General features: G+C 29.9%; 1 protein-coding gene across 1 annotated transcript; it reads right to left on the bottom strand.

Moving 5' to 3' along the window:
* Positions 1 to 55875: 55875 nt before the first annotated feature.
* On the bottom strand, positions 55876 to 61218 carry LOC135961178 (uncharacterized). The gene has a single exon (XM_065512674.1). It carries the CDS (start codon positions 61216 to 61218, stop codon positions 55876 to 55878), a length of 5343 nt encoding a protein of 1780 aa, XP_065368746.1.
* Positions 61219 to 72089: the final 10871 nt, after the last annotated feature.

The following is a 72089-nucleotide window of genomic DNA, read 5'->3' as shown; positions in this document are numbered from 1 at the left end:
TTACAATTTTTTTAAAAAAAAGTAGTGCGCGTTTATAGGAATATGCACTAGTGTATATAGTGGTTAGTGAAGCCTTTTTTGTTATTGACCTGTGTTATGAGACCATTCGGTACAGATTTGTTTGAAATGAGCATTAACCGAAAAACGCCCAGAAAATACGGCGTTAAAATCTATGTAGAATGAAGTGGTTGGGGTGTTTTGCCTCAATTGCTTTATAGTCCAGACCGTGCCTCGTCCAACTACTATATGTTTTGATCGATTCAGAATGCTGGGATGCGCTTCAACAGAGTATCCGTTATTGGCTTGATTCGTTCTTGGTCTCAAAAGATGAGCAGTTCCTTTGACTCGGAATCCATATGTTGCCATAACGATGTGAAAAGTCATAGCTAACAATGGCCAATACTTTGAATAAATTTATAGTGAACAAATTATTCAAAACAAAAGCTTAAGTTTGAAAAGGTCCCGCATTTTTAAGTCATACATCCAATACCATTTGAGAAATGTTTGAATTTAGAAATTTAAATATAAAATTTTTATTTACATTTTTAGGTTGCTTTTTTACAACAATTTGAGAACTGTTGTGAAAGTTTTACTAATGCATTCATATAGTTTGGTTTTTTTTGACAGTTTTTCACTAGTTATTCTTTGATTTATTTATAAATGGCATCTCTGAGTTAAAAAATATGCAAATGATTTATGAACTTTTCAAGTTTTGTGAAATTTTTAAATTAAAGCCATTATATAAGAACATCTTAAAATATCTGTATAAAATCGTTGTGATACATAAAATTTTCATTATAAAAAAATTAAACGTTTTATGTACACACGCTGATTGTTTCTGGAGAGTTCTATGAATTTTTATCATTTCAATCTCATTTAAGCTTCTGCTTAATTTTTGTTAAACTTTTTAAAATGTTCAACGTTAAACCTACAACTTTTGCAGACAATAAGAAAACAACTGAAATTGGCGTTCGTGTCATAACAAAAACAAATTTTAATACATTTTTAGTCAAATTCTTCAAAACGTTTGATTTTCCTCATATAACCATACAACAGAGCGTATGAGTGCTATTTAATATTATGAATTAAATAATACTCATACGTATTATCAAATAAATAAATTAATTAATTGATTGTGGTAATGTGTGAAAAATTTAAAATTTAAATACACAAATTTAATTTGCAAATATTTTAAGAAACATTTAATTTAAAAAATAAAATAATTTTCATAATAAATCTATTTTAAATGATCCATTAGTACTAAGTTGCTTCAATGTTATAATGTTTACTAAATATACACAAAATCATATGTTTTTACAAAAAATACTTTTATAATATAAACGACTTTTTCCATCTACAATGACTTCACAAACCATTTGAGAATTACACCATATTTGTTCATTCTTGTATCGATATGGTGAGCTAATACGTACGTATTATTGTTATTTTATTTATAATGGTATGTAGACATTTATATGTGTTAACACATGACAACATGATAAAGCGATTGGAATAGAATCTTGATAAAAAAAATTTCAATTGGCTCCAACAAACGTAACATGACCTCATGAGAAATATAGAAATACAAACTAAACGTGACAATTTACACAATTAAAATAATCAATAAATGCAATTAAATTTATTTCATGTATTTCTTATTCTATATACATTCGTATGTCAAAGAATATATCTTAAATAAACAGGGGTGACCCTCATAACTAAAATTCCAAATTTTACATTTTCAAAATTGGTTTAATAAAAATTTTAAAAAAATTATAAGATATGTTATTTATTCTAATAAATGCTTAATTAGGATTCAAAATGCGAACTTAAAGGATTGATCGTATTGTGGGTTAGAGTGAGTACCGATTTGAAATTGGCGGATTCTGTGGAAATTAAGTTATTTTCCAGTTTATAATTTCAGATTTATTTCCACTTTTTCAGTTTCCCCACTGTGTAAAGTTAGCCTTCATCTACACTAAAAATTACACTGTCCAACAGCATTTTTGGAATAGAATAGCGACCCTATAATTCTGAAAGGGCATGTTGAGTAGAGCATTTTTGTAGAATAAACTTATAGTCCAGCTGATCTGAATTTTTTTTACAGTGGATCAAAGTTTTAATTTTTTGATCGAAGGTAGCATTATACTAACTGAAAAATATTTGTAAGTTATTATCTGACAGAATTCTTATGGTCAGAGTTATATTATGGAATTTTATGGGGATCATTTTTGTGGAAGATCTTAACCCTTTAGGTCCTCTCTTGAAAGGACTTTTTTGAGAAAATCAAATAAAGTTCTTTCAAAAATTACAGTTAAGGATTCAAATATTCTACGAAAACTTTTGCCGGAAAATTTCAGTGGGGGTCACCAAAGATACCAAAGTTGTTAATAAATCTCTTAACGCTTTTTTAAAAAAATCTATTTATGATCCGAATGAGCTGATATTTAAAATATAAATAGTCCTAGAGAAGATCTAAAAACAATATATATACATATGTATCACTCTTATCACTTTTAGGTCAAGAGTTATTTAGTTTTATTTATTTATTTTTTTAAACTTGTTCCATCTTTTTTTAGTTTTTTAGATATGTCGGGCCTACGGTGGTTCGAAATTGTTTTTAAAAATATCACCAATATTTGCGATAAAATTTCCAATACTATAAAAATAACTTGTTAACAGTTATGTCGTCCCTATAAAAAGTTACACGCATTCAAAGTTGCAACATGTAAAAATGGCGTTTTTTTATATTGAGCTCCTGATGAACAAATATAAGCTTTTTGTATAAGTAGTTGGTATTGGTGAAAACCTTAGGACTTGAAGATTAACAGTTTAGTGAAATGAAATAATTTTATGAATTTTTCGGACTTCATTTCCTTAGAAACTAAAAAATTTGAATATTGGGATTTTCCATGAATAAAAATATAAAATTTTAATTAATGTAAAATTTTAACGGTTGAAGATATTATAACAAAATTTGGAAATAGTGTAGATCCTTAAAGCAATGGAATTATAATCTTTAAAACTTTTTATTTCCAAATACCAAAATTCCTAGTACGGGGAAAATGTGTTCCAAAAACTGAGTTTTTTAGAAAACACCCTACGCCGACGTTATTTACTGTGTGATAGTAAAATAACTTTGTACGTGTTTAAATAAGATATAGGGCTATACATGCATGGCCTTTTTAGAATTTTTTGCTCAAACGAAACATTTTTTTTTTTTTAATTGGCAAAGTTTGGATAAGTCTGGAGGCGACTAGGTCCACTTAAGTTTTACTTCCTACTCTTTTGCATTAGGTTCTCTTTCCGAATCATGTACAAATTTTATATAGTCCCGAAGAAAATTTTTTTCTACAAAAGAAAATACATATGGACTTTTTTGGGAAAAAAAGTAAAAAATACGGCCATTTTTACTTGTACCAACTTTGGATGCGTGTAACTTTTTATAGCGACGACATGACTGTTAGGAAGTTGTTTTTATAGTATTCGAAATTTTATCGCGAATATAGGTGATATTTTAAAAAATTAATTTCGAAACACCTAAAAAACTATGAAAAGATCGAACAAAATTAAAAAAATGTAAGTAAATAAACCTAACTCGTGACCTAAAAGTCACAATCTACATATGTATATATATTTTTGTAGATCTTCTCCAGGGCTATTTCTATTTTAAATATCAGCTCACTCGGATTATAAATAGATTTTTGGCAATTTTTTTAAAAAATGTGAGACCCAAGGTGGCGTGCAATTTTGCTAATTAAGCGTAAAGTGCTTTATCTACATCTTTGGTATCTTTGGTGACCCCCACTGAAATTTTCCGTCAAAAATGTTCGTCGAATATTTTAATCCTTAAATGTCCTTTTGAAAGGACTTTTTTTTCATTTTCTCGAAAAAGGGGAAAAATTTACCCCTAAGAAGATGAGCTAGAGGGTTAAGATCTTCCACAAAAATGATCCCCATAAAATTCCACAATATAACTCTGACAATAAGAATTCTCTTAGACATTAACTTACAACATTTTTTTCAGTTAGTATACTGCTCCCTTCGATCAAAAAATGAAAACTTTGACCCACTGTAAACAAAAATTCCGACCAGGTGGACTATAAGTTTATTCTACAAAAATGATCTACTCAACATGCCCTTTCAGAATTATAGGGTCGCTATTCTGTTCCAAACAAAAAGTCTCAATTTGTTGGACAGTGTTTTTAAAATCATAAAAAGTCGAAACTTGTTTTTAAACCAATATTAATTTTTGTACTCTAAGAAATAATATACTTTTTTTAATTTGATATCTGTAACCAATAATCAGATTTAAAATATTTCGAATACATATAAACTTGACTATAAACATTGTAAAATATAAAAGAGTTTATACACAGATAGGGTCATATTGATTTTGTCATTCCGTTTGTAACATATCATAATATTTGACGAAGATCACATTCTGGATCCTCATAACATTCTAATACGATCTAGCTATGTCCGGCGGTATACCTGTCTGTTGAGAACACGATAGAAGCTAGCTGGCTTAAATTGTCCACAAATTCTCTCTGTTGACAAGGTTTGTTTGGTATTGAAAATGGGGAATATCGGTCCATGATTTCCCCTATCCGCATACAAATATCTCCCAGGAATAATGTGTGAGCAGAAGGGTGGCCCTTAACATATAAAAGTTTGATTTTTCTCAGACTCATCCCTCAGTTTGTTGAACTTTGGTAAAAAAAACATCATCCTGAAAAATATTTAGGTGAATCGGTTGGGGTTAAGACGTAAAGTTGCATTTTAAATTTTTGTAAAAATTTTGCCATTAAAAAATTACTTTTGCAATTTAATTAAAAATAATAGACATATTTTTGATTTTAAGAGCATCGAAAATCGAGAAAGTGTAAAAGAATTCAAGGGCCACCTTAGTACCCTGTATTCGTATCAGAGCTGTAAAAGAATGATTCACTGACAGTGATTTTTTAATTTCAAAAATTTTTAATTCAATTGGATTCATTCAAATTTTAATTCAATTCATATTTTGGGCAAAATTAATACATTGTATTTTTAATAGATCATGATAAATTCTAAATCAAACATGAATCATTGATTTACTGCTCTGCAGAGCTCTGGTACGTATGAACCAGAGTATTAGCAAAGTTCTTTATTTATTCAGGGTAATTAATAATATTATTCTAAAAATATAAAACTGTTCAATTACTTAAGTTTTTTTTTATCACACACGCGCATCACTTATCCAACAACTTAATGGAAATTAAATATGGATTAATGAATTTTGAATTTTATAACAGTCGATGCACATAGTTGATTAAATTGTTTCCACGAGTGCTTTAATTATGCATTATTAAATGTCAATAATACAACTTACTATAGTAAAAATCAGATAAACCTTAGTGAGACCATCAAGTCTTCGATTGCTCATACTAAGGTCAATAAGTTGTACATCCAGATATCTTTCTATTCACCATCTTTCATTAAATAAAACTCAAATTTGTGACCCTTTTTTGAGTGAATATTTGTCATGTGTGATCATATCTTCAGTAATCTCGAACAGTATTAAATACTAAAAAATTTTATTCCAATAAAATAAATTACGATAGTTTTATAACACGTGTACATTAGCACACATTCTCATAAAACACTCTACAATCCAGCCGACTAATCAATAGAGAATTTAAAAACTAAAGAAAACACAATACATACAAGAGTAATAAAATACACGTCTATGTATTTATATTAGGGTGGTCCTTATATTGAAATTTTAAAATTTTCGGTGCTCTCAAGGTCTGAAATTGTTATCTGTTCTCTAAAAAGCAACTGCTGAAAATATTTAACAAAATCGGCTAAAGTTTAGAGACTGCACATTTTATTTAAAGTTCCGAATTTTGGATCAAAGTAGCAATTATTTTACAAAAAGTTAAAAATTACATGATGAACAAAAAACATTATTAATAACAGTTTCCGCATCTCATTTAAGCATGAATAATTAAACATGAAATATAACTATATTCTAACATTATTAACACATTATTATTTTATAGCTAAAGTATTTTAAAATTCTATAACATTTTTTTTAAATAAAAATTCAAAATAATTAAAAAAGTTTTCTTACTAAATCCTAAATGAGAATTAAAAATTAAAGTTCTAACGATTGTACCTGATAAGGGTTAGCAAGAGGGCCGATTTGACGTTGGGGGATTTCGAGGAAATTTAGTTTTAGGTAACAATTTTGTTAAATATATATTTTTTAAAATACATTTTGTTGCCTATTTTCTAATATAAAATTGTTTCTTTGAGTTGCTTATTTACGCTTCTGTAACTTTACATTTTTAGGACATTGTTAACCCTTTTATGGCTGGTGAAAAATCTGTCCTAGGCAGAAATTATGAAAATATGAAATAGACAAATGGTCATATCTACCCACTGTAATAATCTGCTATCATTTTCTCTGCTCTTTCGCCAAAAAATACAGTATCCGTACAGTTGTTTCATTGTAATGTATTAAAAAAAATTGTTTTTTCTTCTACTGAATATTTTTAAATTTTGAGTTGACTCTCTTTAGAGGAACCAGTGCGATATATTTATTAAAATATTCGAAATTACAATACAAAATCGTAAATAAGTAACCCAAGAAAGTAATTTGAATTAAATATTAGAAATTACGCTACGAAATGTTGGAATTATTTTGAATTTTTTTTTAGAATCATTAAAATGTGCTTCAAATAAAATAATATGATTACCCTAATGCAGGGACTGTAACGGTTATAACAGATATCAAAAAAGTTATTTTATAACATTTCCAATTTTTCCCGACAGAAATAAAACTCATTTGAGGAGTTTTATTTTTTTCCGTTATAAAATAAAAGTCATGTGAGTAGTTTTATTTTTCTCGTCGGAACATAAAATTCATTTTATGTAAATTGAAACCTAAAGCCTGCCGCTGATCAGATCATTACAATTTGTAAAATACCATGCGTAGCATTGAATAAATTGTCATTAAAATAAAATCAAGTTGGATTTTACTTTGTTACTGTTTGATTCCTATTATCAAATTGTTGTTGTTTTTCTTTTCGTAAACAAATAAATTATTACAAACATTATTGTCCAATTCACAACGTAGTTGTATGTTGTACGTTGTATGATACAACTATTGCGGTTGTGAACGCAAATTTCTCAAATTCGTAAGTTTACCTTGTCAAGCCTTGTAAATGCCAAAAGAAACAGATAAAAACAAAACATCCTAAAGTCTATTAATATGTAAAATTAATAGTGCAGCGAAAAATAGCAACTAACGTCTGAATAGTGTAAAAATGCAAACAATTGACAAATATTTAAAACAAATTATAGTTTTTCATAAATTAAATAAATTAACTGATTTCAGTGTTACCGTTTGGTTATTATTTTATACTAAAATGAAAAAAATTGTTTGTTTATGTATAAATATTAACTTTTGGTAACACTTAAATTTTAATACAACATTCGAAAAACATATGTAAAAATGTTGTAGGTGTTGTACAAAATATTTATATAGAAATTATCAACAACATTTGTACAACTATTGTAGAATCAGACGACTTATAACTCATACGACTGTACAACGTCAGTTGTGAATTGAACATATATGTATCAGATAGACTCAATAAAGAAAGATACTGAAAAAAGTAGAAAATAAACGAAAAGAGTTTTATTTTCTGACTGGAAAAATAAAACTCCTCAAATGGGTTTTTTTATGACGGCTATTTAAAACTCTTTTTTTAAGAGTTTCATGCGAACTTTTATTTTTACATTGATAAATAACTATTAACTGTCGAGTTGAGATCATTTCTTTAATATCACCATAGATACTGAAAAAGAGTTTCCGTTGAATCTAACATAGAGTATTTATGATTTTAAATTTTCTCTTTAACTTTTTTTCGGTCCCTGCCCTAATGTACATGTTTATGGAGGAGTTAGTTGTTATTATAAGGATATTATACATTTTGGCAGACATATATATTTATAAACCTTTGTATGTTTTTATACACGACACCTTCAACAATTTATATACATGTACACCACATGTACTATGTTTATGTAAATTGGAATACAAAAAATTATTACAAATAAAATATACATATGTATTAATACACTGTTAAACAAATACAAGTAAAATGTTTATACAACCTTCAACAAATCCACATTGGAAAAATATAGCTGATCAAGAGCGATTTTATGATACACTACTCCAAAATCCTACTACTAAATCCAGATAAGATTTCACAAAATAGTAACCACGTCTATAACATTTACATGGACATAATCTGAGTTAAGTAGTCTCTTCTAATTGTCCACATTCGATCGATTTAAATATAGCAATTAGGCAATAGATAAGAACGATATTTATAGAAAATTGAATTCGTCCCTGGCCAAAAATAAACTTTAATAACATGTTACGTTAACTGTAAAGGATATATTTGCTTGTGACATAAAATATATAAATAAATCCATATTACCATTTTTAAACTAGTAGGTTGTACAAATACCCACATAAGCTGAAATTGACATTTGTCGATAACTTTAACAATGAATAGAACACAAATAGATTTACTTATTAACACACTTACCTGCATATTTATGTAAATGTAAATTGTAAACAGTCCTGCAGTTCTGGGTACTAATGGGAGACTAGTCACTTGACTAGCTAAATGGCTAATTACTTCCCTAGTTTTAGACACTTAAACATTTAAATGCTTCAGAACGCAGTTAGCGACAGTCTAACAAAAATTGACATTGAGAATAAAAATAACTTCAACAATCTATATACATATAAAAAAGAGTAACGTTACTGACTCACTGACTGATTCATCATCGCACAGCCCAAACGACTGAAGCTAGAATCATGAAATTTTAACTGTGGGTTCCTCCCTCTCCAAAACGATCCGTTAAGAAGGGATTTTTGGAAATTCGAACGTTTAGGGGGTAAAAAAGGGTAAAAACGGGTAAATTCGGTAACCTTATATCTTAAAAACTCCATACAAAAAATAAGCTGACAAGTGTTTCGTACTTTTTCGAAATTCGAAACTTTTAGGGGAGAAAACGGGTAAAAACTGTATTTTGGTACTTTTTTGTCACCCTATGTATCTTTTAAACCAATAAACATAGAATCAAATTTTAAATCGCATTCTTTACTTATCAAAAAATATAAGTTTGGTACTTTTTGGAAATTCGAACCCTTAAGTGATAAAAATTGTGTTTATTTTTGGTACTTTTTCATAAAATATGTTTTTCTATAATTTGACATAGACATACGAATATTTTATTATGAGCTCCCACCACGTTACAGAAATTTATTTGAATAAAATTGTACCACCTCAATGGGGATAAAAAGATACCAAAAAGGGGATAAAATCGGGAAAATACATTATATTTGAAATTATTAAGACAATTTTGATAATTTTTTTAACGTTGGTTCCTGGATTCATACAAAAATTAACCAACAGGGTGTTATTTGGAACTCGAGAACCAAGGTGTGAAGTTAGTGTACTTTTTCTTTATTCGAATGGTACTTTTTGTAATTTCTTCACCAATGAATCTAAAGCCATGAAATTAAGCTTATATGCACCCGAGTGAGTGGAAAACCACAAGTGGAGGATTTTTGGTACTTTTTATATATTCTAATGGTACTTTTTTGAATTTCCTATAATAATGGACCTAGAGTTTCCAAAAAATCTAAGAATTTCAAAACAGCGGTTTCGGTTTTAAAAAATTAAAAACCGATCGGTTTCGGTTTTGTGATAATTTATTAAATATTAAGTATTATAGAAACAAAATTAGTTGATAATATAGGAAATGATATACAAATCTAAAATTCAAACTTGACGGGTTATGGTTTAGTGAATGCGAATTTAAAAGTGATAATCAATGGTATTATTTCCTTATTGCAATGGTACTTTTTGAATATTTTATAATAATAAACCTAAAAATTTAAAATTAGGAACACATTTTGCATTTTCTATAATAATGGACCCAGAAATATGAAATTAGACATTTACAATTAGATTCACAAAGTGAGACTTGATAGTACTATTTCTATCTTCTAATTGGGGTGGCGAAGCGCACCGTGGTCAGCTAGTGTAAAATAAACATATTTTAGACCTTTTAACATAATACTGCTATAGATGTAAATATTTATTCAGCGCAATTTGGATATTGTCAAATTTCAAAACTATTTTTCAGCAATATTGATTTTTGTGTATTATGCGTTTTGCTGATGTTTGTAACGCCTAAAAATATTAGTCTAATAAAGTATACCGATCGACTCAGAATCACTTTCTAAAATGCATGAAAAAAGCTTAAAAAAAATGCAATTTCCCCTACAATTTCCAACTTCAAATCGATATATATATCTCGATTACAACAGGCAACAGAAAACAAACAAAAGCAACTCAAGTTATACAAAAGAAGTCAAATAAAACCAAAATCGTGTCGGATAAAGGTTAAAAAAAAAGTTACATTCATTAGGAATTTCTTGTTACGATATTTAGCACTTAACGGCTCGTAAAAAACCGTCAAATCCATATATCGCGATCTCTACGCCAGACCCACCGAAACTCCGGCACTATATTTTTTGCGTTCTTTAAAAGAAATATATTAATAATTTAATAACTACAAATATTAGTTTAGATGTCGTAATTTACTGTCTTTGACAATTTTGATCCCCGATAAAAAGAGACAACGTGTTTAATATTTACACGTGTACTTGCCTCGATGGCCTAACATCACAGTGCACAGTGTGGCAAATTTAAAAATAGCGGCAAAATTTTTGACACAGGCGGTATTTTTTAATGTGATTTCTTTTGTTTGATAGGTGACTTTTTACCCTTATTTTGTTATTAGTTTGTATATTAGTGTGGCGGAATGTAGTTTTAATGTCTAGAAAGTTTATAGTTATTTTCTAAAGAATTAGCCATAATTTAAGTAAGAAATTTGTTTTTACAATTTGTATATGAAATTTATAACTAAAAATTGAGTATTTATTGTAAAGCCTTTCTGGGTTCATCTTTTTGTCGAATAATTAAACAAATTTTACATAAAATGTTGAATTTTTTGAATGGCGCAACAACGCGTAACGTTTTTTTCAATCTAAAAGAAATGAATTCAAATTTTATCGTGATGTATAACATTTTTAGGATCGTGACTACCTTAACTTTCAAAAACCTTTTAATTTTTTTTAAAAAAAGTGAAGAAAAACAGGTTTTTATAATTTCCTTTTTTTATCATAAAAATTTAATTTAAAATAGTATTTCACAGAAAATATAGTATTTCACAGACAAAAATCAATGTAAAATCTTTATTCGTTTACCCCCAAAAAATATATTGTAAACCTCTCAAAACCATAAAAAGTCCATAAAAACGCATTTTGTCAACTTTCCTGACTTTAACAGTGTCCAAAACGACAAATCTCAAGTAAACGACTTGAAAATTCTCTATACGATGTTTATTTGTTATCTGTCGAGCTGCGTTTTTAAATTTTTACATTCCTTAAATTAATAATCCAGCTAGATTTTCAAAACATCCCTAAGTGCGCTGTATCTGTATGGCTGTGCCTTTCGAGAGTGGGAGTTATATGAGGAGTATGGTCCAATGTGGACTGATTATAATAAAATTTGGTGTAATATTTTATGTTCATACAAGAGTTCTTCTGGCTTAATTTGATTGTTAGATCAGTTTTTGCTGCACATTTATTAGCGTTTAATTTGGACCAATTTGCGTCCATGTCAACAAGGTTCGTTCTTGCTAAAAAAAATTACAATATTCCGTTTAAAATTGCGACCTGTACCTTGATTACAAGAATGCATTTATACTACACAACATTTATGGTGGTATAGAGTATAAACATCAGACATGAGTCAGAAAATTTGATCAAGCTGAAAACGAGCAAACAAAAGCAAAACGAAATGGATATGTAAATTAAGAAGAGAGTACGTACTTTAAAATGGTATGCACCAGTTTTTTTTGTATGTAAAATTTAACACATTTTTAAAAATAATATAAAAACGATTTCAAGAGTGGTGGAAACATATATCTACATTGAAATTAAAGCTATGAAACCATTTTAACGAAACCTGTTTATTTTATAAAAATCGCTTTTCAAAATTTATTACAGGGAAAGTGTTTACATAGGGACTTGAATTTTTGGCTTCTGAGGTTCTCAGATGTTAACTTTAATGTGAGTATTTAAAATTAAAAATTGGCGGCAAAAAAAAATAAGACTGTTGGCAACTATTTCAATCAATCACCGCCATTTGTGACTTGTAAGAAAAATGCAATTGACAACTTTTCGCTTATTGACTGGACAGATTAATATGCAAGCACCTTACCTGCTTTGGGTAAACGTTATCAGATTTTGCTAAAATTTAAGAACAATTTAAGAAAAAATACCAAATAAGGGACACCTTAATCTACATTGTACAGTATTTTACATTCCACCTACATCATCACCTCTGACCGAAGAGATGAAATTTATGTTCTACTTTAAATATCATAACAAGATGACAGATAACATCTACAACATTGAGTTCATGCCTCAATTACAAGGAAAATAATAATCTAAGCAAATAATAATAACATAATCTGTAGAAAAGCAAAACAAAAATCAATTCATTTCCAACATTTGTTTTGCATCATTTGCTCGAAAAGTCGAAAAACTATTTAATTAATGCTTACAATGATATTTTCTTAAACATTTCCCCACCCTTGTTTAACTTATTTTTGGCTTTCTGGCCAACTAAACAAGTAAAATTTTGTATATTCTTTCTTGATTTCCTTTGTTAAGTGGCCATAAATTTCTGTTTCATTGTTTTTATGCGTCCGTTGTAAACGTTACAATGTTTCATTTGTTTTCAAACTCGGTCGGTCTCCTTAGTCTCATAAATTTTAAATGTTCCACTATAAATTTTCAATGCAATTTAGTAAATGGAAGAAAAACAAGCAGCGCGAAAAAATATTTATAACACAAAAGCTTAAATATATTTCCATTACACCAGGAGAAATTGTTGAGGTAGGTTTTCAGAAATTAACACACCAAAGCATTAAGACTTTTAACAAAAGAAAATCTCTGAGTGTGTCACCACAAAGTTCATTCAGCTACTTATTGTTGTTCTTGTCCATCGAAACACTAACAATAAGCAGAAGATACAAGAATCAAACTATAACAGCGATTTTAACAACAAATTTGTCATGTTCCCTGCGTTTTTGTTTAACCATAAATAATTTCTCTGGTTCATTGGTAACAGGGTTTCTTAATGGAAATTGTCTTCACGGTATTGGTTTACTCGGAATTTACTTTAAACATGAAACAAATTGATCATGTTTCCTGCTTGGTTTAACCTTAAATATTTTCTATGGTTCATTGATATCAGGATTTGTAAATGGAAAGAGTTTAATCGGTCTCGGTTTAGACAAACTCTTAACAATTATGAATATACAATGTATATTAGGTTGGCCCTTATTTTGCACTATTTGGATTTAGCTGATCATTGTGGAAATAGAACATTCTAGTTTTTCCGTTAGATTATTCATGAGACTTCTAGAAGATGATATCAAACAAAAAACTAAAATTTTGTGAAAATGAGCGAATTCACTTAATTGTGACTATATTCGAAAAGAAAAGCGCAATATATATATATATAAAAATTAATACATAGCATGGAGAAAATATTTTCAAAATTCAATCAATCGAAAGAAGAACACTAACTACTCAATTTAATGTACATCAAACAAAAAACTAAAATTTTGTAAAAATGAGCGAATTCACTTTTTTTTATACTTTTATTATAATATTATTCCTGCCTTTAATTTCTAGGCCTTATAATATGCAATTAAATCTTAAAACTAAACAATTATTGTTGTCTCAATTGAGAATCATATTTGGAAAATTAGATGAGTGGTAAATCAGCTCTATGCAGCCTTGAGCTGTCTTGAGTTGCTGTAAGTAGCCTTGCGAGCGCGTTCGGATGTTGATGTAATTTTGATAAATAAGCTTCACGAGTTTTTCTGAATTCATCCTTGACCAAGGGTACATCTATCTATGTGAATGCCCAGCCTTACAAGAGCATAGACTACTACATCTTGGTAGAGCTCTTTTCCATGATCTGGACTGTCTCAGAGATGTGTCACTAGTAAATATGATCAGATTTATTAGAAGTACCGGTTGGTTCCCACGGGGATCACAGGAATCACATAGTCAACGAAATTAGGGAGGGAAACTATTCTCACTTTATGTACGAATTTTCAGCATAAGGGAATAGTATTTCTAAGGGTATCACAATGGGCCACAAGGCCTCCGAGTGAACTCGCTAAATTGCGAGCAACCCACGTAACCTAACCTAACCTAAGGGTACATCTAAGTCTCTGTGGATGTTCTCGTTTCTTATGTACCATGGACGGGAGCTCATGGTTCTAAGAATTTTGGATTGTGCCCTCTGTATAAGATCTATACTGGTATTGCTTGCTGTTCCCCATAATTGGATTCCGTATGTCCAAATTGGTTTTAAGACTGTCTTATACAGGATGACTTTGCAGTTAAGGCTTAATTTCGATTGGTGGTGGATTAGCCAGTGTAAATTAGAAGCTTTTAGTTGCATGTGGAGCCGCTTGGCTTCTATGTGCCGACGCCAAGTAAGACGTCTATCTAAATGAATGCTAAGGTATGTAACGTGGTCAGACTGTGGGATGTTCACACTGTTTAGTGTCACTGGTGGACAACTTCCTCTCCTAAGTGAAATCGTTACGTGCTTGCTTTTAATTTCGTTCACTTGTATTCTCCAATTTTTTAACCACGTCTCCACGTGCCTGAGATAATTGTCAAGGTTTCTAGATGCTACATTTAAGTCCACATGAGAACTAAGAATTACAGTGTCATCTGCAAAGGTGGAAATGGTTAATTCTTCGGACTCGGGCAAGTCTGAGGTGTATAATAAGTACAGGGTTGGTCGCATAGTCGCTTGTCACATAATCGCCGCATTTTATCCTAAACAAGCGATCCGATAGGTAAGACTCTAGTACTTTGTGAGTACTAGAAGGCAGTAGGCATTTAATCTTGTGTATTAGACCCTTATGCCAAACCTTGTCAAAAGCCTGGGCAACATCTAAAAATATTGCCGAACAGTACTTTTTTAGTTCGAAAGATTTTCGTATCTCTCCAGTTAGGCGATTAACTTGCTCAATTGTTCCGTGATGTTTACGGAATCCGAATTGATGATCTGGGATAATGTTTTGACTATTTAAGAATGTTAAAATTTTCCCTTGGATTATTCTCTCAAATAGTTTAGACAAGCAAGGCAATAAGCTAATAGGTCTGTAGGCTGATGCCAATGTCAAATCCTTTCCTGGCTTGGGTATCATTATAATTTGGGAGATTTTCCAATCATTCGGAAATACTCCTAGAGACAAGATCGCATTGAATAATACTGTGAGCACAATAATTGCCACATCAGGTAGGTTTCCAATCATGGAAGGTGTAATTAAATCATAACCTGGAGACTTTCTTAGTTTAAGATTGTCCTTTATGATCCTCTGAACATCTTCTATACTAACAATGATTAGTTCGGAGTCTGTTCCTATCCGAACAGGTAAATCCCCCAATACAAAATTATTTGATGGGGGGTTTGGTTGGAACACATTACTTAAGTGTTCAGCGAAAACTACGGCTTTATCCTTTGCACTACGTGCCCAGGAATCATCAGATTTTCTTATTGGACTTTGACCCTCTACCGGTGGCTTAGTATTCTTAGCTGCCTTCCAAAGGGAAAAGTTTGTGTGCTTAGTACTGGTTAAATTTTCAATATAGTTTCGATTTCTGCGATCCTCTTCAGACTGAAGGGCTCTTTTTAATTTCTTGCTTGCAATGGACAGCCTCTGCTTATCATCAGGGGATCTGTTGTGTTGCCAATCTCTTCTACATCTCCTCTTTTCGAGGAGGAGTCTATTAATTTCTGCATTTTAGGATTAGGAGGAATTTGGCACTTAGAGTGATCCAAGGCCGAAAAGATTAGAGACTTGAAGTCTCTGATACAATCATTGATATCTTTCTCACACTGTATGTTACATTCAGTGTGGATGTGGCTGCTGATGTATTTTATATATTTCAACCAATCAGTCTTGAATAATGAAGCTTCCGTATGAGACGATTGATATTGGCCGTAATAATGTAGTATAACGGGAGAATGATCAGAAGACAGTTCATATGATATTTCTGCAGTAATAGAGTTCCTGTTTATATTCCTTGATATGGCAAAATCTATTAGATCAGGTATTTTTCTAGGATCAGAAGGCCAATAAGTGGGCTGACCCGGTGATATAAAATCTAAGCAATTTTTTCGATCAACTAGAGTCCTGTACAGCTGTCTGCCTTTGGGATTCATTAATCTGGAACCCCAATATGTATGTTTAGCGTTGTAGTCACCACAAGCCAGGAAACGATCTCCTAGTGTATTAAACAATTCTTCAAAATGTTCCTTAATCACAGAATCGTGAGCTTAGAGTCAAATCTCCAACTCCACATTCTAAGCAAATGGATGTTGCTTGCAAATAGTTTTTGGAAAATTTGTCTAGGGTATAATGTTTTATCCTATTTCTAATTAAAATACTAGTACCACCTTACCTTGCCTTGCCATCAGTATGATTCGTGGGATGAAATATAAAACCTGGAGTATGAAAATTATATTTATTTGTTAAATGAGTCTCCGAGATTACCAATACATCTATATTGTTTTCGTTGATAAAGTGTGACACCTCAGCTTTGTGCTGGTTCAAGCGTTCCAGAAACAAATTTTTAAAAAACTCATTTTCTTGTTAAGAGTATTTGTATCATTTGGTTCTGGGCTCTCAAAAGCTCTTGTATGGTATTTTGCATGGATGTCATGAAATTAGACATGTTTTGGTTAAGTGAGGTTACTTGCAAGAGTATTTAATAAATTTTCTAACCCTCCCGAATTTTGGGGGAAACTAGGTTGTTTAATATCAGATTTTAAAATACTTGCATATGAGACGGTTCCAGACTGAACTGGAACCTCTTTGTTATTTTTATTTGGAGTGGGAACTCCAGAAACTGGCGGATAGGAACTGCAGTTCAGATTTACTGGTTCAACTATTTCGCCTCTTAACCCCTTTTTTCTATCTCTTAATCTTTTCAACAATACTTTGTAAACTGGGCACCCGCGATAGTTAGCAGAATGATCGCCGCCACAGTTTCCGCATTTTCTAATGAGACCTTTCTTTGTAATATCACATTCTGTTGAAGAATACAGGTCTCCGCATGCAACACATACAGAATATATATACTTTATAGGGTCGGAAATGAAAAATGTAGAAATTACAAACGGAATGACAAACTTTACTATATATACCCTTCTCACGAAGGTGAAGGGAATAAAAACAGTTGTTACAATTTTTAAACTACTGATCGCTTTTATTTAAAATAATACGGCTTCTAAAATGTTAAAAATGTTTATGTAAAAACCATTGTTAGGCATTGTTTCAGTTAAAAAGTAAGATGACGAAGAAAAACCTGGGGAGCAACGAAAATCAAAATATTGGAATTAAGGACCACTCTAATGAATATAAGCCAAATACTTCCAAACAATCTAAAAAACTTTTCGGTTTTTAGAAACCCTATACGTCATGCTGCCTGCTATTTCAATAGTCCATAATTCATTCTTTTGTTCTTGTAGTTTTAAATGTTTTAACGCTGGACTAAATATCTTATCGACTTTAATGCAAATTGATGTATTTAAGCGTAAAAGGGATGCTACTTGAACAAAATGAAAATCCTCGTGCAAACTACAGTTTTAATAAAAAAAAGAAGCAAAAACGAACTAAAACAATAAAAACACGCACAGCAGAATGGAATTGCAAGTCATTATTCATGCTACATTGTTTTTTGCTCCTTTTGTGAAAATCTGTTGATGCATTTGAATGATTTTAAAACATAAAGAAAATAAATATGAAATATTTATTAAACGTACTAGAAAATAAATAGTTTGTTCATGGGATGGATGGATACAGATTTTCTAATGTGGTGAATAAATTTAAAATTCCTAAATGCATTCGTTTAATTCTAATATGGGTAAAGAGTCATTCTTTTTGCATTCTGGCAATCGTATTCAATTGCTCATATATAAAACATTTTTAAACAAACTTTTTTTATTTGGTTAAATCCCTAAAAATGTTCACATCAATGAAACTGATTTATACTAGCCAATAGTTTATATATTTGCTTTTTTTTTAAATTATGTTTACATTATTGCATTAGCGACACTCATTCTTCTCATTTATTGGCATTTGGATCTTAAGCCGTACGTAAACTAGATTTCCATGAGATCGAAATCTTCAAAGCTTCTTCTCCAGTTTCGCACAACGACTTCGGATAGATGTTCCTCTATTTGATCTTTCCATCGGGGATTCCCTCCGGAACTTATTCCAGGAATTTGTTGCTGGATCATTGTCATCCACTCCCTTCCCGATTCTTTTTTTCAGTTTAGGTCACTCTGCATAATCGTATTGTCTTTGTATACCAAACTCCGACATGGCTTGGAAAACCTTTTGCTCGTATCGCAATGTCGATTTGCTTTTCCTTGGTCTTTTCCAGGTTTTGAAGTAGCGTGAATATTTGGTCGGTAGTCAATTTTCCAGTCCTAAATCCACACTGATATGGTCCGATTATTTATTTCTTTGACATTTGATTTCAATCTTTCACAAATAACGCTTGACATAATCTTGTATGCGATTGGAAGGAGACTTATACATCTGTAGATGTATAGATAGATTTGATAAATTATCCTTTCATATCGTTCCTACGGGAGGAAATATTTGAACTAAAACCTTCTGTCTGATGTAGCATTTTTTGGTAGAATTTTTGTACCTCATTCCTACTCCTGCTCATTTCAATTTCCTCACACTCACACTCACATCTTTCCATCTCCCTCCTCTTGCGCAGGAATAGTCATTTTCCGCTATCCTTTTCTTCTGGTATCTCACTCTAGTAGCTCGCTTTAACACTTATCTCTGCAATGCCATATTGATCATTAAGATTCGATATTCGTTCAATTAAAACTACTTAATTGCGATAATAAGTTAACTACATACGAGTTATGTAGTGAATTCAATTTTTTAACAAATTTTAATTTTTGCACATTTTTTTCTAGGAAATTCAGGTGCCATCTTATAAATGTAGCCGCAACATGTTGCTAGAAATATTTGTTAAAATATACAAAATACTGATTTTTTTATTTCAAAATTTTGGGATATACGTTTAATATTTATTTGGCACTATATATTTAGCACGATTATACAGTTAATATGTTAAAGTATAAGTTTGTTTATCACCATTATTTTGAAATAATATTGATTGTCTTTCTTTTTCTCTTTCTAGGTAATTTATTTGTATACTTTTCATTTTCAATCCAGAAAATATTGTGTGGTATGTAAACATCTCTAACAATGTTTAAACTATTATCTATATAAAAAGTTTTTATTCGAAAGACCAATACATGGCATTAACACTTGAACAATGTTGACCTCCGATGTTTCAATTGTTGCTGGTTTTTCAGCATATGCCAGTGACAGTGGCTCCTCAGGAAGTAATCGAGAAGTGTCAAATCACACGAACTTGGAGGACAATTGACAGGTCAATTTCTCGAAATCAAGTTATCGTCAAATTTGTATTTCAAACAAAAAATATTTGATCATTGTGTAGTAACAATCTCCATTGATCGTAACGCGAGCTTCATTTTTGAAGAAATAAGGTCCGACGATGCCACCAGCATGTAAACCTCACCAAACGGTACAGTTTTCTGGATGTAAAGGAGTCTGTAGGGTCAGTTGTTGATTGGTCTAACTCCATATGTAAGGCACGATTAGATTATTCATGAGACTTCTGGAAGATGCCGCTGTGTATATAAATAGTAACAACGAGTTGTGAGTGAGTGAGTCAGTCAAATAACTATAATCTATATAAATAAAAATCAAATGTCGTTCGTTGGTAATTGCATCAGTAGAGAACGGCCGGACCGATTTAGAAATTTTTTATTTAAAAAAGTGGCCACGTCTACACCGATTTGGTTAATTTTTTGTTTAAATGATCATAGTAATCCAATTTAAGTTTTTACTGAAAGAAAAATTGACCGCAGGACTCCTGGACCGATTTAACTATTTTTTTATCAATCATATTTCAGACCAAAATTCGATTACTTATATAAAAACTCACAATAGCTTAAATCGATAATACCATGGCCAATAAGCGTTTAAACAAGAAAAAGAGCTCGATCTTTGATCACTCATATTTCTGACCAAAATTCGATTACTTATATAAAAACTCTAAATATGTACATTGATTTACATGTATTCTGTTGTTGCAAGACTTAGATTTTTGACAACAAATTTAGGTTCTTTGTAACACAGTAGCGTTTCTATGTATATTTTATTCTATGTCCTATATGAATAAAAATTATCATTCCATAATACGTTTTTTTTCTTTTTAACTAATCGAACACAAGCTTTTTTTAACATGGACAGGACAACGTCTATCGGGTCAGCTAGTTTCTAAAATAAAACAGACTTTCACATACAAACTTCTTTTAATTTTCCCACGAAATTTACATTTGTACAATATTTAAACTAAATATTTCAGATAATTTCGTGTTCTTTTTAAGTTATATTTCAACCAATATAATTTTTGTAAAAGTTTTGGCAATAATCGTTATAATAATTCGACTAAAATTTCTAAAGGACATTTTAAATAAACTCTTTATTGAAATTATCATTTTAGAGAAGCCTGAAACCAATCACATATCTACAGAATTCTACAGTCGCTCTAGTCAAGATCTACAATACCATAAACTTTGATTAAGTTATAGAAAGACATGTATTTTTGACAATAAAAAAATTTAAGTAAAAAGCTATATTTTTGACATATTTGAAATTGTTTGCACGCGAACAGATTTGACATGCTTAAGGATAGAACTTGATGAATATGAAAGGATGATAATCGATGTGCCATTAAAAAAATCTCAATATTTTCATACCCAAATATTAGAAAATTCTGGGATTTTACCTTAAAGTTTTTTCAAACAAGTGATTTTGATAAAAGTTTTAATGAATATTAAATGATACAAAGTCATTTTACACTGGCGACGATTTATGAACTTTTCATTAATAGTGTTCCTGTTCGTTAAGCAGTAAATATAAAAATTTAAATTTAATTTGATAATTTAGAAAACGACAATTTGTTGGTCTCTTTGCTTTTTAGAAAAAAAGTTTCTTAATGAACTTATTATGTTTTCATATATTTTTCGAAAGTTATTATTTTCAACCCGAATAGCTTTGGATCTGCCATGTCAATTGGATCAGCCAGTTAGAAATGCCAGATTTATTTCCAAAAGATTTTAATTCAGCCCCAATATAAGTATAAGAAACTTGTATAAAAGTCATGGGTTCTTCTCTATATTTTTGAATCGAAAAAGTAAATTCCATACTATAGTACATAAAAATAGTCGTGTATAGTTTATAAAAGTTATTCTCTACTAAGGCTTCTGTTTTTTATTTTATTACGCATTAATAGTTTTTTTATTGTTTTCATTTGACTGTTTCTATTCATTGTGATACAAAAAACAAAATACATTTTTAATTTATTTTTCATATTTTTTCTTCCTCATCCGTTTCAATTAAATGTTCATCATACGCTCTGTTGCACCTTAATATTGTACTTTTTAATTGCGATTGCAAATTTTATTCTCTACCATTTTTGTGTTTGAAATGCTACGCAACAGGTATGGAAAATTTATATTTTTACTATATTTTCACTAAACAAAATAGTACTTTATTATGATAGAAAGTACTACTTCAATGGTAGGGAGTTTACAGAACTGGGCATGTTTACCACAAATTCCAAGGTACCAAGCTTTAGAATAACGCGGCAACTTCTATGAACTTCTCCTATCAGATATATTTATGTATTATACTGGTCTTGTAATGATCAGGAAAGCTGAACGTATAATATAAGCAGTACAATGATTCTGCATGATATTCCATTTTAAAGGCAAATATATTGTCCTTAAAATGGTGTGAATAAAATTGTTTACTTCCAAAAGATTAAAAGTCAATTTTCGGAGTATATATTTCAATGTAAAAAATATCAGAAATCGGGGTGTTAAAAATTCAAAAAGAACATAGCATGAGGACACCTAAACTCTCTACTATATTCGTGCAAAATACTTTCGATGGAGACTTGATTAGTTCAGTAGTTATAAAGAAAAACGTTATTAAAAGTACGTTTTTTCATATAAATTCAAATAAAAATTGATGCAAATAGAAAATAACACATTTGAATCAATTTCAATTTATATGTTAAAACACAGGTGCTTAAATTTTTATATGAATATGTATGAACAAACGTACTTTTAATAACGTTTTTCTTTATAACTCCTGAACTAATCGAGTCTCCATCGAAATTATTTTGAACGAATATAGTAGAGAGTTTAGGTGTCCTCATACCGCGTTCTTTATTAATTTTTAACACTGCGATCATTGATATTTTTTACATTGAAATATATACACCTAATATTGACCTTTAACCTATTGGAAGTAAACAATTTTATTCACACCATTTTAAGGACAATATCTTTGCCTTTCAAATGAATTCAAAAATTATGCTAGTCGTTGTAGTATCAAAATTATGGACAATTATGTGTGTATAATTTTAGACAATTTTAATAAATTTTTCAATTTTCAGATCGCGATATTTTTGAAATGGAAACCCTTTGGAACCGTATATGTGCGGTAATCCGAAAATAGCAGTTTTCTGTCTGTTTTGATATGGATTAGAGTATCCAAAACCGAAAACCTGTCAACCGGTTTTTTCATCTTTGTAAAGTCCACCGGTTTCGGTTTTTTTAACTTTTCGGTTTTTTAATAAACCGGTTTTTGTAAGACGGTTAACCGGTTTTAATAAAATATATTTTCTAAAGCTCATTCAAACATATTTATGAAAAACTTTGATACCATTTTTAAAAATATTGATTTATTTTATAGAAAATTATAGCATTTGACAATATTTCGTTAAAGATATAATGTAATTGCATAAAGAATTCAAAATGCTCAATTTCCATTAAATAAAAATTTAATATAAACCGGTTAACCGGTTTTTTTGAAGACAAAAACCGAAACCGTTTAACCGGTTTTTTTAAAAGACAATAATCGAAAACGGTTTTTTCAAAAACACAATTTTCCGGTTAAACCGGAAACCAGTTTTTTAAATTTGCCGGTTTTTGGGACACTCTAACCTGTGTCTTCTGTGATGAACTGGGATTAAAGTGTATTTCAGAGATATTGGCGATGTAAAATTCTCAGCGAAAGTAATATTCCTAGGAGCACCAGCTTTTGTGTCGACTTAAGGCAACAATTATGTCCCTGAAGTCAAAGAGGTTATAGAAGGTCATTCTAGTCTATCTGACATGACTGTAGTGTAGATCCTTCCACATGGCCAATACTACGGTAATGTGCAATCAGACGAGCTGGCCAGAGAAGGTTTCGCTTCCCATCAAAAGCGAACTCTGTAGACACTACCTTCAGAAGGCTGTCAGAAAATTCTGGCCAACATACAACGAGAAAAGCAGTATAGAATAAGAACCGGAGGAATATTTCGAGGCCAATGGCAGTGTTAACAGGTCACTGGGCGAACTGCAAGCAGACTCGGACTTCACTTGAGCAGTTGCCTAGATCTCGGAAATTAAGAAATTATGTGAATGCCCGGATCTTACTTTATTTAAATACTGAATAATCTATCTGATACTCGAATCAGTATCATACAGTTTCTACTTGATTGCTTGTGAGCAGTGAGCTAACATGTTAACCAACATACAAATAAGGGCAAAAAGTGATAAAAAAAATCTATAGTACTGAATTGTTCATCCCTGATACGTACATTACTTGAATAGAACAACTTCTCAAGTACGAACAAGTTTTAATAAATATTTAATGAAATGGATTATATTACGAGTTAAAAATAAGTCAGAGTAATTTTATATTCAGTTGAGCCGAATTTAATATACACTTAACGTAAATTCAAACAAGTGTTATATGAAAATCTAGATTGAATTGTTTCTTCTCTTTATTGTGAAGAATGTAAAGTGGACCTATAGGCCTGTAAATTATGTCGCGATTTTGAAATGTTAATTTCAATAGACCAACTGTAATTATCATCGTCCATACATTGCATGGTCTCAAAAGAAAATTGTGGAAACTACCAACAGAATGAAAAACCTCTTACCGCATGGTGCAGAGTACAAAAAGTAACCATATACACATTTTAAAGTGTTTGAGAAGAAAAAAACATGGTTGCTCCAGTTACAAGTTCCACCACAGCCTTTTTATTTAAAAAAAAAGAAAAAGTAAAACCAAACAAGTTTTCGCTAATTACGCGGTAAATTTCATATAAAACTAATTAAACAAAAATAAATGAAAAATTCTAGAAAATTTACTGGATTTACACTACCATTTCTTAGATGAAGATTTAAATGTTGAAATAGTTAAATAAACTAAGTAGTTACTAAGAGGTTTAAACGAAACATTATTTGTTTTACAAAATAACCACAAGCACATTTGCTTATAAAATTATAGCAATCTATCACAATAACGCGGAGTGTCTCCGCTTAGTTATAAATTAAAATATATTGGTCTAATTATTTCCACTTCATGTTTTACATAGTTGAGGTACTTTGCTGAATATTGCAATTATTTGTAAAGGTATATAACGTTGATGCACCAGTCTAACAGATTAGCTGGTATAAATTTCAACATTTTATTAACGATTTTTTGTTCTCGCCTTTCAGTAGCTGGATTTAAATTGTAAGTTGCAAAATTCATTTATTTTAGTTACTCATTATATAGAGATTACGTTAATGTTATGAAAGGTAAATTAGTGAATTTAATACATCTAATAATAAACAAATGTTATGCTATAAATAAAGGAAAATATGATTGAAAAGTGAAAGAAAATTATAATATTTTAATAAACAAAGCATTTAAATGAATACAAGAATGGATTTAGTCTAAACAATAAGTTTCGTTTAAAACAATTACAAAGACTACAACAACACATAAACATTTTAAAGTAGATCTCAAAAATCGCTTAATTTTGCTAAAGTTGGCCAATGAAATTTTATAAATATTAATCTAAATAATTTATGAATATGCACTCTACTCTCAATACCCTTAAGTAAAAACTGTGTTTTTTTAGTCAACGAACAAAAAAAGGGTATAGCGTATAGTGATTTTGTTATTAAGCAAACAAAAATTTTGAAAAAAAAACGTCAAAAAAGTTATTGATTTTGCCCAAAAAATCAAAAATTGTATATCTTGAGTTACAAAACACTTATTTTAATACATATCCCACTTGCATTCCAAAAAGTTCTTATCTCTTTGCGGTTGGGTGGTCAGTTTACTAACCACATTTTCTATAGTCTTTAGTTTATTGTCATCTATTGCCATTTTGCTAAACAATTTTATTTTTTGAGGTCATCGTTTATGATTTTTTGCAAAACTTTGCCGTCAGTGTGATCTGATTAGATAAATATTGTTACGAAATTGTACTTGAATTCAAATATAACGATTTTAACGGCTGATTTAAAAGTAGTCTAATGCTTTCAAATAACAGTGCTGTAATAGCAAACTGTAAAATATCTGTGGGCATTATTAACACTGAATAAAAGCTTTCAGTTTACCATTGATCGTAAGTTGGCAACGCTGTTTGCTGCGACCATATATTCGAATTCGAATATTCAGTTAAAGAGCATTGTAGAAAGTACACCACAGATGGCGTATGTATTAGAAACTTCTAGACAGTTAAAGAGAAATCTAGAGTGCAGATGGCAGTGTTATAAATAGTGGCAGAGGTTGCAGTCGTTAGTGAGTTTATCAGAGATGCTTTTCGAATAAACATCAACTGAGTGCCTTAAAGTGTGTTGTATTTTTCAAGTGAATTCGTGTATATTATAAAGTGTGCCTGTATTTCTGCGAATTTATAAACGTGTATAAAAAAACATTGTGTGACTATTTCTGTTGTTGTACATTTTTAAATAAATAAAGAGTTGTTACAATTTTCAAACTACTAAACGGCTTTTATTTGCAATCAAAAGTATCCGGTTTATTTAAAGGAAATAAACAAACGTTTTGAAAAGGTTAAAACGTAACAATATAATAATTTGAAAATATAGTAAAAATCTGTATTTTTAAGAGACTTTCACGCATTCAATAAAAAAAAGCACAGAGTGTCCATCGAATTCAGTGTTACTTTGATATTTCGGTTGTTTGGTCAGAAAATTTAGTCAAAAATATTCAATTTCAAAAAAATTTATACGAAACAAAAATTTTTATCATAGTTATTTTGAATGCCAACCGTCACTCCACAAAAAACCTTGGGAAGGGGTGTTTTTTCAGGTTTTGATTATTTTTTTCTTGCTTATTATAATAAACTAACCTTGATTAAAATAAAAATGCAATTGTTTTGATTTTAAACTTATACACAAAAAAAGCGTGGCTGAAAGAGTTAAAGGAAGCTTAGGTCTAGCTTTATTTTGAGCAAAAAAAAAATAAAACAACGGTCTATTTTCAAAAAAAAAGTTTTTGATTTTGCCTAAAGAATTTTATATTTTCAGTTAAAACATTTATTTTGATAGATATCCAACTCGCACTAAGCGACCAAAACGCCCTTCAAAAAAGGCCCAATTTGAATAAAAATATTTGATTTTGGAAAAAAAATTTAATTTTTTTTATATTTATTTACAAAGATTGAAGAAATAGCTATCTAAACTTGGATTAGATAAAAACACCTGTTTTTCCAAAATGTCAAATTTTGACCCCCTCTAACTCGGAGAGTTCTTAACCGATCTTGTGTCTGAATTACTAGGGCTAACTTGGTGCAAATTTCATCCGATCGGAAGACATCGATTTCAAAAGTTGGTTCACTTGACATGTAATCCCCGGTACCGTGAAATAACTCCCAAATGAAATAACTCCCCACGAAAAAATTAAATAATACCCAACAACTTTTTCATACAACTTAGGACTTATTTCATTATGAAACAACTCCTAACGCATAGGGAGTTATTTCATAATTTTTTGTTGGGAGTTATTTCATAATGCAATAACTCCCAATGAAACAACACCCAATGAAATTTTTGACCATCACACATCCGGAATTTCACTGTGTGATTCCGGATGTGTGATGGTCTTCCAATACGTCGACGGCCCTGCGTACGTGAAAAAATAATTAAAACATTTAAACAAAATCTAATATGGACTTTCAATAAAATAGCAAATGATCTGAAGTATAAGAAAGACTTGTACATGAAAGTTAAATGCTCTAATTCTTTTGTGAGCAGTTAAATTTTATAAAAAAAAACAAGTAAGATAGTATGGTCGGTCAAGCCTTTAGGAGTCACTGTTTAATCAATGACTTCACGTGAAGGCTCTTGGCTTCTATATGACGACGCTAAGTAAGGTATGTAACAGTATTTAGTGTGACAGTCACACCTTCTGAGAGAAAATGTGAAAACACTTCCCTGTAAACACCAGCTTTAATTTCTTAATTTCCTGTTACCTAATCGCAATATTTCACTCCAAAAACTTTTCGAACGTCCTCGGGACTAGCACTGATTTGATCATAGGTTGTCTCATAAACAGAAGGATACTCCAGTACAAAATTATTGGTGAGTGGATTTGGCTTAAATACGTTACTCAGGCATTTCTTGCCTAATTACCATCAGCATTTTTCAACCGACTTTTCCCTTCTAGCTGGACAAAATTAAAAAATAAATGTCTGGCAACATTCCTTCTGATCATTTAATGAGCTTCTCAATACAATAGGGAACTGTAATTCATGTTTTGATTTTTTTTGTTTTTAGCTCCGATTAGGAAAAACTAAGCTTTAAAGTCAGTTGTTGTCAACAGGTACATTAAGATTTCAAAGAGAAGTGTAATTTTTGTGTGACTTTGGTTTATGATTAAAAAGGCTACGGTCATTTTATTGTCATAACTTTTTTATATTATTATTAAGCTCTATTTCAATGAAATCTGCAACAATTTTCATTTAATTATTTCCATTGCAACTATTAAAAAAAATTATTTTTTGTGAGAATATCAGAAATTGGTAAGAATAAAATATTTCCTTATTTCAAGTAGAGTTAAAGCTGTTTATTGCGGATAGTTCCGGTGTAAAACTATATATGAGTTAATCTTTCAAGTGTTCACTTCAAGGTAAATCAAAAACATCTTGCGCATTCTTGCGACCGCCATAAATTTTTTCACTTTTCCAGTATTACTTCTACTTTTTCACGAAAGAAAATTTTTGAAGAATGGGTAAAAACTCCCAAAATACATTGCGAAAAAAAAAGTTGGTTTTTTATAATCGTTTATATATTTGAACTCATTTTTTATATGATTCATAAGTGAGAAGTGAACCCAACGTGATTTATTAATTTTGTCCAGTTATATTTGCGATTTACCACACTGTGCGGTGGTTTGATGTTACGTGTGACTCTCCAAAGAGAAACGTTCGTATGTTTACTATTCGTCAAACTCTTGATGTATCTTATATTTCTTCGATACTCATCTCAGCAAACGGCTATCTTCAGCCTCTAATTCGCAGCAGGTGATATGTTTTGATGCCACTCTCTTCTAAGCTTTCTCTTTTCGAGAAGTAATCTTTTAATATCTGAATTGGAAATAAGCATTTTTGGCTTTGTAGGAATTTCGATCTTTAAATGATGCAGAGCCGAAGTACTTAATTGACGCATTCGTTTATCAGTCCCTCACACTGTATATTTGGATTTGTGTGGGTATGGCTATTGATGAACTTCTTGTGTTTAAGCAAATTTGTTTTGAAAAACTGAATATATGCTGATTTTGGTATATTTTTTCATAATAGGTGGCTATTACGGGTGATTGGTCGGAAGATAAGTCAAAAGATATTTCCGTAGATATTAAATTTCGATCTACATTTCTGGATATGGAAAAGTCTATAAGGTCAGGAATTTTATTAGCACCAGTAGGTCAGTATGTTAGTTGACCAGGTGATACGACATCCAAGCTATTATTTCTGTCAACTAGAGCTTTGTAAAGCTGCCTTCCTCTGGGGTTAATTAACCGTGAACCCCAGTATGTGTGTTTCGCATTGTAATCACCACATGCAAGGAAACGATCTCCTAGAGTTTCAAAGATTTCTTCAAACTTGTCCTAAGTCACTTTTCCATATCCATACATTTCTGGATATGGAAAAGTCTATAAGGTCAGGAATTTTATTAGCACCAGTAGGCCAGTATGTTAGTTGACCAGGTGATAAGACATCCAAGCTATTATTTCTGTCAACTAAAGCTTTGTAAAGCTGTCTTCCTCTGGGGTTAATTAACCGTGAACCCGAGTATGTGTGTTTCGCATTGTAATCACCACATGCCAGGAAACGATCTTCTAGAGTTTCAAAGATTTCTTCAAACTTGTCCTAAGTCATGGTAAATCGTGGAGAACAATATATTGAACTCACTGTCATATTTCCAAATAAACAATCCAATCGAATGTAAGTTACTTGCATAGATTCTTTTAAACGGCTTTTAAATAAGATACCAGTATCAACATGAGCTTTTCCGTTGGAATGAAAATTCTGGGATATTAAAGTTGTATCTATTTGTAAGGTAAGTCTCAGAAATTAACATCAAATCGATGTCTTTATTCATCATAAAATTAAAACCTCAAGTTTATGTTGGTTCAAACCGTTTGCATTCAAAAAACAAACTTTCAAGAAACTCATTTTTTAGAAAGGAGGATTTGGGGTATATTATTTCCTGTATTTTGGGTATATTAGGCTGCTTATTTCCTGACTTCAAAACACCAGCGTAAGAGCTGGTTCCAGATTAAACTGTATTTAATTGTGGAAAGCCAGCAAATTCAGCTGGCCATTCTCGAAAATCACCATTTCCGAAAATCTTAAATACGCATAAATCTCTTAAAAATGTAGATATCAGCTATTGCACAGTGGGGAAGAATCGAAATTTTTTGGAAATAAATCTTGCATTTCTAAACGGCTGGTCCTATCGGGATAAAATTTGAGTTGGGTGTAGCCAAGGAGTATTCTAGTTTAAGTTATTAAAATGGGCCCTACAAATAATCCAGGGGCGGCGCTATGGGGGCTCAAAGTAGGTTACCTTCGACATGTAAAATTTTTAAACACGTGGCATTTTTTTGTTTCCCATCCGATTTTAAAGAATTTTATATTTTTGGAAAGCGCTCGGCTAGATCTTGCGAAAATCCCAAAAAATTCTAAAGGGCGTAGGGCCGACATGTTCGAAAAATAGGACATGTTTTTTATACCAAAATGTTCTCCTTAAAGAAACTTTATAGAAAAACATAAAATTGTTATATGTTCTTAAAGAAAGTAGTTTTTTAATAAAAAAAGAGTTATGTTACCTTTTTGTCCAAAAAACAGCAAAAATATACTATTTTTTGAATTTTTAAATTGAAAATCTGTTATTTTTGGATTCGTTATCGATATTGCTCTGAAATCTTTTGTATGTTGTTGGTAATTTAGTTGTCTAACTTACAAAAAAAATCGAGTCTATTCGGTCCAAAAGTGCAGCCTATATTTTTAAAAAAGCGGACCAAGGTATGGCAAAATTTTAAAATTTCAATTTTGAAATGCCTATAACTAGGAAATTATAAGAGATAAATTGCACACGCAAGCATGTTTTTTCAAGATCTAAAATATAAAATTCTTTGAAATCGGATAGGAAACAAAAAAATGGCACGTGTTTAAAAATTTTACATGTCGAAGGTACCCTACTTTGAGCCCCCATAGCGCCGCCCCTGTATTATTTGTAGGGCCCATTTTAACAACTTAAACTCGAATACTCCTTGGCTACACCCAACTCAAATTTTGTCCCGATCGGACCAGCCGTTTAGAAATACCAGATTTATTTCCCAAAAATTTTGATTCTGCCCCACTGTGTATTGCTAATAGATAACTTATTTGGCTAAATCAGGGTAAAGTTGTTTAAAAGTATAGTCCATTTTACACTTGGACCTCTATTTAAAATCTTATAGCCACGTTTATGTTTCATTAAATTTTCATATGAAATATCGATTTTTAGTTAAAAATATAAGTGATTATATTACTTTTGTTAATTTTCATTTCAAAAATCGTTTTTGGGTGATCACTTGTTATTGTTCTTTTTCCATTTGCACTACTATTTAACGACTTATAGCTACTTTCCTAATGTCTAACACAAAAATCATGTGGTCCTCTCTTTGCCACAAGATATATAAAAACAAATATTTACTTAATTTAAATTACCACATTTAACAAAATGATTTTCCTTAAAAGAAATTCAATTGTTTGTTTAATTTAATTAATTTCAGTGTTTGTTATTATTATCTACTAGAACAAAAGAATCTTAAATAGTTTCTAAATGCTGGTTTTACTTTCTTAAATCCTTTGTTTTTAAGAAATAACTATTTTCTTCTTAGAATTTTTTATAATATTGTAATAAAATAAAAACACTATTTACATTAAATAAATTTTGCCAAAGTTGTTGGCAGAACTATCATTTGATTTTTACTGTTGAATGCAAAATAACTTTTATAGTTGAAATAAAAAGAGAAAAACACAAAAAAATCTTATGTAAATTTTTAAAATAAATAAAAGAAATTTTACGAGTTTCTTCACAAAATTATTTCAATACAAATTGCATTTCTTTTGAATTTGGGCAATGGAATCTTTAAGTTTGGGGCAAATATATACTTTCACCAAATTGCTTCCTTTTATAAAGTACGCTACATACAGCATGTCCTAGGTTTCATTTCTACTTGTTGACATTTCAGATAGATTGGTTGTAACCACCACAAAGTCTCCAGATTTTCGGTGATAAAATCAAAAAAGTATTCCAGTGCTAATGACAGTATACTGCTTTTGTCCTATGAGAAGGTCTGGATATGTCCTGTCCCAGTTAGAAGAATCAATCTTCTGACAAGAATAATCTAAGATCTAGTAAGCATTTTTAATCTAATTATTGCCATTAGCTTAAATCATTGTATTAATATATTTTTAAAGCTATTCTAGTCCCAATTTACCAAATTTTAAAATACATGTAGAGTAACATTAAGTCTTATCCTACTTACCTTCCATTTCCAACTTGTTTGTGGACAGCAAAACTTTTAGATCTAAGTTGGAGAGTGAGTGTATATTAACTGGGCATTTAATCTACATAAATACTACTTAAACTAATGTTGAAAAACAGAATTTGTTTAGAATGAAGATAGAGAAAAAAAAACAACTTAACTTAACTAAACTAAATAAAAAATAAAGTTTATTTTCGGTAAATAAAGTCCAATTTGCCAAAAATATCAAAAGTTGTTTAATTTCATTTACGTGTGTTTATTTGACTCCTTCTTTTATTGCGAGCCAAAGAAACGCCAGACAAACTTTTCTGTCGGGTTGTGCGTTTATTTGCGTAAAAACAACCAAACAAAGTTGTTAATTTACACAAATTCTTGTTCGTCTGAACATCATTCTGCTTATTGTATGAAGAGGAAATTATATTATAGTTTTAACTGAGACATAAATTACAGAGTTTTTAATTGTGGAACACATGTGCGAGCATAACTCATTAGTTCAACTATTTGGATACCGATTAGGAACTTAAAAATTTTAGAGACTTTTTGACCTGTAATCCTAATGCCTTTACCTGACTTTTTGATACATTGTCATGAGAAGTAAACACAACTATGAAAAACTTAATCGTTGCATGATGCAGTAAATACGAGTGACTATAAATGAGATGGAGAGACATTTAACAATATCACTAATGTGAGTGAGATGACATGAAGATATTGCTGATAAAGAGTGTTAGAGAAAGAGTGATAGACTACATGAATTTAGGGTGGGTCAAATTTTTTGACTACTAAGCGTATAGCAAATTCCTAATCTACGGAAAATTCTAAGAACTTTTCCAGAAGAAACCATGGTTCTAAAATCAAAATCGAGCTTCCGATTTTTTACGAGAAGATTTGGAGCTCAAGACCTCTTTTGCTAGGAGACCTCGGGTATGTTCAATTTTAAAAATAATAATATTTCTTCGTTTGTGTTCCGATTTCAAGAAATTACATATATATAGAATCTTCTCGTCGAGTACTACATATAACATCTCGTAGCTATCAATTATCTCTTATAGCGTAAGAGTTATTGGCATTTGAATAATACATTTTTAACATTTTTACCCACCCTACTCCAGTTTTTTGATGACCGCGGTTTCAAATATCCGCAAATTTCCGATTTTCTCTATTTTTAATTTATAGGACTAACAAGAAATGTATATATAACATAAAGAAAAAATTTATTAAAAATAATGACTGAGTCCAATGTTATGCTTAAATTTCAAAAAATTAAAAAAAGGCGATTTTTCGTTATTTTTTTGGGAAAAAGGTGTTTTTATTCTTTTTAAGTTATCTAAAAAAATTTCTAAGAAGATGTATAAAGAATATATAGCTACGAGATGTTATATGTAGTACTCAACGAGAAGATTCTATATATATGTAATTTTTTTGAAATCGGAACACAAACGAAGAAATATTATTATTTTTAAAATTGAACATACCCGAGGTCTCCTAGCAAAAGAGGTCTTGAGCTCCAAATCTTCTCGTAAAAAACCGGAAGCTCAATTTTGATTTTAGAACCATGGTTTCTTCTGAAAAAGTTCATAGAATTTTCCGTAGATTACGAATTTGCTATACGCTTTACCACGTTTTTTGGGCCCGAACAAATTGACCCACCCTAATGAATATGAATTCCAAGATGTAAAACATATACAAATTTTGTATTTTAGACCGTCTAATTTCGGGAGAGATTTTGAGATATTTGTTAAAGATGAAAATACTAAAAATAATATTAAAATTGCAACAAATAAAACCGAACAATGTTATTTCCTTTTTAAAAAAAAAATCGCCAAAATATGGCCAACAAATTAGTTTTTCCCGAAATTCGCAAAATTCAAATCGCAGGTACGGAAACACTGTAGAAGGTATTGACATCTATTTTTCCAATTTTTATTCCCTATTATATTGTCAATAAATCCCTCTGTTATTATCAAAAAATTCTGAAATTTGTTTAACAAAATTTTTCAAAATTTGAAAATGGAGTTTTGAAACTGCCGTTAAAAAAATTAATTTGTTTGGTCATACCTGCGAATAGGTTAACGGTATCCTACGAAGACAAAACCTCACATACAAGTAACTACGTATGTATATATTTTAAGTACAAATTTTGTAAAAATTTAATATTTCTCAAAATATGTTAATTTTGTTCCCACATTTTTTGTTCTAGTGGCCCTGAGACATGTTTTTTAACCAATTTTTGTCCTTTATATCTCATTACAACGAAAATTACGTACACATTTCGATTCTTTTATATTAAATTGCAAAAGTAATTATTTAATTGCAACATATTTACGAAAACTTAAAAAAATATAAATTTTACCCTTTGCAAATGTTTTTACGAGCACGCCAATTTTTAACCGATCGAGCTCAAACTTATGTCACATTTTTTTATCCTAACCTCACACAAAACTGATCTTCGTTTTTGAAACAAATGAGTTTTAAATTTTACCTTGAGATCCACCTTAAGGAGGACATTAACTTTCATAAAATAAAATTTGTGACCACCCATTTTAGAATACAAGGAGAGATACAAGGTGTCAAATTTGACCACCTTTAGTTTGCAAAGCTTTTTAAAGCTCGTACCATGTACAAATACGGACAGACATTGAATGATTTTTCGTTATAAAGCAAATAGGATTATAATAAATCCAGTTTATTTCACTAAGTTATCTCTTATACATTATAAGATATTTAATACTCAATTTTTAAATTTTCGATTTTTACATTGATTTTATTTTGTTTTTCGCAAATATTAATTTTGTTCAAAATAGTAATTTTTTTAACAAAATTCAAAGTTTATCATTTAATAAAAAAATTTAGCAGTTTTAAATCAAAATTTAATCAATCGACAAAAGAACATAAGCTACTCTATTTTATGTACATTAGAGTTAATTTAAAGAATTTGATTTGCGGGTATCATCATATTTCTGAAGGTTTTTGCGTAAATAAAAATAATGGCATCCTTTTTTTGGAAAATTTCCACTCCTTCTGGTGGTTCAACGCACCTAAAGACGCGGATTTTGAGCACATTTTTCTGTAAAGCAAAAACGGGGGAATAAATTGCAAATCTGATTTCACCAATGCATTCTGCATCAAAAATTAATACAATTGATGTTCTGTGAATCCTTAAAAATAGTTCCACTAACCCACAACAGGGGGCGCAAATCTCATAAAATGGTTGTCATAGAAAGGAAATATTGATATCGTTTTGATAAGCTTAAAATGTGTTTTCATCATGCATGTTTAAAAATCAAAAATATTTTTTTTTGGTGCGTTGAACCACGTTGAGTGAAAATTTTCCAAAAAAAAAGGACGCCAATTTTTTTATTTAAGCAAAAACATTCAGAAAAATAATGATACCCGAAAAACAAATGAAGTGACCTGGTCACAAAAGAACTCTAATGTACATAGTATATCACACAAAAATTCATTTAATTGTGAATAAATTCGAAAGTAATCCATCGATTTTTATGATCGATATCTCATTTTATTTCTACTATATGTGGCTTTGTGATAAAGAAATAAATCTAAAAAAATTCTGCCGTATTCGATTTTTCACGATTTTTTTAAAACAAAAATATTTTCTATTTCCACGTAAAAAATATATTTTTTGCTTCAATTTGTTATTAAAACTCCAGAGTATATCAAACACAATACTAAAATTTTTTGAAAATGAGCGAATTCTTTTAATTGTCAATAAATTCGAAAAGAATCCAACGATTTTTATAATCGATATCTCATTTGGTTCCTATTACATTTACTTTGCAAAAACGTAATAAATCTGAAAATTTTTTGGCATCTTCGATCTTTTATGAATTTTTTAAAACAACATTTTATTTTCACGTAAACAAATACATCAAAACTGTTTAGTGGTTTAAAAAGCCTTTAAAATTTGTTCGATTTTGTTGCCTTGTGTTATTCATGAGACTTCAAGAAGATGGCGGTGTGTATATAAATAAAAAAAGCGAGTCGTTTTAGTTAATATCAACCGTATTACCAGTGTGTTTTTAAAGTATGTGTATTAAAAGTGCGAGTCAATTTAAACTGTTGTAAAGGTTTTAATAAATAAAAAGTTGATACAATTTTTTAAACTACTGAACTGTGGTTCCAAATCATAATCTAGGTGGACAAAATTATTTGGCGCTTTTTTATATAGAATTAGTTCTCCGATTCCAAAAAAATTTTTTAAAAGATCAATATCAACTTTTTTTGAAGTTACAGTAGGGTCTAGATATACATATAAAAATCATTAATAAAAAATTAAAAAAAATACGTTTTCATGTGTTTCTGAAACTAAATTTTTAAAAAGAACTGTATTTACTATATTTCAAGTTACAGTAGGGTCTAGATATATAAAAATCAATAATAAATAAAGAAACATTTCTAAAAATTCCATTCCGTAAAAATTTTAAAAAAAGTTTTTCGGCGGGTGCTGGCGGTTACAATTTTTTTACAAAGACTTTCCCCAGAAGTTTCTTTAAATGATGTATATAGTCATTGGACGGGGTTCGACGGTCTTTTTTTTTGGCAAGCTATATAACATTCTTAGAAAAAAAATATATCATAAAATATATATAAAGGACTATAACATGAAAATGGAGAGGTACATAAATATAAGATATACACTTAATAAAAGCCTATATCAATGTTTATCTATGTTTTGAAGAATGAATTTCTATATGGTAAAACAATTGAGATATATCTAATTTAGTAAAGCAGTAAAATATTAAAAAAAAATTAACGAAAATATGATTCAAAATTTGTTGAACTTCTGGCGCTTCTGTCGAGAAAACGAAATGTCCAATTGAAAAACCCATTTGTATTGGAGGCGAGCAGATTGTCAGCTTCCGAAAAAACTTAGTTTTTCCAAATTCTGAAGATATCGATTTTCATAATTTTGTCCACCTAGATTTTGATTTGGAACCACAGTGTACTGGTGGCTTTTATTTGCATTTAAAAGAATTCCGTTTATTCAAAGAAAATAAACAACCGATTTTAAAAGGTAAAAATATAATAATACTGTTTCCATATAAAAAATAAACTGGTTTTTGGTTTTCCTATTAAAAACACATCTGACTTTTTTTCAAGCAAGACGTTGATATATTCAAAACAGCCAAACATCATATTCTGATTTTTAATTGAAACCATGACTCTAAATACTTTATTAAAGAGAATTTTAGAGGACGCATTGGGTTTTAAACAAAAATTAATGAATATTTGCCACTACTCACTGCAAACAACTTAAATTTTAAATTAAAACACTCTTCTCAGAAATACATAAGTGACAGTTTTTATCCCCAGATTAAATTTTAAATGTATTACGAGTATGTTTGTAAGTCCTTAACAACCTGCTATGTACAGGAATTTTATTTACACAAAAATAAATTAATAAACTTATATGACTTAAGGACATCAAGACATCAAGAAGCAGCAATGTTGTAATTCTCCCACCGTTAAAAATATAAAAAAAAAAATATTGAGCCTTCAGAAACATCATAAATCTTTATTATTTTGATGGTCGCTTCGTTGTTGAAATATTTAACGAGGTTGGCATTTTGTGCCAGAGAAAAGGAAACCATTTAAAATTACTGTTGTGGAGCAAATTTTATATTCTTACGAATTCAAGTTATTTTCTTCTTTTGAAATTTTATATTTTTTTTATTGAATTTATTAAAGGTGTGTATCTTGCTTGCGGTTTGTTGCTTTAAACAAGCATTACATTTTACATTTTTACTGCATATAAATTCGTTTTGAAAATATTCTTATGCTGTTATATTTATTATCTTTTATTTTTTTATATTAAAATGATGACTTAAATAAGAAAAACATCAAGTCATCATAAAAACAAACAGGATTTTCTTAACAATCATTTAGGGAAAGACTGGAGGAAAAAAACTCTCACTCTATGTTCTTGTAAAGTTAGGCAGTGATGATTGCGTGATTGGAATGTGTGTTACTTTAGTATATTTTGAAGAATAGGAAAAGTGAAAGCAGGGTAGTAGGGACAACTTTTATTCTTTCATATAGAAACTAGAAGATTGTAGTTAATACTATAGATACCAACATTTTTAAGAGACTTATGCTCATTAATGTGATGTTCGGAAGTGGGTAATATATGAGACTTATTGTTTGTTTATTTCAAAAACCAGTCAAGCAACACATTACTGATTTCGAGTAAATCATTAGAGGGTATTAGAGCTTGTAAATCTTTTTTAAAAGAAGTCATTCTCTGTCACTTTACTTCTTTCTGTACTAAACACGGATTTCTCAGCTTTTCTTCCCCGTAACAGGGGCAGTATTTAATTTGTTTTTTATTAAACGATGCCCATTAGCTGAATTTTATTTTTTTCCTGACTGGTTTTTGAAATAATCGATTCAATTATGGATTTGTTTCACAATTAGTTTTAGAAACATCAGCACAAACGCTATATACCCTTATCACTATGGTGGTGTAGGGTATAACTAGCGAATCAAAAAACTATACAACAATTGCTGAATTATAGACGTTCAAGTAATTGTGGTAAAAAGGATGTAAAAACATTTTTAGTTGAGTTCATAAAAAAATGTAAAAATCAACATTAGTAGATTAAAGCATTTGAATGTTATAAACAGTTTATTAATTACAATAATTTTCAGGAATAAAACTTTTAAAAGTGATTTATATCAATGATCAGTCACTTTATCAACACCATTTGCATGAATCATAGTATTACATATTAGAGTGGCCCTTATATTGGACTTTTAAGATTTTAGATGCTCCCAATGTTTAAAATTCTTCTTAAAAACCAAATCCTGAAAATTTTATCAAAAATGGATATCATTTAGAGGATTCACTTTTTATTTCAAATTTCGTTCTGTCTGTCTGTCTGTCTGTCTGTCTGTCTGTCTGTCTGTCTGTCTGTCTGTCTGTCTGTCTGTCTGTCTGTCTGTCTGTCTGTCTGTCTGTCTGTCTGTCTGTCTGTCTGTCTGTCTGTCTGTCTGTCTGTCTGTCTGTCTGTCTGTCTGTCTGTCTGTCTGTCTGTCTGTCTGTCTGTCTGTCTGTCTGTCTGTCTGTCTGTCTGTCTGTCTGTCTGTCTGTCTGTCTGTCTGTCTGTCTGTCTGTCTGTCTGTCTGTCTGTCTGTCTGTCTGTCTGTCTGTCTGTCTGTCTGTCTGTCTGTCTGTCTGTCTGTCTGTCTGTCTGTCTGTCTGTCTGTCTGTCTGTCTGTCTGTCTGTCTGTCTGTCTGTCTGTCTGTCTGTCTGTCTGTCTGTCTGTCTGTTGAAATCAATTTTCTGAAGGCCCCAGATATCTCCGGGATCCAAATCTTCAACAATTCTGTCAGACATACTTTCGAGAATTTTGCTATTTAAAATCAGCAAAATCCGTCCATAAATAACGGAGATATGAGCAAAAATCCGAGACAACCTCTGAAAATTTCATCAAAAAACACAATGTATTGCATGCTTTGACAAAAAAACAACAAAACGTATGCTTGGATGTGCAAGCTTTGTGTATTTTGTTTTTTTTGTGTTTTGTTTCTTTTGGCGTTGTTGTTGTTTTTTATACAACTAAAGTTTAGTTTGGTTGTGTGTTGGTTTTTTTGACAAAAACAACAAATCGTATGTTTGAATGTGCATGCTTTGCGTATTTTGTTTTTTTTTGTGTTTTGTTTCTTTTGGCGTTGTTGTTGTTTTTTATACAACTAAACTTTTGTTTGGTTGTGTGTTGGTTTTTTTGACAAAAAATCAACAAATCGTATGTTTGAATGTGCATGCTTTGCGTATTTTGTTTCTTTTGGCGTTGTTGTTGTTTTTTATACAATTAAACGTATGTTTGGATGTGTGTTGGTTTCATTGCCTTGCGTATTTTGTTTTTGTTTTTTCTTTTGGTGTTTTGTTTTGTTTGGCGTTGTTGTTGTTTTTTGTGTTCTTGATAAATTTAGGATGCTGTATGCTGAAAGTGGGCAATGTACATACATATATACTAATTATAAAAAATAATAATGCATCCACAACAAAGGTGAAGGGTATATAAGATTCGGCATAGCCGAATATAGCACTCTTACTTGTTTTTATTTATTTATGTATTTCAGTACAGATAAGATAAGTCTCTTAAGGTACCTCAAACAAGTTTTTTTTTTCTTGGTCAAAGTAGCAATTAAAAATTTATGTTGAACAAACTATTCAAATAAAGATAGTGGTTGTATTTATTGATATCAATAATCCATTATCCCCTGTCTATACTTGACAAATATTTATCATAACAATTAATGACGTTTGTTGTCAAGACAAAGTTTTCTACGCAAAAGTACTAAATATTTTGTCATATCGAAGCAATAATACTAATAAATGGAGACTATACCTGATAATTTTTTTATCTTGACAACTATTTTGACGTTTATCATGATAAAATTTTGTCAGGTATAGACAGGGGGTTACAACTTGATACCAAAAAAAACATAAAATTTCATGCATATAACGAATACCAAAAAAATTATCAAAATTTATATTTGATTCTAATAAATGCTAAATGAGGATTAAAACTGCAAATTTTTGCAGTTTTTACGCCTATTATGTGTTGGCGTAAGAACCGATTTTAAATTGGCAGATTTTGAAAAATTTTTCAAATTTATTTCATTAAAACACATTTTGTAACTTATTTAATTTCAGTTCATTTTTTGGGTTGCACTGTGGGGCAGCATCAAAATTTTGTTGAAATAAATCTGGCATTTCTAACGGGCTGCTTCGGTCGGGATAAAATGTTGAGTTTAAGCTCAAAGTAGGGTACCTTCGACATGTAAAATATTTAAACACGTGTCACTTGTTTGTTTCCCATCCGATTTTAAAGATATTTATATTTTATAAAGCGCTCAGCTAGGTGTTGAAAAAAACATGCTTGCCGAGTTATAGGCATTTCAAAATTAAAATTTTTAAATTTTGCCATAACTTGGCCCGCTTTTTTAAAAATATGGGGCGTAATTATAGACAAAAGATTTCAGAGCAATATCAATTATGGATCCAAAAATAAACGATTTTCAATTTAAAAATTCAAAAAATAGTATCTGCTGTTTTTTGGGCGAAAAGGTGACTAACACTTTTTTTATTAAAAAAACTTTCTTTAAGAATATATAACACTTTTATGTTTTACTGTAAGGAATCTCTACGGAGAACATTTTGGTATAAAAGACATGTCCTATTTTTCAAATATGTACGACTTTCGGAATTTGACCTATTTTTTATAAAAATATCATATAAAATCCCAAAACTGGGATTAGAAAACGGAAAGCAGTTTTGGAAAATCTTATGTGTTCCCTATTTAACCCTAAAGTATTTTCCCAGCCCCGAAGAAAATGTGGACCCTATGAGCAACATTGTAAAAATACCATTTTTGAATATTTCTAGGAATTTCGGTATTCCCTTTGGAAAAGTTTTTTTACACCTTGTTATTTAGAATGACAAATTTAAAAAACGTTGCAAATATTAGGAAAAATTTTATCCACATTTATTCCGAACTAATTTTTATACCCTACACCACCATAGTGGGGAGGGTATAATGCGTTTGTACAGATGTTTGTAACGCCCAAAAATATTGGTCTAACACCCACCTTAAAGTATATGGTCGGGCTTGACTGACCATACTTTCTTACTTGTTCATACTAACAAATGTTTATAAATTTTCTTAATATTTTATTCAGCAAGAAGTCAATGGTTCTTACTTGTCACATTAAAAATTTTTGGTGTGAAAAAGTGCAATATTTTTGAAAGACGGAGCTTTAAAGTGGCATATTTTTGAATGTAATTGGGATATTGACTTGAATTTTTTTTTCTACACTAAAACTTATTAAAAATATATTGGGTGTATGACTTAGAAATGCAGAATTTTTTCAAAATTTTTGATTTTATTTTGAAGCATTTGTACAATTTTCCCATCTTTCTGGCAACATATTCCGAGCCAAAAGAATTGCTCATCTTTAGAGGCCATGAACGAATTAAGCCAATATCGGATAGTCTGTTCCAAAGTGAAGCATATCCCAGAGAGAACGTTCAGCATCGATCGAAACAAATAGTAGTAAGACGGGGCACGGTCAGGACTGTAAAGCGGGTGAGGCAAAACTTCCCAACCACTTCATTCTAAATACTTTTTAACAGGTTTTGCAACATATGTCCGAGCGTTGTCATGATGGAATATTACGGTTTTATGTCTGGCCATATATTCTGCACAATTTCCAGGGATTTGGAGATTGAAAATTTTGCAAAACTGTAGAGCAGCAACAAAATCGAAAATCCAAAATATAAGGGTCACTCTAATGCATATGCATCAAAAGGTACATATACAACCTGACTATATTATTTTTCTCCAAGAGTCTGACTATAAACAAAAATTAAAATGAAAAGTGTGACAAGATTATGTTATTTTGTTGTATTTTAAACACACACAACAACAACAACATAAAAACCCAACAGCAGAAAAGCTTAAAAATATAATGAAAAATACTAAACTTTGACAAATGACTTACATTTTCTTAAGCTGGTTTGGTGCTTTTGTCTGTTTTTCCTTCAGTGTTGGCGTAAAACAACTACAGCAGCAGCAACACTCCTTTGCCCTGCACTCTCTTTTTCATGCCAAACCTAACATTTTCTACGTTTGAAGCCGGTTCGTTACCTGTATTGTTGTCAGACAATCAAAATTACGACTATTGCCCCCTTAAAGTATGCCATAGAATCTTAAACGTTTTTTATTGTCATTCATGTTCTCAGTTTTTCTTTTACTCTTTTGAATTTTTCAGTCTTTGTCGTTTATTTGCTCGTTTTTCTTAATTTTCGTTTGCCGTGAAGAAACAGCAGCGGCAAGGGGGGCACGATGAGAACCATAAAAAGGCTGTTTAGAATTGTTGGAGTGTTAGTGTAGGGCAGGAAGCAGACATTGTTAAGTTTTGTAAGGATGTTGTATTTAGTTGTTGTTATTGTTGTTAAACTGGCCACTTAAGTTATTAACTTTGATATAATGTTGGTTAGCTGGGAGTTGGGAGTCTATGGATGAATTCGAGCACCCAGCTCTTTTGTTTAGTTATTAGACTGCTCTATTTAGTTGTTTGGTAATGTTTACCATAAATAAATAAATAAAATCAAATACAATGTGGTTGTATAAATTGAACTAAGGACATACTAATACTACTAATTTAAAACAGTGAAGAGGAAACATTGGATTTGTTTTAAAGAAACAAAAACTGGGAAGCCTTTTCGACTTATCTGCAAAAACACACACAGTCTTTAGTATCGAACCGCTATGGTGATCTAGTATATTGAGGCACCCTTTCGGTTGATAAAATAATCAATTGCCGAATTATGTTGTAAAATTATGAAGTATTCTAGTTCGTGGATAACTTTAGCTTTATAAACTCACTTTATTTAGCTTAAATTTGGGTCATTCATTTAAACGAAACACAAAGTTTCCTTTTTTCTAGATATATTAGTGTAGATAAATGTCTATAATGTAATATTGCTTGTCAATGTCCACACGCATTTAGTTTACAAAGTTTATTTCGTCATATAACTAATTGACATTCATGACCAAAAATATTCTTATAATTAACCTTTTTATTACGTATGCAGACATATGTAGGTGCTGTTCAGCTTTTCGGCTTTTTGAAGGTCATTTTAATTAACAAAAAGGTTTTTTCTATTTCAAACTAATTTGTATAAATTTGTATTTTGGGACTATGGAAAAAGTAAAAATTATAATTTATCATTTTAAAGAAATAAAGACATTCATTTGGAAATATGTGGCAACTAGCACTAGTCAGTTGTAACGTGTTTAAGGAGGCAATGTCACTAAACTTGTATAAATGTGACAAAAATATATAAAATCTTCAATGAATTTTGGATCAATTTGGTAAACAAATATTAGTAATTTATTATACCCTACACCACCATAGTGGGGAGGGTATTATGCGTTTGTGTAGATGTGTGTAACGCCCAAAAATATTGGTCTAACACCCACCTTAAAGTACACCGATCGACTTAGAATCACTTTCTGAGTCGATTAAATTGGACTTTATCGGTCATAAATGTTTAATTTATATATGTATCTACACAAATTCCGCTCCAAATAAGTTCTATATATACAAAATTCATGTCACCAAATTTTGTTACGATCGGTCCATAATTAGTCATAGCTCCCATATAGACCCGCTTCCGAAAATCACTTTAACGCGCTTAAATCACTTAAAAATTTTTTTATACACACACAATTCAACATAGTAAACTTTCATATAGACATAAATCATACGACCTAATTTCATGATGATCGGTCCATAATTGGTCATAGCTCCCATTTAAGGCCCTCTTCCGAAAATCACTCAAAAATATAAATTATTGAAATTTTAAAAGAAAAATATTTTTTTTTTTTATTTTTTTTTTTATTTCTTTATTCATTATTTAACCGAGCCCTAATGGGCCATATATGGTTAAAAGATAATATAATACAATGTGCAAAAATATGAAATTCATTACTATAATTTAATTACTTATAAGTAAGTATAATATATTTATAAGTATGTATATACATTTTTGTTTTATAATATTACTTTTTTACATATATGTACATATTTTAGTAATTCTCATTTAATAAGGAACAATATTAAAGTTGTTGTGTAGTAAAATGATCAATAAATATATTTTTTGCTTTATTTAAAGTAAAAGAAAAAGTTTTTAAATGTGCAGGAAGAGTATTCCAAATTCTAGAAATACGGATTTGGAAGGAATGTTCAAATACCGACAGACAAATCCTGGGTATAATGATTGTGGGAGAGCGGGTAGATCTTGAAAAAGCAAACATATCATATAAATTAGGTGGTGTTTTAGTTGATATTATTTTATAAAATAAATAAAGTATTCTAAAACGAACATACATAGAAAATGAAAATCCAAAAAACAATTTAACATGTGATGAAATGTGATCATGTACTCTCAAGCCATATATGTATCTAATTATCCTATTCACAATTCTGCGTACATTCCCAAAGTTAGTTCTATTAGCAGCCGAATAAATCTCAATACCATAATTCAATAGTGACAAAAGAAATGCATTAGCAATAATAATCTTTACTCTTATGGGAAAATTGTATTTTAAACTGTATAATTTCCTTAATACGAAATTTACTTTAGAATTTAATAAATTTATATGTTTGTTAAAGGAAAATTTATTATCCAAAATAATACCTAAGCAACGCATATTTTCTACAATCTCAATTTGAATATTGTCAATTGTAATATTCAAGCGTGTTGTCTCCTTGATACCAAAGCACATTAACTTAGTTTTAACTATGTTAATCCGCAAGAAATTATTTCTCATCCATGAAACAACACATTGCATTTTAGAATTTATACGTGCATTTAAAATATCAATAGATTGTCTATCAGCAAAAAACACCATATGAATATCATCAGCATATAAATATAAGTATATCTGAAACAGGCAAATTTATAGAACGAATGAAATCATCCATATAGATCATAAATAACAGGGGACCCAAAATTGATCCTTGTGGGACCCCACTTTTGCAAGGCAAAATCATAGAATTCTTGTTATCACAAGAAACATATTGGCTTCGATCACAGAGATAAGATTGTATTAAATTACATGTCTCCTTTCTAAAATAAAAATTTGTGTATAATTTATTAATTAAATTGTTATGATTAATAGTGTCAAATGCTTTGGATAAATCCAGGGCAATAAGAACACTTACTGCATGATTATTGAGATTACACCTTATTCTGTCCGTTAGAGAAAGTAGAAGAGTCGTGGTGCTGAAACCTTTACGATAGCCTGAATGACAAACACTAAGTAATTTATTTTCATTTATGTAATCATTTATCTGTTTAGCAACAAGTTGTTCAAATACTTTAGAAAGGCAGGAAAGTATGCTAATAGGCCGAAAAGCATCATTTCCCACTGATTTTCTAACCGGCACAACCCTAGCAATTTTCCATAGTGAAGGAAATTTTGCTGTCATTACGATGGTATTGAAAATATGTAAAATATGCTTCTCAATGGATGGATACAATATTTTTAAAAATCGTATAGGTAATTCATCAACTCCTAAAGAATTTGACTTAATATTGAAAAACGCTTCCTGTAGATCAGTTTCATTAAATCGACATAAGGATATTTTTACTCATTTACTTGGTGTAGGGTATTATACGGTCGAGCTTGACCGACCATACTTTCTTACTTGTTTAAACCTAATTTTGTGACAAGTTTGTTTGATTTGGTTATATGAACTGTCTGAAAGTTGGCCTTCTAGAATTACAACTTGAGTTGGTACCTAACTCTGAAGAACCAGTAACATAACTAGTGCTGTATCAGATAATCCATCCACACTCACAGTTTCGTCGACATAATCCACGCAAAAATAAACCAATTTCGTTACTACTCAGTTATAATACAATATTTTAATCAGAAATTAATAAAATGGAGTGAGTTGCTACTTATTTAATTAAAAATTCCATCTTTAACCTTAGAAAAAGTATTAATCAGGAGTAGTAAAATGTGGATACTTTTAGCTACTAAACACAATATTCAATAAATTGTATTCTATTTCTCAGAACTTTATTTTGAGTTTAACAATTCTGAAAAAATATGTTGTAAATTCCGAAAATATACACCCTAATTTAATAGTTCTAAAAACTACAACTCTGAAAATGTTGAGTTTCGAGTACCGAGAAAGATAGACAGTATTAAGTACTGAATATTCAAATACTCAATCCTTCCACAAATATAATTTGACTCTTGTAGTAGTTTATATATTAAAAAAGGTTTGGAACCAATAATGTCATAGTTTTGTAGGCCAATATGTTCCGTTTATCTGCTCTTTCCATAATTTTATTTCTTGTTTAAGAAACGTTTTACCACAGATTTTCTCATATTTCACAGAGTTTAAGAAACATTTTATTTTTGGACATAACAAATTTACTTGTGAACTACTGTACATATTTAAACAAATCTCCAAAAATTCCTTAAAGATCTAAATGTTAAATATGTTTACATAGTCCACTCTTGATGTTTCAGGCAGAGAGTGTCTGAAATACCAATTCCACTCTTTGCTAGATAATGCCCAGATATTTTTCAGACACTGCCACTGAGACATCATCTGCATACGAGACAAGTTTTGTAACCTAAATAGTTTAGCTCTATCAGCACTGTGAACAGTAAAGCTGATAAATCCCACTTTGAGAGGTCACGCGATTTGTCATCCCATAGTAGATGACATAGTCTACCTAGGAGGGCGATAATGGATTGATAGATGCCAAGTAGGCAAGATATTATGGGGTAACATTATTTACATTTACATTTTTCCCCATGATTTTGGACTCTGTCCCAACAGATTTGGCCTTAATGTAGGCATGTTAAGAGGCGGATAGTACATCGGTTTCAATCGATATTCTCAGCTGATTATGAATCAGCCTCTATAGAGTTTTCAGAAGGAAGGTTTCGTGTGAAATATCTTCCCACCTTTTAGTACAAAGACTTTTCCATGGAAAACAATAAGATTTCTAGGGTCTATTATTTTGGTGTAGTTGATACGTTTTTGAGTAGACGCCTGGTCTCATAATAACTCTGAATAACAGTCGTTCTTTCAATAGTCGGCAGTGGTGGGAGAGTCCTTGAAATAATGTCATTCTGCGTATCGCAATTCGTCCTCTTTCTATTTGTTGTCCGTGGCAACAAATGAGGGACTTTAATCATGAAGTCTACATAGCGCTGATCAGATAAAGAAACTCTAATTTCCTAACCATATCAAAATACATAGAACTAAGTAGCGTAACAACGGAAATATCACATCTATTTGAAACAATGAAGGTAGATTCCGAACCGGAATTAAGAATATTGTTATGTTTTTACCTTTTGAAAACGTTAGTTTATTTCTTTTATATAAACCAGATACTTTTGATTGCAAATAAAAGCCGTTTAGTAGTTTAATAATAGTAACAACTCTTTATTTATTTAAAATGTTAAACAACAACAATTTAAATTGCCAGTATGTGTTCTAATACACACATACTTTATAATGTACAAGAATTCACTGAAAATACAGCACACTTTAAGGTACAGCGTTGATGTTTACTCGAACAGTGTATCTGATAAACTAAACTCACGACTGCATCCATGGCCACTATTTATACACACGCCATCTCTCGTGAACTTTCTACAATGAATTCTAGAGCTTTCGAATTCGAATATACAAGTCGCAGCAAACATTCAGCGTTGTCATACTTACGATCAATGATCAACTCAAAGCTTTTATTCAATGTTGATAATACCCACAGATATGTTACAGTTTGAGAGGCACTGCTGTTTGAAAGCATTATGCAATTTTAAATCAGCTGTTAAAATCGTTATATTTGAATTCAAGTACAATTTCGTAACAATATATAGGATATAAAATAAAATTATGTCTAGCAAAGACTTATCTTGCATTTATGTCCGATCATTCCTAGACCGTGTTATGAGTATTAGCACCACATCTCATCTGCACTGGATTCTGAACGCAATAGGCCATATAAATGGAGATGATCAATATAGTACCTAAACTGGTCTCCCAAGTGGCCAATTCTTTACCAGATACTAATAATAATGTTTATCGATTTTCTTTTTTAAAATACATATTATGTATAAGCAACATTTTGTGATAAAATTCTAAATAATGCGGGATTTAAAAAAAAAAAATATTTTGAAAGTATGTATTGGCCATTGTTAGCTATGACCTTAACTCATCTTTCATTTTCCAAATTTTTTAGTATGAAAAAGTGCAATATTTCTGATGGACAGAGTTTTAAAGTGACATATTTTTGAATCTAATTGAGATATTGACTTGAAATTGTTTTTGTAAGACAAAAAATTAACTTATCTAAAAAAAAAAAAAAAATAAAACTCGGAACAGAATGTGGATCAAATTGTTCCTAATATTTGCAATCCTATTCAAATTTTAATACAAATTTTAGTTTTAAAATCTTTATTTATTAACAAAACAATTCCTAAAAATTGGAGCAAAAATCCCAAAAATGGTATTTTATACAATTTTGCTCATGGGGTCCACATTTCCTTCTGGGTTGGGAAAATACTTTGGGGATAAATAGGGAACACATCAAGGTTTCTAAAACTGCTTTCCAGCTTTGGGATTTTTGAACATGTGGCCCAAAATTTAAATTTTGATCAAGAATAGGTCACATTCCGAAGGGCGTAGGAACGACATACTCGAAAAATAGGTCATGTTTTTTATACCAAAATGTTCTACGTAAAGATACCTTACAGAAAAAATTTAAATTTTTATATATATATTTAAAGAAAGTTTATTTTTAATAAAAAAGAGTTAAGTCAAAATTTCGCCCAAAAAACAGCAAAATCAACTATTTTTTGAATACTTAAATTGAAAATCGTTTGTTTTAGGATCCATAATCGATATTGCTCTGAAATCTTTTGTATGTTATTAACAATTTAGTTGTCTAACCAACAAAAATATTCTATTCCATTCGGTGCAAAAGTCCGACCTATATTTTTCAAAAAGCGGACCAAGGAATGGCAAAATTTTAAAATTTTAAAATTTAAATTTTGAAATGCCTATAACTTCGAAATCATAAGAGATAAATAGCACATGCAAGCATGTTTTTTCAAGACGTAGTCAAGCGCTTTCCAAAACTATAAAAATCTTTCCAAAACTATAAAAATCTTTGAAATCGGATAAGAAACAAAAAAAATTTAACGTGTTTAAAATTTAACATGTCGAAGGTACCCTACTTTGAGCCCCCATAGCACCGCCCCTGGATTATTTGTACGGCCCATTTTAATAAGTTAAACTCCTTGGCTACGCCCGCGTCAATTTTTATCCCGATCGGATGAGCCGTTTAGAAATGCCAGATTTATTTCCAAAAAATTTTGATTCTGCCCCACTCTTTTCCAAAGTAAAGTGTATCCCAGAGAGAACGTTCTGCATCGATCGAAACAAATAGTAGTCGGACGGGGCATGGTCAGGACTATAAAGCGGTTGAAGCAAAACATCCCAACCACTTCATTCTAAATACTTTTTCACAGGAATTGTGGCCGAGCGTTGTCATGATGGAGTATTACGGTTTTATTTCTGGCCTCATTTCCTCGGCATTTTTCGACCAACGCTGAGATAAAAATAAAACTTTAATAAGTTTCAACGTATTATTTTAACATGAATTATTGAATTATTATTCCTCTAATCCTTAACAAAATAAAATGTTGAAATTTTTTTCTCCAAGCTATCTAAAATTTGATTGTTAATAAATTGACGTGAGTAAACAAACAGTCTCGCTTTACAACATCTTTAAAATGAAAAATGTTGGACGAAACCGATTTCAAAACGTGGACAAAAGTCAATATTTATCTATACATCTTATGTGTAAGACTCAGTGTATTGCACAATCAATGCAAGATTGACTTAACTTAAAAAATACAGTTTCGAAAAAAAAAATTCAAAGTAACTTTGTACTTCATGATATACAGTTAATTAAACTACAACTTTAGATAAAACTCTCTAACTCCTGAAATAATAAAACTCATATTATTTGGAAAAATGGATTTTATTATAACAAATTTTGACTTTTTCCTTTCTTTCATTCGATATATATGTCATTGTCATGTGAAACTGTGTGTGCTCAATTTTAGCAATTGAACTAAAAATATTCCGGTCGCATTTGTATAGCACCGTATCTCGTTCATGAATTTAAATTAATTTCATTGAAATGGTTCAATATGTTTCATTTAATTGTTGATGCGCATTTTTTTCTACCAATGAAATCATCTCACGTCCTCATACTTGTGCTGATGATGCAATGGATGAAATTCACAAAACACAAACGAACTTTTTTAAATTAATTCTCAAACAAAATGTTTACCCTACAGTTTCTTTATTTGCTTTGAAAACTAATGCAAAATGTTAAAGTTAATGTAATTATCTGAAAATTATTACAAATTTTCTAGTGATTCTATTAGAAAAGACTTATAGAAATAAAATGATTTAAATCTGCTGGGTAATTCAGGTTGTATGCAGCAGAAATGCACTAACTACTGGCCAATGTACTATCTATTGTATGGTCACCATTGACCATCACACATGCTGCTCCTAACCCATTTATCATGGTCTTTTATTGACTTTTGCCAAGCCATACAATCATTCTTTTCAATTTAACAAAAACCGAATGAAAAATATGCTTATATAATAATCTCTCTTTCGCTCTTTCGCTTTCCATTTTTATTAAATATATTTTTTTTTTTGCTTTTTTGCAACTTCAATAAAAAACCATTATTGCCGTATTAAGATTCAAACCAAAGGAAAAAATACCAATATTTATAGATAAAAAAAAAATAAAAAGAATATGAATTCGTATGTGTGGAAGCACGTGTTAACATTTTCTTTGCATTCACCGAAGTGCACACAAATAAATTTAAACATATTTGAACTTATTTATATCGATACTCCGCAGCACGTGAATAAGAATAATGGAAATAGTGGCCAAATTAAAGTTAAACTGCAAATGCAGATAGATTTATGGGAAATGCGGTTGCATTAAAGGTAATCTGTAATCATTTATCTAGTTGTTTAGTTGCTGTGATATATGTGAAAAATTGCATAGAAAATAGGGATAAAAATAAGGATTCTTTCAAAAGAACTAAATAATTATTGAAGTTTTTCAAATTTATATGACATTTAGATTAATTTTCTATAAAATAATTTCTTCAATTTGAAGCATATTAGGTGTTTACACCATATTTATAAGCAGTAATTAACAAACATTTAATTTTTGCAATAGCACCAAAAATGTACTATTTTCTAAAACATCATTCAAAAACGTACCAAATAACTTGTTTTTTAAAATTTTAGTTTTTTTCATCATTAAAACATTTTCTGTGATATTTTAATAATAATAATAAATTTTTACTAAAATGAGTTTTTTTATTATCAAAATTATATTTTTACAACATGATCAAAAAGTACTTTTTCTAACAAAAATAAAATTGTAATTATTTTGGTACTTTTTTGAAAGATGTTTTAAATTTATGTTTTTTAACAAATATTTAAATTCTAGAAAGGAACAAATAGCAAATTTGTCTAAATGAATTTAATTTAATATAAAATGTTTAACAAACCAAATTGCTTGCTTTCCATTTGGACCAATCGCCATAAAATTAGGTAGCATGTCTTCTATATACATATTCATATATATATACGTTTCATATATATATGAAACGTATTTGTGTTGTATTTTATTTGAATACCAACATTTTTAAGAAATATAATCGTTAAAATGATTTTCGGAAATGGGCCTTATATGGGAGGTATGACTAATTATGAACCGATCGTTACAAGATTTGGTGACAGGACTTTTGTATATATATACAACTTATTTGTGTTAAATTTTATTAGAGTACTAAAAATTAAAATTTTAAAAAATTTTAATTTGTTCTTTTTCCATCAATTTTCCAATTTTCTGGCCATAAACGTCTAAAAAAATAAAGTCAAAAGTGTTTGACCACGTAGAAATGAAATACGTAATTTTTATTTGAAAAAAATGAAACAAATTTTCTTTGAAAAATAACGACTTTATGTCCGTAATTTAAACAAATGGATAACATAACCTATATGGTAAATTGAAATTAGTTTCAAAACAGTATCTACAAGTAAAAATTATCAAATATAGACCTTTTCGATGGTGATTGTTCTGAGCTAGTGCCATAGCTATCACAATCATAGCTGTCATCAGTTCCTGAACCATATATAATGTCAATTATACCACTGTGCAGCAGTGGAGTCACACACTGCTGCGCAGTGGTATAAGAAAAAATATCTGTAACTTCTTAACCCTTAGTCCGATGAAGTCCGATGAAATGAAATTTGACATGCGAAAAGAAGAAGTGTTTTCGAGTTTAAGTTTTGAATTTTGACCGCATGGGCCCACCAGGGGTGCGGCCAGGGTTCCCCAAAATAGGACACCTCGGGTATGTTCAATTTTTAAAACGATCCTATTTCTTCGGCTGTGTCTATCAATTATCTCTTATAACTTAGGAGATATTCGCATTTGAATATTAAATTTTCAACATCTTTACCCACCCTAATCCAGTTTTTTGATAACAACGGGTCTAAATATTTCCCGACTTTCTCCATTTTCTTTGTATGACTAACAACAAATGTATGTGTCAAACAAAAAAAAGAATTGTTTAAAAATCCTAACTGAATCCAATGTTCTATGCATTTGAATTTAAAAATTTTAAATAGTTTTTGGGAAAAAAGTACTTTTATTCTTTTTAAGTTAAGTTAAATAAATTTTGAAATTTATTTGCAGAAATCCCGCAATTCCCAAAAAAGTGTTGAAAAATCCCAAAAATGGGAATTGGGTCGGTGTTATCGAAACCCTTTACAAAATATATTGGGCCATCTAAAATCGGCTATATGATATCGAATATGTGATTTGAGAATTTTTGCCCTAAAATTTAATTTTACTTAAAAAATAGACGCATTTTGAATGGACCTGTTCCCCTCGTTATCAACAATTTAAATTTTTTTTTTCGTTTCGAATATTTGATGAAAAGTTAGCCTTTCAAAAAGTATAAATTTCATATACATCCTCTTAGAAGATTTTGGCGATAACTTAAAAAGAAAAAAAGTACTTTTTTCCCATTTTTGGGATTTTTCAACACTTTTTTGGGAATTGCGGGCTTGCTGCAAATAAATTTCAAAATTTATTTAACTTAACTTGAAAAGAAAAAACGTACTTTTTTCCCAAAAAATTAGCGAAAAATCGCCTTTTAAAAATTTTTTAAATTCGAATTCTTTTTATATTTAACACATACATGTGTTGTTATTCCGATAAAGGAGTAAATGAATTTGTCGGGATATATACGACTTAGTTCAAAACATTGTCATTCTTGCCTTGTTTAAAATTACTTTTGAAATAATTTGTATGGGGAAACAAATTATATTTAAATTTTCTCCTTTATTAAGTTGAAGGCTAATATTATTTTGGGGAGAAAATGAATAATTATATTCACTCATAAAGCGAATATAATTATTGGGTTATTGATATATGAAGATAGAGAAAAGGTAAAATGGGTTATTATTGTTGTTAATATGTACATATATTGAGACATATATGTACAATTGTGATGGGTACTTTACCTTTTTAGTGTATATGTGTGACCAAAATTTATAAAGCCAAGGATTTTTCGGTAAACGTTATAAATAAAATTAATGTTTATTTAAAATAAAAAAAGGGTTGTAAAATATGCAACTTAAGGCTTCTGTTGCTAGGTAAGAAGTGACAAATTATAATTTTGTTTTTAATAAGGAAACCTAGTTTTAACTTCCAAAACCCGAAGATGTTTTGGAATCTCTTATGTATAGCTAACATACCGTTAGCAACATTATTCTAATCGTACTTAATTACTAATATTGTAGTTAATTATTATGTTAAATATTAAGGTAGTACTTATTTAACTTCATTTAAAAATATTAACAATTCAGTAATAATTGATTTTATGTATATAAATTCAATAGCTAACACAATTCATTTAATACAATTCATTCAATAATAAAATACAATTAATAGTACAAAATTCAAATAATATTATAAAATTCAATTAATAAAATTGATAAAAATAAAATAAAAAAAAATTCAATTAAATATGGTTTAAACCGTAGTTTAAACATGGCGCCGGCCTCGGCCTTTGCCTGGTTTATTCTGGCTTGCTTTGAAAGCATAATACGTTGGCCAGCGATTTTATAGCTTCAGCCAAGATATGTTGATCTGGCACTGGTGGTGTGATAGTTGAAACAACTGGAGCTGGTGATTGTTGAAGTTGATGTTGTTGAGTTTGATGACGTTGTTGAGTTTGATGACGTTGTTGAGTTTGATGACGACGATGATGTGGCTGTTGGCGTTGATGACGACGATGATGTGGCTGACGAGGGTGATTGTTCCGGTGTTGACGATGCTGATGATGATGTTGACGACGCTGATGATGAATTTGACGATGTTGATGATGATGTTGAAGTGGTTGTTGGTGTGGTTCTATCTGGGTCTCGGTATCCCGATTGCGTCGACTGCTGACGGTGGACATGTTGGGCGATGGGCTGCGTGTCCTCGATGGATGCAACATGGTGTGGTGGAGTTGGTTGCATTTTATGCAAGACTCCATCGAGGTGCACGACCTTATAGTATGGCTTCGAGCCAAACAATTGGTACAGTAGCCAAGACGCTCAACAATGTCACGTCTTCTTTCTGGCGTCATTTTCCGGAATCTCCGGCAAAATTTGAGGCCGTGATACCCTTTGCAAATAATGCAATAGTATACTTCTAAATCCCTCGGGACTACGCTTCTCTCATCGGTCGGGTTTTGAGTCTCATTGGGGACCCGAGTTGCTGTCAGTCGTCGATTTGACCTGCTGGGAAAGTATATAATAAGGAAAACACAATTCAATTAGTATGTTATATGGAAATTGTTGGATAATAAATGGATGTGGGTAAAAGCCACTGAACAGCAATGAGTTTTGAATAATTGGTAATCTTTATTATGACAATAATTTTGAATACAATATTTGAGACTGTTTTAGAAATAATTATAAGAAAATATTTGAGAGGATTACTTAAGGTTTGAGTCAACTTGAGCTTCCTCTTGATTTAAAAAAGGGAGGTAACATAATTTGACAATAGGGCGCTTAATTACACCGCTAGCGGTGCGTACGTTGGCAGTTCGTACATTACCATCTGAACCAGAAAATGTTTTTTCGATCCTGCCAAGATTCCATTCATGAGGTGGTAGTAGATCGTCCATAACAATAACTAAATCACCAATCTGCATATTTTTGCATGAGGTTTTCCACTTATACCTTTTATGTTGTGATTTTAGATAATCAGTTTTCCAACGTTGAGCAAATTGATGATGTATGGCTTTCAGTTTTTCCCATCGATTTAAAATCGACATGTTTGAACAATCTTGTTCAGGGAATGCCATCAAGGGGGCACCTCTTAGAAAATGTCCAGGCGTTAGAGCTGTGATATCTGAGGGATCTTCCGAAACTGCTGATATAGGCCTTGAATTGAGTACTCCCTCTATTCGTGCTAAAACTGTAGCGAATTCTTCAAATGTAAATTTATGAGAACCTGCAATTCGCTTAAAATGATATTTAAAACTCTTTACGGCTGCCTCCCAAAGGCCTCCCATATGAGGAGCGTGAGGTGGAATGAATTTCCATTCAAATCCGTATGTGATGTATTTCTGAGCTACATCTTGGGCACTATTTTTGACAAACGCAGAAAATTCTCGTTCAAGAGTTCTACTAGCTCCTAAGAAATTTCGTCCATTGTCTGTAACTACCCTTTGGGGGAGCCCCCGCCTCCCGATGAAGCGAGCGAAAGCAGCTTGGAACGCCGCTGAGGATAACTCTGAACAAGGCTCTAAATGGATAGCTTTTGTGCTAAAACATACAAACACACTTACGTATCCTTTAGTTATTGGAGATTTCCTTAGAATCGATGTTTTTGTCTCGAATGGTCCAGCAAAATCAATTCCTGTTACCTGGAAAGGAAGAGAGAGAGTACATCTTTCCGGAGGTAAAGGAGCCATTATTTGAGAGCTTGGCTGTTGTTTATACATTATACATCTTTTACACTTACGTATTATTCCTTTGATACGTGGTTTTAACCTGAATATGAGAAATTCAGTTTGTATAATTCTGTACATTTGACCGCAGTCAGCATGAGAGAGAAACTCATGCAAATGGTGTAAGTACAATTGGCAAAATCGGGAGTTGCCTGGTAAAATAATTGGGTAACGTTCACCATATGGTAGTGATGATTGGGATAATCTACCATTTACTCTTAAAATTGAGTCTTTATCCATAAATGGATTTAGACTTTTCAAAGGACTTTTATTTGAAATATTTTTTGATTCATTAACGCATTGATATTCCTCATTATAAAATTTTTTTTGAGCTAAAACAATTAGTCTCGATTTAACAAATTTCATCTCATTTTGTGTCAAAGAGACTTGAGTATTTTCATCAACATTTTGTCGCATTTTCTTCGTTGTATTATGAAAAAATCTGAAAATGTAGCATATTACACGTAAAGCTCTACTGTATGATGAAAAATTGTCCAATATATCATTTGCTTCAATCTGAACATGTAGAGATTGTATTTCTTTATCTTCTGAGCTACGATTTAAAATATTTCTTTTGGGCCATTCTGATGAAGGTTTTTGTAACCATGATGGTCCATTCCACCAAAGTGAATTATTTACCAAATGTTGGGCTTTACAACCTCGTGTGCCCAGATCAGCTGGATTATCATGTGTTGGGACATGTCGCCATGTGACATCAGACATTAATTCGTGTATTCGTGCTGTTCTGTTCGCCACATAGGTTTCCCACGATGAAGGTGGTTTTGATAACCATCCTAGGACTATAGCTGAGTCCGACCATAAATATATCTCGCTATTACTGAAATTGATAGAATTTTTTACATAATTAACTAAATTTGCTAATAGCACTGCGCCATTAAGCTCTAAGCGCGGGAGGCAAACAGTTTGTAAAGGGGCTACTTTACTTTTTGCTACCAATAAATTTGAGAATGTGTTTTGAGTTTTTGTTTGGCACCGAATGTATACAGTAGCACAATATGCGGATTTCGATGCATCGCAGAATCCGTGAATTTGGATTGTGTCGCTAGGCATAAGTTGAATCCAACGAGGAATTGATATTAGTTCAACTTCAGACAAGTCCTGAACTAGCTCGTTCCAATTTTGTAGAGATTCCGCGTTAATTTCTTCGTCCCATTCTATACCGTCTAACCATAATTGCTGCATACATATTTTTGCTCTGATTACTATAGGAGCTAGCCATCCAGCTGGATCAAATAGTTTTGCGACAGATGATAGAACTTGGCGTTTTGTTATTTTCGTAGAAGGACTTATTGATGAGAAATTATAAGTAAATGTATCTGTGATTGCGTTCCACTTTATGCCTAAAGTTTTAGTTGAGCTAGTTTCGTGGAAACGTAAAAAATCTGAATCATATATATCCTCTGTTGGTAAATCTGATAATAATTGAGCATCGTTTGCTGTTATCTTCTTGAGTAAAAATCCAGCAGATTTTAAAGTTTTAATTAGCTGATTTTGTGCGTAACGAGTTTCTTCAATTGAATAACCTCCAGTTAAAATATCATCTACATAAGTTTCGTACCTTAAAATTGATGATGCTTGGGGGGATTCGGCTTTTGAGTCTGAAGCGAGTTGATGTAACGTACGAATTGCTAGAAAAGGCGCACAATTTACTCCAAACGTTACTGTTTTCAATTCGAAATCTTTAATAGGGCCATTTGGTTCAGGTTGATATAAAATTCTCTGGAATGCTCTATCGTCTGGATGAACTAGGATTTGACGATACATTTTCTGTATGTCACCACTGAACACATATTTATATCTTCTCCAATTCAGAATTACAGTTATTAAATCATTTTGAATTGTAGGACCAGTGTACAGAACATCATTTAGTGAAAATTTGGATTTTGTTTTCCTAGAGGCATTGAACACAATTCTTACCTTTGTAGTTTTATGTTCTGGTCGCACGACCGCGTGATGGGGCAAATAAAAAGAGCTATGTTTACCTTCAGAATTGATTTCGTTTGAGGTTGTTTCTTCCATATGGTCGAGAGTTAAATACTCATCCAAAACAGCTTTATATTCAGCTTGCAATTCTTTATTTTTTCCTAATGTTTTGTCCATACTGGCATATTGAGCGAGTGCGATGAATCTAGACGATCCTAAGAAAACCGATTCGGGATATTCCTTTTTGAATGGTAGCCTTACCATATATCGTCCATCTTTGCTTCGAGTAGTTGTTTTAGTGAAAAATTGTTCAACAAATTCATCTTCTTCGGATTTAAAGCGAGTTTTTGGTATTTCCTCTTGCTCCCAAAATTTTCTCAATAGTGTGCTGAGTTCTGAAGATTCTGATGAAGTGACAGCAGTTGTGAATGTTTGAACGGTTTTCGTTTTCATCGGTCCACTAAGCACCCATCCAAATATAGTTTTGTAAGCTGATGTTTGGCCACATATATTTTTCTTTATCCCTTCGAGGTTTAGACAATGTTCATAATCATTGCCAAGAATAAGATCAATTTGGGAAGATTTATTAAAATTCGGGTCTGCTAAATCCAATTTTCTAAGTTCTGCTGAATATGGGACATTAAACGTAACAGCTGGAAGTGTTTTAGTAACATTTGATAAAACAATTGCTTTAATTGGGACTCTCAGATTATATTTTCTTGCAAATAATGTGAAATCACACTCTTTTTTAGCTGATTGTTTTTGACCTCCTATTCCAATAATTTCAAAATATGAATTTCTATAAGGCAACTGTAACCGACTTCTTATTCTTTCTGTTATGAAGGTTCTTTGAGAGCCTGGATCAATTAAAGCTCTTATCGTGAAAACTTCGCCTTGATGCTCTATTTGCATCAATGCTGTACGCAATAAAATGTTTTCGTTGCTCGTAGAGCAGTTTGCTTGAACACGCCGTGAGGTAGTTGGAAGTTCATCTTTGTAAGAATTACTTGGCTGTTCTGTTTGTGTATTTGTATTTTGAACAATATTTTTATTTTGATTACCATTACCATTGGTTTGAGTATTTTCAGATGTTTTTTGTACATTTGATGATTTGTGTGCAATATGCAATAATGAATGGTGATCTTTTTTGCAGTAAAAACATGTTCTTTTACTTTTACAATTTGCCTTAATATGTGAAGGACTTAAACAATTGTTACATATTTTATTTTTGAAAACATAATCTATTCTTTGTTGTGTTGAAAAAGTTCTAAAATTGGGACAATTTCTTAAATAATGTACATTATTACATAGTTTGCAATTTGTGTTTATGTTTTCTTGGGATGTATATGTTTGAATATTATGTTTTTTCGTATTAGACAGTGTAAAACTGTCTTTTGTGGTTTTTATGCTTGTTAGCCGCTCTACCGCTTCGTATCTGTCAACTAAAAATTGTGACATTTGTGACCATTTTGGTAGTTCACGAGGGGAAGTCAGTGATTGCTCCCATAGTTCTAAAGTACAATCTGGTAATTTTGTTGATATTAAACGAATTAAAATGGGATCCCAACTATTTACTTCTACCCCTAGAGTTCTGAGTGTTGCTAATGAGTCGTTTACTGACGACTGTATTTTTCTTATGGACTCACTATCTTCATTAATTGCTGCTGGTATATCAAACAAGATTTTGATTTGGTTATCTACCAAAACTCGTTTGTTTTCGTATCTTGTTTTTAACGCATTCCAAGCTAATTCAAAATTATCATTAGATAATGGATATCGTTTAACTATAGCACCTGCTTCGCCTCTTGTCTTGTTCCTGAGATGGTATAGCTTAGTTACAGGAGTAAGTTTTGAATGATTTATATAAACTGCGGTGAACATGTCTCTAAACGAGGGCCATTGTTCATAACTGCCTTTAAATATTTCTGTGTCGCATGGGGGGAGTTTAATGCAAATACTTGAATTATCGCTCATTGGATTTTGATTTGGGACAGAGTGACGAGATGTTGATTGGAACATTGGCATTTGTACTGTATCTAAGCGGATACTTTTAAGAATTTCAAAAATTTGTGATGTGCTCTGTACATATGCGTCATTACAAGCATCAAATTCCTCTCTTGCTTGGTTCTTAAATTCTGCATCAATTACGTCATCTTGAGATAACATTACCTTTTGATATGAAGTATCTACGTTTGTCCATCTTGCATCTATTTCTTTTAACCTTGCCTCTAATATAGATTCGTTTTGATCTTCTCTTCGGCTCTCATTCACCTTTCCACAATACTGAAGCAAATGTTCACAATCAAATTTAAAATAATCTTTGTAGGATGGATTAAATGACCTATCAGCTGCAGGTGAATTTTCTGTTTCACGCGGCATTTTGTTTGATAATTGTACTTGATATTGTATTTTATTCAAGGAATTAGGTTTCTGTGGTTATACAGAGTAAAATTTTTAAATTATAAAGTATTATATTGAGATATAAACTTTTGAGATGTGCAGTTAAATTTTTCTAGTTTAGAACAAATTTTATTTTAATTTTTAGAGAATAATTAAATTTGTATTTAATAATTAAATTTGTATTTAATTAATTTTAAATTTTTCGAAATATAATGTTATTTAATTATCGTACTAGATCCTGTACTAGTATAAAAGAAAACAAGAGATATAAATCCTATTTATTTGTTCACTTTTTAGTATATCATTAGAATTTTGTATTAAGTATAAAATAGTTTGTACACAAATGGGAGCAGCGGTTAATTACAGAGTGTTTTTTCTATATCCTTTTGTGATAGCTTAGCTATGGGGTAAATGCACTAGATAGTTGTAATCTAGTAAAACAAAATTAATAGAATATACACTTATAATCGAAAAAATTAGTTTTAATGAAACAATGAGATTGATAATGAAGCGGTTTAAACAATTATTAGTACCTATGTAGACTAATATTTTTATCAATTTTAATTTCATTAAAATTTTTGTGTACTATGTGGTATTCTGATTTTTATAGAGACAATTTTGTGAATTTGTTTCAGAGATACCACTTAAGCGGTTAATTGTGAACAAATAGGAAAATTATTCCGTAATCAATTTATTAAGTGGATTTAGTATTAATCATTAAATTTGATTTTTATTTTTTTTTTTTTTTTTTTTTGAAATTTGATTTTTAGAAAAAAATTATTTATTATGAGACAAAATTTTTATAGAAATATTTAAAATTTTAGAATTCTTCATTTGCAAATTAAATTTATTTAAATTTGTTGAGATTAAAATTTTCCTTTTATGTTAAATTTATTCTTTTAGAGAATATTCTTATTATTATGAATTTTTAAATTCTTTTGTATTATAAAATTTTTCCGATTATTATGAATTTTAACTTTTATAAAATTCTAATTGAAATAATTTTTGAATTCTATTTTGTAAATACTTTAAGAATTTTATTTTAAATAAAATAAATTTACTTTTTTAAATTGGTTTGGGAAAATGCATGTACCTTTTACTGTATAAATTTACTTGGTATATTGGTTTATGAAAATTGCAAGTACCTTTTACTGTATAAAATTAAACAAAATAAATTTCCTTAGTAAATTGATTTATAAAATTGTAGGTACCTTTTACTGTATAAAATTATACAAACCAAACCATGAGCAAAATAACTGTTAATTCTTGAAAAATTGTTGTTTTGGGTTTTTTAATATACTACAATAAACACTTGTATAAAGAAATTCAACTCAACAGTTTTTAATTGTAAATTTCATTTCTTTTATTGTATACGTGTTATTCTCTTTGTTTGTTCATCTACATTAAAGAGAGTGACAACGTTCCAACAAGTTTTTTATTTGTATTTTACTCAAGAGAACGCACTTAATGTTTTACCGGCGAGATTTGCAAGTTAATATAGAGAACGCACTTAAATTTTTTACCGGCACGAATGATTATAGGGTTATATACATTTGAAATTTTTAAAATATTACTGAGATAAATGGTTAGTAGTTAAATATTTTATTAACTTTTGTTTCGTAATATATTTGTTATTGTGTAATGTACAATTCTCTTATTTCCCGATTACTTATATAGAATTGTAGTGTATAAATTTTTTCTTCAAGTTTGTATCCTGTGTGGCTGTATTATGTATTCTTAATTAAGTTTTAAAATTCAAACTTTAAATACATATACGTTTTTAATTCTATTCTACTTATTAGGCAGAATAAACACCACATTTGCTATTTCCACTTCAAGTTTGTGTTTTGTGTGGCTGCATATGTATTCTTAGTTATGTTTTAGAATTTAAACTTTAAATACATATACGTTTTTAATTCTATTCTACTTATTAGGCAGAATAAACACCACATTCGCTAATACACACTATCGCAATATTATTTCACACAATTTGGAATTTTCTAATTTTCTTTTCTATCGTTGGGATTTTCGGGTATAAATAATCACAAATTAGGGATTTTGTAAACCGGAGTTGCGAACCCTATATTTAGTGGACTGTATTTTTGATTCTTAAAGAGAATTTTGTACACTTTACTTAAACACAAGAATACTGTGAAAAACTGTATAAATATTTTTCAAAACCGCAATTTTTAAATCAAATAAATTTATTTTTTGTTAAAATGTTATTTATTATTATATTTTATATTATTATAATAATTTACATTATATTTTTTTTTTTTTATATTTTGAATTTTTTGTAGAAATTAAATTACACACATTAAATGTTTGAGTGTAAAATTGATGTAGGTCTGTTTGTATAATACATATAGAGATTACTTACTTGAGACTTGATGAATCTCTTACCTCCAGAGATATTCTAGATTCTCTTACTTCAAGAGATCTTAATTGATATTGAGCTTCTTTGGTTGTTGTGGCTGGGATGTTTGAGCTTTTATGTTGTTTTCCTTTTTTGGTTTTTTGAGTGGGAGAGATGCAGAAGAAACCAATTCTCTTGTTTCTGTTTTGTAGTTTTGTGTTTTTTACTTTTTTTCCTATTTTATTTATTTATTATAACTGTTATTTTCATTTTATTTTATCTTAATTCTTATTTTCTCACGTTTTTTTTTTCTTACAAATATGTATGTATGCTTTGTGTTGTATATGAAAAAACAATTAGGGTATTCGTTTTGTTGAAAAAATAAAGACAGTTAGGGTATCCGTTATAAAAATTTTTTTCTTTTTAAGGTATGTAAACCGAATTATGTATGTTTTATAGAATTCCGTTTATTATATATATATATGTACATATAAGGGAATTTATCTTGCAATATTTATTAAAATCACTTTTTTGGGTAATTAATTTTATTTGTATGTACATATATATGTATGAGATTATGTATTCATGTATATAACAATATTATTTATTTTTAGAACTTAATCTTATATCTTCATACGTATATTTTTAACGGTATTTTTTATTTATTTTATTATATTTGTATGTTTTTTATGTATTTATGTATATAACAATATATTTATGTATTTTTTAAGTGAAATTTATTGTATATGAATTTTAACGGCACTTTCTTTTTTTTTCCTTTACCGGCACTTTTTGTTTTTTTTTTTTGTTTTCTTATTATATGTGTATGTTTTTTATGTTTTAACGGCACTTTTTTTTTTCACAATTTCTTTTAATTTTCTTAGTTTATATTATTTGGCTTTTTAACCTTGAAAATTTTTTCTTTTCATTTTCATAAATTTCTTAATTTTTAATTTAAATTACTTTTATTCTTTTCTTTTTCCTAATTTTTAAAAATTTTTTTTTTTTTTTTTAGGCAATTTCTTATTTTTTGACTTCTTTTGACTTTTGTTAAATTTGTTTAAACTCTTTTTTTTTTTCAATTTTTTTTCACTTTTTGTTCAATTTTTGTTAAATTTGTTCAATTCCGTTCATTTTTTTGTTAACTTTTTTTTCAAATTTTTCAGTTCTTGTTCAGTTTTTTTTTTTCTCAATTTTCGTTTAATTTTTCACTTTTTGTTATTTAATTTCTTAAATTTTCACGTTTCTTTCCATTTTATGTTGTTTTTTTTTTTGATTTTTTAAGTTTCTGTTCGATTTCTTCACTTTTTGTTTAATTTTGTTTTCTTTATATTTATATGTATTTTTTCAATTTTTGTTAATTTTTTCATTTATTTAAACTTTATGTATGTATTTTTTAATTTTTTTTTCTTAATTTGTTTTTTTTTTTTTTGTTATTTTATTTCTTAAACTTGCACTTTTTCACTTTATGTATTTCTTTTTTTTGTTTTGCCGACGGCTTTTTTATTTTAACTTACACTTTTACTTTTTTTTTATGTATTTCTTTTTTTTGTTTTGCCGACGGCTTTTTTATTTTAACTTACACTTTTACTTTTTAATTTGGGGTTTTGTACTTACAGCATCAACCTTTTGTTTGAACTAATGTAATTGAGCGTGAGAAATTTTTCATTACCTCATAACGTTGATCTAGTTGAGTTATTTTGTTCTTCTTTGTTCTTCTTTGTTTGTGCCGACTTCTTTTGAGCTGAGGTGACCAGTTCAATTTTTGTTAAGGACCATGAAATAATTTGTATGGGGAAACAAATTATATTTAAATTTTCTCCTTTATTAAGTTGAAGGCTAATATTATTTTGGGGAGAAAATGAATAATTATATTCACTCATAAAGCGAATATAATTATTGGGTTATTGATATATGAAGATAGAGAAAAGGTAAAATGGGTTATTATTGTTGTTAATATGTACATATATTGAGACATATATGTACAATTGTGATGGGTACTTTACCTTTTTAGTGTATATGTGTGACCAAAATTTATAAAGCCAAGGATTTTTCGGTAAACGTTATAAATAAAATTAATGTTTATTTAAAATAAAAAAAGGGTTGTAAAATATGCAACTTAAGGCTTCTGTTGCTAGGTAAGAAGTGACAAATTATAATTTTGTTTTTAATAAGGAAACCTAGTTTTAACTTCCAAAACCCGAAGATGTTTTGGAATCTCTTATGTATAGCTAACATACCGTTAGCAACATTATTCTAATCGTACTTAATTACTAATATTGTAGTTAATTATTATGTTAAATATTAAGGTAGTACTTATTTAACTTCATTTAAAAATATTAACAATTCAGTAATAATTGATTTTATGTATATAAATTCAATAGCTAACACAATTCATTTAATACAATTCATTCAATAATAAAATACAATTAATAGTACAAAATTCAAATAATATTATAAAATTCAATTAATAAAATTGATAAAAATAAAATAAAAAAAAATTCAATTAAATATGGTTTAAACCGTAGTTTAAACAACTTTAATTATATAAATAACCAATGTTCTTGTATAGGTTGCAAATTTTCTTTGTTGGTACATAATCAATTTCGTTGTTATGGAAACAACCATTCAATTATTTCTCTTGTCTTAATGACAACTTGAGAGGTTAGGCAATATTAACAGTTTTTTTTACCTTCAATAAAGATGGAGGGTATATTGATTTCGTCATTCCGTTTGTAGCATATCGGAATATTGGTCATAGAACCAAACAGTTTATATATTCTGGGTCCTCATAAGATTCTAAGACGATCTAGATATGTCCGCCTGTCTGTCTGTTAAAAATACGAAAGGAGCTAGCTGGCTGACATTTTTAGCAAATAGCCTCTATTGATAAGGTTTGTTTGGTATAGAAAATGGGCGATAGCGGTCCATGATTTCACCTAACCCCCATAAATATGTTAATTACACAGGCCAACAGCAAAAATTCTATATATGAGGGTGATCGATTCCTCGACATTTTTTAGAAACCGGTTTTCGGTTTCTTCGAAAAATTGCAATTTAATATAAACCGGTTTCGGTTTTTTTTGTAATAACCGGTTAACCGTTTTTTTTTTTTTTTTAAATATTAAAACGCCCAGAAATAAGAAGAAAAACTGAAAAAATGTTTTATTCACAAGGTCTTCGGTTTTTTAATTTGACCCATTTTGAAATTAATATTTAATTTCCTAAAAGTGAGTGATTGATATTTTATGAATTTTATTTAATTTCAAATGTCAACAACTATATTAGGTTTTTTCTATTTGGGTCAAATTTGAACCGAAGATCGTTAACGACAGTAAATTTGAAGACCTTATGAAGTTAAAATAATCTCTTAGGAATAAGTAAAACACAGTTTAAATGCTTTGGAGTATAGTAAATCATATTTTACTCAGTGTATTTGTAGGACATATAGAAAACAAATCATTGAGTAAGTTTTCAGGCTTACCAGATCACTTGTGACATTTTCTAAATATAAAAAGTCTTCTAAAATAGTTCAAGTATTTGTTTTAATTTTTTTGGATTTTTAATATTTTTTAAAACTTTTAATACACTAAAACTCATAAAAACACACTTTTAGAAAAAACCCGCTATTCGAGGAGAAAAACTCGGTTTCATCGATATTCGAAATTTGAGCCTTTCAAAAAAACCGACACCGACCTTACCAAAATAACCGGTTATTAAAAACCGGGCCGATCACCCTACTATGTATAGAATTTTTTTAAAAAATTTAATACTTTTATATATTGTGTTTCAATCGGCTCAGTAGTTTCGGAGTTATAATAACAAATTGAAGCAAAATATGTTTTTTTGCTTAACACTAAATAACTTAATTCTAAATTGAATGATAAATTGTCAGCTTGATGTCATCTGAAAGTTTAAAATCTATCTAATTTTATACACATTATATTTGAAAATATTCTTGGAATATGTTAATGAGAAATACCACTGTCTGAACGCATCTCAGTTTTTCAACTCAACTAGTGTAAAGTCAGCCTTAGCGAATGGCTGAAATAAAGACACTTTCAACTTTTAGTAGTTGGTATAAAATAAAAAAAATAAACTGTCAAATACATTAAATGTGTACATAACCACTGCATTATGGTTGGTAATATATCACGATTGCTTTAAAACCATTTTAAATTGGTTACGGATTACAATTTCTCCTTCTCGCATATTTTTGCTATTTATAAAAAGAAAACGAAAAAAAAATTAAACATGAAATAGGAAACTACTGGCAATCAGTGTCATTGGGAAAATATGTATTATATTACCATATTACTTATGGTGAATATTGATAGATATTAGGGTAGTGCTTGATATTATTAAAAATAAATTGTAATTTCTAACTACGACTTTGAAATGGAAACGATTTAAAACTGGCGTCTTTTGTATATTATACACAATTTCATTTTAAAATTTATATGTATTTCCAAGTATGTTTATGATACGAGTATATTTATATTGTAATTTTTTTTTTTAATATTTAGAAAGTTTTCATAAATTTAAATTGTTAAAATCTTCATACATTCGTACAAACAGACACCACCTACATACATTCAATAAATGCATATTTAAATGAACATTAGGGAGGGCCTTACTTTTCACTTTTTCGATGCTCCCAATTAGAGTTATCAAATATTCGACATATACAAAAAAACGGTTTTGGAATAATTCGAAAAAGCGTAATTTTTAAAAACCGGTTTTTCTATCAATAACCGATTCGAATAACCGGGTTTTATCCGTCTTTAATAATTTAAAAATTGAGGTATAAACTATTTTTTTATTTTGATTTTAGCAGTCAATTTTTTTAGCCCTTTGACATCTAGGAAATATTTTTACAAAAACAAAATTTCGTTTTATGCGGATTCAAATTTATGTGATTTTTAAATTAGATTTTTTTTTTAGAATTTTAAAAGATTTTGAAATTTTGGATGGTTTTTAAAGCTTTTTTTTAATTCTTCATTTACATAACCGAGCCCTTAACGGCTTTACCTTTTTACATTTTTTAAATTAAACCAATTTTGCATTACTGATATAATGGTTATAGTTTGTTTTTTACAAAATCAAATTCTTAATATAGATTCAGATACGGAAAGGGAATTAAAGATTCACCGCGTACTGACTGATCTGTTATCAAGAGTTGAATAAGCAACTTAAAAATTCAAAATCGCGAAGTTTAATGACTAATTATTTTGCAAGTAAAGAAGCAATTAAAGCTCCTAAAAATTCTTCGATTTCGTCCCCTATTCACTAGATTAATTCTAGTGATGAAAATGATATTTTACCATATGATGACAATATGATTATATCATCTAGTCCTGAAAGTGACGTTGAACCAATTCCAAACCGATGCAGACAATTATTCAGTGATTCAGATTAATCATGCATATTTACATAATTTCCTTAAAAAATGTGTTAGCTAATTTTTTTGGATCATTTTCACTTATTCTGTAATTAAAAATATTTTTGTTTATTTTTTTTTAACGTATTTTGTTTTTATTGTTTAAGTAAATTAAATAAATATATTTTTGTTGATTTTTTTTATGCGAGTTTGTTCTGTTTTTTAATTAAAATCTGAATTTATGCGGTTTTTCAGAATTTTGGAACGAATCATTAGTTTTTATATGAAGCTAGAGTATCGTTTTATGCGAATTCAATTTATGCGATTTTTTTTGGAAAGCATCTATCGCATAAAACGAGACCTGAGTGTACATACAAAATAATAATCCGGTTTGTTGAATAACCCGAAATCCGTCTTTTTGTAGAAACCGGTTTACAAAACCGGAAAAAAAACAGTTAAGTCAAAGCAGAAATATTTTTTTTACTTATTCATTAAATTGATTTTCGGAAGCTGGATTATATGGGAGCTATGACTAATTATGGACCGATCGTAACACAATTTGGTGACACGAATTCCGTATATTTAAAACTTATTTGGAGCGAAATTTGTGAAGATACATATATAAATTAATCATTTATGACCGATAAAGTACAATTTCCGGAGGGCATTTGTATAGGGGCTAGGTGAAATAATGGACCGATTTCAGCCAGTTTCAATAAGCTTTATCCTTGGGCCGAAAAAATAATATATACCAAATTTAATCGAAATATCTTCAAACTTGAGACCTGAACTTTGAGCCAAGGTTTACATGGACAACAGTCAGCCAGCCAGACGGGCGGACGGCCATCGTTTAATCGACTCAGAAAGTGATTCTAAGTCGATCGGTATACTTTAACCCTCTAACCGGCAAGGCTGCCTTTAGGCGGGGTATGTTAAATGTATGTAATGCTGCTTTGATTATTTTTCGCGTTATAACGTAAATATGTGTAAAGAGACTAACAATTTACTTATTGTGATAAATACGAACGCGCACTTGCCTTTTGTTTTTTTTATTCCAACGTATTTTTTTTTATTCAAACAATAACCTGGTATATTTTTTTACCTCAAAATAAAATTGGCCGGTTAGAGGGTTACTAAAGCATTATACCCTCCCCACTATAGTGGTGTAGGGTATAATAAATGTTATAAAAAAATTTCAATTATAAATAGCTTTTGTTTCTAATTTTTACAAATGTATTTAAATATAAAATAATTTTCTGAAATTATACTAAAAAAATCATAAAATTTAATAAATATTTCAAATCCAAAATCTTTAATTTTAAACATTTTTTTAAATGAAATTTCCATAAATTAAATAATTTATTAAAGGTTATTATTTCGTCAGCTTAGGTTAAAAATCTGTTAATGAAGTTTTATTACTTATATGCTATGATTAATAATGAAATAATCACAGTTCAGAAGTGTGTTTGCATTTTATAAATAATTTTTTCAGAAAGTTGAAAGGTGATAAAAAATGTACATTTTTTGGTTGAAATTTAATGAATAAACCAATTAGTACTGAGATAATAATTTTGAAATTTTTATAAAATAAAATGGACTTAGCACTTTTACATATTTATAGTTATTAAATATTAATCATTACTGACGGCTAATAACTAAAAATTAAAGTTTTAAATTAATTTCTTTCCATGTCGGTTAACCGGTTAAACCGGTTTTTTCGAAGTCTGTCAACTGAAAAACCGGGTTTCTAAAAAATTTTTATATTTAAACAGCAATGAAATATAGAAACTTTATTTGTATTTTTTCAAATTTACTGTTTTTAATTTTCAGAAAAATTCGAAAATTAAACATTTTTTCTAAAATGTTCTCCACTGAGTTTTTACATGACCGTTTTGGACCTTGAGATCACCGAAAATCTAAAATATCCGATATAAGGTCCATCCTAATATACATATGTAAAGTTTATACGTCTGTAAAAATACGCATAACTACTTGAAATTCATATACAAATTTAACAATTTATTCAGTTTATTTTACAATGAAAAGTAAAATAAAAATATTATTTATTATTGAAACAAGTGAGTCATGCGAAAGTGATGATAAATAGTATTATTTGATTTACTTTGCATTTTATATGTAAATAAATATTTCTTCTAAGAAGTTATTTTCATATTTAAATTACTTGAGGCTGTTTCAATTTATATAAAGATAATAAATATAATAAATATGTATGTAAACATTAAAAGCTTATTTAATAGTTGTTTAAATATACTCATAACAAAATATATTATTTTATAGTTTAAATAAATGTGTATTTAATACTATGGAAATTTAATACTATAATAAATATATTTCATGCATTTTAGTTTAAACTTAATACATAAATATTTACTAGGAAAAACTATATTTTTATACCCTACACCACCATATTAGGGTATTATGCGGAGGGTATTATGCGTTTGTGTAGATGTTTGTAACGCCCAAAAATATTAGTCTAATACCCACCTTAAAGTGATCGACTCAGACAATCGATTAGACGATGTCCGTCCGTCTGGCTGTCCATGTAAACCTTGTGCGAAGAGTACACGTCGCAATTTTTAAGATATTTCGATAAAATTTTGTACATATAATTTTTTCGGCTCAAAGACGGATCCTATTGAAACTGGAAGAAATTGGTTCATTATTTCACCTAGCCCCCATACAAATGTCCTCCCGAAATTGGACTTTATCGGTCATAAACGTTTAATTTATACAGGTATCATCACAAGTTTTGCTCCAAACTAGTTTTATATATACGAAATTCATGTCACCAAATATTATTATGATCGGTCCATAATTAGTCATAGCTCCCATATAAGACCCGCTTCCAAAAATAACTTTAACGTGCATAAATCTCCTAAAAATGTTGGTATACACATAAAATTGAACATAAATAACTTTAATATAGACATGAATCACACGATCTAATTTAATGGTGATCGGTCCATAATTGGTCATTGCTCCCATATAAGGCCCACTTCCGAAAATATCTTTAACGAGTATAAATCACTTAAAAATATTGGTATCCACAAAAAATTCTACATAAATAACTTTCATATAGACATAAACAACAAA

The sequence above is a fragment of the Calliphora vicina genome, chromosome 5 (genome assembly GCF_958450345.1).
Source record: "Calliphora vicina chromosome 5, idCalVici1.1, whole genome shotgun sequence".
In the NCBI taxonomy this organism is placed as follows: Eukaryota; Metazoa; Arthropoda; class Insecta; order Diptera; family Calliphoridae; genus Calliphora; species Calliphora vicina.
The sequence above is the reverse complement of the archived record's forward strand: the minus strand, read 5'-3'. Positions and strand labels throughout refer to the sequence as shown.

Bases quoted from the DNA above. Each gene is read 5' to 3' on its own strand.
- LOC135961178 (XM_065512674.1), bottom strand. From the start codon at position 61,218: ATGCCGCGTGAAACAGAAAATTCACCTGCAGCTGATAGGTCATTTAAT.